Source organism: Protopterus annectens, chromosome 4.part0 (assembly GCF_019279795.1).
Source record: "Protopterus annectens isolate FY-2018-M chromosome 4.part0, PAN1.0, whole genome shotgun sequence".
Lineage (NCBI taxonomy): Eukaryota > Metazoa > Chordata > Ceratodontiformes > Protopteridae > Protopterus > Protopterus annectens.
The window spans coordinates 1,308,655,513-1,308,727,601 of record NC_056733.1 but is presented as its reverse complement, the minus strand read 5'-3'; positions in this window follow the sequence as shown (position 1 = coordinate 1,308,727,601).

Below are 72,089 nucleotides of genomic sequence, written 5' to 3'. Positions count from 1 at the left end.
TTAAATTAGAGTGCACTTTTCACAGAAAGCTCATTTCACCAAAAACACAATTCACAGAAACACATTTCACCTAAAGTTGTAGATGGCCATTACCCCACTGTAGTGCGACCCTGGAGTTAGTATATATAATAAGGGGGGGTGGGGGGGGCACCCCCCCCACATGGGGGGTGTGGAGAGTGTAGCCCCCCACATATTTAATGCATATATTATTGTCAGAGAACAGTAATATATTGCAGTTACATGTATTCATGTATATAATTCAAAATATTTAAAATATGTGGTGGGCTATGCCCCCCCCCCCCTTACTATATATATTAACTCCAGGGTCTCACTACAGTGGGGAAAAGGCCATCTACAACTTTCGGTGAAATGTGTTTCGGTGAATTGTGTTTTCGGTGAAATGTGCTTTTGGTGAAAAGTGCAAGGTGAAATGTGTTTCAGTGAAATGTGCTTTCGGTGAATAGTAGTAGATCCATATATATCTATATATATATATCTATATAAATAAAAATGTAAATGTCCGTTTGTTCAAAATCTTAAATCTCTGAAAGTTCTTCACTGATTGCTTTGAAATTTTCACACAATGTTGCATTTGAATATGCGCGTGTTTTTATATACGTACTATGGATTCTATATATTTGTATACAAATATGCAATTTAATATGTTTTTGTTATAACTTTCTTACTTCTTTTTCAGTGCACTCGATCTGCTTTAGTTCATCCAAATAATGCCTCGCAGAAGATCAAACTTAGTTAGTCGTACTCGCGGAGCGGAAGCAGTGCGACGAGTAATTGCAAATCAAACTGAGGAAGAACGGGCATCAGCGAACGAGCGAAACAGACAAAGAATGGCTCAAATACGTGCCGAGGAAACAGCAGAGTGACGTGCAGCCAGACTTGAGGATGCACGGTTGCGAGCATGGCGATCGCATTCTGCAGCTTCAGATCTGCTTCGTTCTCCTCGATCGACACCAGTGGACGAAATAAATGCTTGCCTGAAATACTCTACTTCATGGCGACACATAAAGATGTTAAAATTAACTACAAATATGCGTGTCCAGCTGCAAAACGATCGATCAGCTGAGATATTCTCACATCAATTGCTGGAAATTGGGAATGGAAAGGTGCCGGTTGATTTGACCTCAGGACGAATTTCATTGCCTCATAACTTCTGCAATTTAGTGACGTCAAAAGAAGAATTGGTTGAAAAAGTATTTCCCAATATTCAAACCAATTATAAGAATCACGATTGGCTAACTGAACGAGCTATTCTTGCGGCCAAGAACAAAGACGTCTACGAACTTTATTCAGTCTAACAATTAAAGCGAGGCAGTCACATACAAGTCCGTCGACACTGTTGTGGAAGCAGATGAAGCGGTTAATTATCCAACAGAATTTTTGAATTCACTTGATCTGCCAGGGATGCCACCGCACGTACTGCAATTGAAAATCGGCATGCCAATTATCATGTTGCGAAATATCAACCAGCCAAAGCTTTGCAACGGCATGCGGCTTGCAGTAAAAAAATTAATGAGCAACATCATAGAAGCAACAATCTTGACTGGACCTTTCAAAGGTGAAGATGTCCTCATTCCTCACATTCCTATGATTCCAACGGATATGCCATTTCAATTTAAGAGATTGCAATTCCCAATTTGATTGGCGTTTGCAATCACCATCAACAAAGCTCAGGGCCAATCTTTAGAATTGTGCGGTTTAAATCTACACACGGATTGCTTGTCACACGGACAATTATATGTTGCGTGTTCTAGAGTCGGCAAACCGGACAATCTCTATATCTGCACAGACAATGGAACAACAAAAATATTGTATACCCACAAGCATTGTGAAATTAAACATATTAGAAACGTGCGCTTTCTCTTTTCTTTCTTTTCCATTTAACCAGACTGAGCCACAGCAATGCGTGGCCGGGTACAGCTATTATGTATATATGTGTGTGTGTGTGTCTATGAGTGATGCAAGATGGACTGTAGTAAAATGGACATCATGTTTGATTAAGCGATATGCTCCAAATCAATGCAGAATCATATGAAGCCACAGAAGAACATATACTGCATGTGTCTGACAACTCATAGTTGAAGGAAATGTTAAAAAGAGAAAATAGAAATGTAATGAAATAGGGATTGAACAGGATGGAAATGGCTGAAAAGGAAAGATAAAAATCAATGGATTGTAATCCATGCCTTTCATAGTTATTGTCAATAGCAGTGCATTATCCAGGGATGCAACCAGTGCTGTCCGTATGGGGTAACCATGAAACATAACAGTTAAATGTATACAATATGCAGACTGATATCAAACAAAATATGCAAAGGATTTCAGTACTTAAGCTCTTGATATCAGCCTGTAAATCTTATAGGTTTACCTGTTGAATGAAATACAGTTAAAGACCTGAAGAAAAATGTGAAACAACATCCAAAGATCAGTGGATTTGAACCCTGCTCCATATTTACTGAAATGAATTTATCACATCACTCATACACTGAGCCATGAAAATAGGGATAGAGAATAGTAATTCAATATTTTATTTATGTCAGAGTCACTTGCTGACATACATTGGTGCTCAGATCAGGTGTGTAAACATTGTCAAAGTCTTAGTGCATGTGTAGGAATTTTGTTTTTGCCATAGGATGAGAACTAGCATTAATCTCAGTTCAGCAATGACCAGTGACTCAGCTCTATGCCATCTACTGTAGAGTGGATTAGCACAGAAATCACTATTTCTGTTTATATGCCATTCATGGCCATGTGTATTGTTTATCTATATATTTCTGGACCAGACTTAATGTTGGAAATGGGAGGAGAGGACAAAGACGAAAATAGTAAGCAGTCAGATGTTAGAACACAATTCATTTTTATTTATTTATCCACATTTGTTTACTGGGATACTCCACTGAGCCAAAAAGAATCCACTTTCAGTGGAGGCCCAGGGATAAAAGCTCCACAAAAACATGCACATATACACAAAACAGGATTTAACATTTGTAAATGTCTATAAAAAAATGTGCACATGGAGAAATAATTGATAGTTGGGGTAAATGTAAGACAAGATATGGCAAATAGTTGTGATTAAACAAACTTGCAGAACAAAATGAGACAAGTCATATATAAAAAGGCTAACATGATATGACACTTCTGCATAAAAGAGTAGGTTATAGAAGTCAAGTTTTAAAAGGCAGGGGGATTGATGTTAGTGCAGATCCAGATGAAAGAGAGGTAGTTCTGTAAAGAACTTTAGAAAAATGCCAAGTTTTGAATAGATCTAATTGTTAATGATAGATCATTCCTGGCTTTGGCTACAGAACAAGTATAAAGAAGCTGGCCAGCAGGCAGGTTAGGCTTGTGTACCTGCATAAGGAGTTGATTTTCAGTTCTGAGAGACCTCTTAGGTAGATAGATGATAAAGTATGAGGTAAGGGCAGGACAAGCTAAAGGTTTGTCAGTTAATTTATGTGCAGTTGTTATTTTCAGGAAGGATAGATAGTGTGGGAGCTCAAGCCACTTAAGAGAGTGTAAAGCTGTACAGTGATAGGTAGAATGTTTAGTATTTGTAGTAAACTGGGTAACTTTGTTATAACACATTTATGCTTAGTCTTTAGGGAGGATTGTAGGTTATTGAGTAGTGGGGCACCATAATGGAGAGAGGGAAGTAGATAAGCGGTAGCAAGGATTTGTTTAGCAGAGAAACTAAGAAAATGTTTGCGCCTGTAAAGAATGTTTAGTTTTTGATGTGTTTTGTTAATGTTATGCTGTTTGTGCATGCATTATTTTAGCTGTTCATCTATAATGACTCAGAAGTTTAGTATAAGAAACAATTTCAATCATTGTATTGCTTTGAGAGAGAATGGTAAACTGGGCCTTGTCTATGAGGGTTTTATTCTTGTGGGTAAATAGAAGTAGCTTAGTTTTACTTGGGTTAAGTGAGAGATGACTGCTGCTGAGCCAGGTCTCTATGGAGGTAAAGCCAGCTGAGTGGTACATTGCAGGTCAGGCATGGAATCAGCAGAGTGTCATCAGCATGTTGTATTAGAGAGCACTGACTGAATGAAGACTGGAGACTATTAATAAAGGTGCTGAACAGGAGGGGACCTAATATAAAGCCTGGAGGGACACCAGTACGGTTGTTAAGGTATGAAGAGAGGGAGTCCTTCCATTTAACAGCCTGTTGTCTGTCTGATATGTAGCTTGAGAGCCATTTAAAGGGAGACACCAATTTTTGTGAGTTGATTTAGAAGTAATGTGGGAGAGGCCATATCAAAAGCCTTTGATAAGTCTAGAAATAGGGAAGAAACAATTTTGCCTGAGTCTTGGGCTTTGTTGACTATGTTCATGAAAAATATCAGTGCAATCACAGTACTATGACCTGATCTGAATCCATGTTGCATAGGAAATAAAATCTGATTATTAAGAATGAAGTTTAGAAGTTGTACATGGGTTCATTTCTCAAAGAGCTTGGAAATGGGGGACAGAATAGCTATTAGACAATAGTTGGAGATGTCAGTAGAGTTGCTGCCTTTTTGGAGGGGTAGAATAAATGCCTTTTTGCAGATTTCAGGGATATAGACTTCAAAGATGGATCTGTTGCCTAGAATACTGATAGGGTAGGCAATGGTATCAGCAGCTAGTTTTAGATATTCTGTAGGTAGGTTATCGGCTACATTGGAGCTAGGATTGAGTTTGAACACTACGTGATCAATAAGGAATGAATGGAGTGACAGTAGGATAGGATCATATTTATTTATTTATTTATTTATTTATTTATTTTATATTTGTTGACTGGGTTTGTCCAACTGGGCTACAAATGCCCATTTTCAGCGGAGGCCCGAGGAGAAAACCTCCAGCAGAAAATAGAAATTTTGCATATTAAATACATATAGAAATACATTCATCAGTACCACGGATTATTGCATTACAGTACCACACATTACATTCATCAGTACCACACATTATTGCATTACAGTGTCATACATTAAACTGTGGCAAGTGAAATACATATAGAAATACATTCATCAGAGGGATACATTCATAATTACATAGTATATACATAATAGTGCAATAGTCACATAGCTGAAATATTTTACTAGTTATGTTTGTACAGTGATGTACCAAGAGGAGAAGATAAAGTAGTAGGTTTGTTTACTGAAGGGAAGGAAGAGAGAAGAGAAGTAGAAGGTTATAGGGGAGTATTTACAGGGGATAATTACAATGGCAAGTCCATTTTTCATGAAGGTATTTTTTGTAGCAGTTTTGAATAGATCGGGATGTTCAAGGGATCTTATATCTAGTGGTAGGCTATTCCAGGCCTTGGAAGGGTTAAAGCTATAGACTTGGTGACCCATTTTGGTCCTTGGTTTGTAGATTTTTAGTAGGCCTTGTTCAGAACTGCAGAGTAATCTAGTGGGTAGATAATGAGAGATTAGAGATGAGATAATTGGACAGAAAGAGGGTTTGTAGAGAATGGAATGAATAATCTGAAACTGATTATACCGAAGCAGGTTAGGTAATTCTAGCCAATTTAGTTCTTTTAGTGAAAGACAGTGATGAGATTTGTAAGAATTTTGGGCAGCAAATCTGGCAATCCTGTTATAAGTTGTTTCTAACTTGTTTAGTAGTCCAGTGTTGAGGCTGGTGAGAATTTGGGAGCTATAAAGTAAAGTGGGTAAGAGGAAGGCATTTGAAATGGTTAGTTTTGCTGTTTTGGTAAGATATTTTTTGTTTCTATAGAGGAGACCTAGTTTGAGATGTGTTTTTCGGATACAGTTATTGACATGTAAATCAAAGCTTAGTCTATCATCAATAGTAACACCTAAGTGTTCTGTACTGGTATCTACCTGTATTTGAGCATTATTTTGTGACAGTATGGAGAAGGAAGACTTTATGTAGTTAAGGTTTTTACGGAGAAAGAGTAGTAATTTGGTTTTCTTTTGATTAAGGATAAGTTGGTTTTCAGATAGCCAGTTTTCTACAGAGTTAAAAGAGGACTGTGTGTCTGATTTTAGCTGAGTTGGTGATTCAGCAATAGTGATAAGTGTAGAATCATCTGCGCATTGTATCAGTGAGGATCCAGGGCAGGAAGAGTAGAGAAGGTTGGTAAAGATCTTAAAAAGAAGGGCCCCAAGGATGGAGCCTTGTGGAACACCCGTTTTAACAGGAAGAAGAGGGGAGAAAGCTGAGAGACATTTGACTGACTGGAGTCTATCAGAGAGATAGTTGTTAAACCAAGATATGGTGGATGGAGAGAAGTGTAAGTTTGCTAGTTTAAGGAGATATCTCTGAACTTCTTCTGAAATTAATGTTTACCTGTCTAATTTTGAATACTTTGGATAATGACATTGTAAATATTTTATGTCAAACTAACTCACTACATTAAATAACCAATTCTACCAATTCATTTGTGTAAATCCCACACATAAGTGAAGCTGATAGTTACGTGTGGGGCATTTCTTTTCTAGAACATGTGTCTTTTTGAAAGAGAAAATGATAGAAGGAAGTCAGAAATGTCAGTGGTAGGTAAGGGTGAGATGGTAGGTAAAAGGAAAAGATAGATATGATGGGCAACATGAAGGTCAACACACTGGGGGAGGGAGAACACCTTGCTGAAGGAGATATCAGGCAAACAGAGGGCACAAAATGGGTAAAGGTGGATTGCATAATCTGACAGGGTTGGTTATAGACACAAAATAAGGGTAGAATACTCAGATTGGGGATTGGATGGATGTTCTGCCAGCTTTGACACAGGGGATATCACTTGTCACCCTGAGAGTTGTCACCACTGGGTCCTGCTTCAGCAAGTGCAGGCTTTAACCCACAAGGATAATAAGTGCTTTAGTACTGACACTCTCAGTCTCCACCTCACACTACCTCTGTGATCTAAAAGGAGAACAAGCTTCCCTTTCACCAGCTATAGTCTCTCCCTTCAAAGATGACAGGAAAAAATGCACTGATTTGTTGCCCAGAGTAAATCTCACATTTTCCCCTTCATGCAACAACAGAAACCAAGGAGAATCAAATTTGTGCAGTGGATGTGAAATGAAACATACTATTTGTACTGTGCTGCTGTGACTCTAGTGACACTTTACTGTGTGAAACATAGCAGTCCTCCTGCCATCTGTTTGCTGCTGAGATTGCATGCTCAGTAGCTCAGTAGTGACTCCAGATTAAGATAATTAATCTTGGAATTACAATTGCATTTATTCTGACGTATTTAACTTCCAGAGCTTGTGCACATGGTCTGGTTCACAAACCAAATGGATTTGCATAATTATCATGGTTTGGTTCACAAAACAAATGGATTTGCATAATTATCATGGTCACTGTTCTCACTGCCATGGCTTATATGTTAAAGGATTCAAAACCAGCCTGCCTACCTCATAGTCTCTTGTCCTGTCTACTACCTAAACACAGCACTGAACAACTTCACTTGCACTTGGCAGGCAGCACACCTTTGCAGGTTATTTGACAATAACAAGCGAAGTGCAAAAGTAATTAGAGGATACATGACCTACACATACCTTACTGTGAAATTGTACATCACATCTGGAATACAAGGAGGAACAGAAAGTGTTTTGCTTCAATTAATTATATAGTTATATCATTCTTGCTTTCTGTCATTCCTCAAGTGTAAGCTCACTCATAGATGGTCAGAAAATCATCTGAGTGTCCAAGAGTTCTCTTCAGTTTTTGCTATGAGATGATAACTGTCATGCATCATTACCTGTCATTGTTGCTTCCTACCAAGTGATATCAATGTTTAATACATTTTTTTTTGTTTTAATCTCTCAGTCTTTGTGTGTGTGTGTGTGTGTGTGTGTGTGTGTGTGTGTGTGTGTGTGTGTGTGTGTGTGTGTGTGTGTGTGTGTTGTGCTTATGTCATTTTCACTAAACAGAGCATTAGCTATGCAGCTACTTGTTTTCACAGGATGTGTATATAATCCACATTTCAGGTTATCACAACAATGGACATCAGTTAAAAATAAATACATATTACAGGATTCAAACCCATGCATAGCTCAATCACATTCTCCCAAACTGAACATGAGATGTGTATGTCACTGAAGTTGTCAGGCAGAAAGTATAAAAAGCCCTTCATTGTAATGGATTATCAGTAAATGCTGGAACCAGTACTGCACAACAGCATCCTCCTTTCAGTGGACTGGGACCATGCATGCAGTACATGAAAAGGGAAGTTTTGCATCATTACTACATTGAGCCATGGAAGCTCTTACAAAAGATCATAGTCACCTTACAGTACTTTATGTCAGATTTGCTTACTGACATGCAATGGCACTAAGCTCAGGTGTGTGACTGATGGTAGAGTCTTAGTGCATGCATACGATATTTCTTTATGTTTGTTATGGGTGATGAAATAGTATAACCCTCCTGTTCACCAGTGATGAGCCATGTGGTTCTATGACAACTATTGCTCAATGTGGGACTATAAGCCCTTTTAAGGCATTTGTATTTTATGTTTGTCTAGATTTTTGACCCAGTTAAAGCCTGGTAATAAGAGGGTAGGACAGAGATGGCAATTTGAAGACAGCAGAATGTACAACAAAGAATAGACATGACCATACTTCTAACATGTACATAATGCACAGGCATCATTACAAGTTGCACTTTCTGGTCAGGTGTGACAATAGCAACTCTCCATCCCTCTGTTTACCAATGAGAATATATTCTCAACATCAGTGCAGAATTCAGATTGGTAAAGATAGCATATCTATTGTTGTGAACTTATATCTATAGAGTTTTGAACAACTACCTCACCTCACATACTTGAGCAACACATGGCCAATATGTTGAAAATTGCACTGACACATTAATAACACCTACAAGCTGGTATCTTACAGACTAATGAAAATGTAGCACTGTACTGGTGTACAATTTTTTCACTGTATTAATAGCATTTGCTATTCTTTTCCATGACCATTACTGAAATGTATTTTGAACACATGAATACGTGGCAAACCCTTTCACTCTGTGCATTTAAGGAACATGGCTCTTTAAGACGTGATTTGAGAAACAGTACTCCTGATGAGGTAACTTGAAAGTTATGAGCCCAGAAAATTCCTACTTCCTGCTATATGGGGTTCCTACTTGTGCTCAGAGGCCACCACAGGTGCTCAGGTGTGTGCACAGCATTGTGCAGACTCAGTACTATGTTTACCTGATTTGCTTGCCCTGCAACTTGTGTGATTCAGAAATGACAATGAGATAAGTCTGGGCAGCGCAGTGGTGCAGCAGTTAACATTGTCGCCTCACAGCAAGAGGTTCTCTGGTTCAATTCTCGGCTGGTGTGCCTTCTGTGCAGAGTTTGCATGTTCTCCCTGTGTTTGTGTGGGTTTCCTCTGGGTACTCCAGTTTCCTCCCACATTCTAAAGACATGCATCTGGAGCATTTCTTCCTGGGTCTCTGCTGAAAACATGCTTTGTGGAGCTTAGTTGGACTTCCCCGGTCAACAAATGTTAAATAAATAAAAAATAAATAAGTAAGTAACATCCTCATCATGCCCAGATGGAGGAATTTACATGATATAAGAGCAACATGGATCGGGGGATCATCACTGCAGTATGGAAAATGAATTACTTGGTTATGAGAAAGTACTGCAGTAAGGTTTGTTCCTAAACTACAGGAGTGTGACATTAAGGTATATTACTTGTTACACCTGCTTCTTTGATCAATGTTAGCATTTATGTGTGTTGTGTACTTGTAGGAGATACAGTGGACTGTTTAAGGTTTTTAGTCAGTGAAGCTGATTATTTTCACTGTCTGCAGGAGTAAATTTCTCCCCATGTGTACTGACCATAGTAGCATGCCAGTAGAATAAACTCATTTATTGCGATCCTAGGTTACCATGTGCCGGTGTACTCTTAGTTACCTTCAAACTTGTGAATACAATGTAATTAATTCAGTGTGTGTGTGTGTGTGTGTGTGTGTGTGTGTGTGTGTGTGTGTGTGTGTGTGTGTGTGTGTGTGTGTGTGTGTGTGTGTGTGTGTGTGTGTGTGTGTGTGTGTGTGTGTGTGTGTGTGTGTGTGTGTGTGTGTGTGTGTGTGTTATAAATATTTTGTTTGAGAGGTTGTGTGCTAGATAACTTACATTCACGCACCTGTTATTTTTTTGCTGGAGGTTCAGGGATTAGGACAAACTGACACGGCTAAGATTTTTGTGTTGATTTTTGTGGCTCTATGTTGCTGTCAGGCCCTTGGACACCCTGACTTATGTGCCTAGTAGTAGCATTTTCATATTATTACAGTGAGTTGAACCTGGATAGGACCATGGTTGCTAATTTCAGTGCATTCTGTATCAACAGGGATATGGCTCAGATACAAGTGACTAAGTGCAGATCCAGCCATATACCTTTGTTTATGAGACTGAGAATGATGTGCTTCTACAGGTCTGCAATCGTGACGGTATATGGCTCATTGCACTGCAAACTGCTGACAATGGTTCAAAAATTGTTGAAACATGGTTCAAAGGTACATAAAGCACCCCAGCAATGCAGGGCCACTATGCTTTCCATATGGTCAGAACACAAACTGAGTATGAAAGAAGTAAAGGACTATGACTGTCTTGAGTTACTCCATGTCCAATTAACTTTAGGTAAAGCCCCTTACAACATCATAGCTAGCTATAGGTCCCCCACCATGAAATAGGAAAAGCATATCGCATACCTAGACTTACTGAAGTCACCTGCCATACAGCTCAGCACCTTACTGATGAGTAAGTTTAAGTATCCTACCATCAAATGGAAAACACACACGACCCCAAACATGCTGATTCAGAGGTTCTTGGACTTTGTCAATGCAAATACTCTGGAACAGCTAGTCAGCACACCGACAAGAGGCTCAGATGTCCTGGACATAGTACTAACTAACATGGGAGAACATTTCACCCACCCCGCCCCAGTGTGATAGCTTCTCTGGTAAGCTCAGATCATAAATATGTCTTGTTTGATGTAATTGTAAGACCAGATACCTCATCAAGCTCAAAAACACTTAAGAATTTTTCAAAGACAAATTACTTCCTAATATATGATAGTACAATTAGTTTCAAAGCCCTCTAGAATGCAGATTACACAGACTCCTATGCAAAGGTATATAACAACACCCTATATAACCACTTAAGCAGTTGTATAGAATCAGCTGTACCTGACTGGATTAAACCAAATCTTGTCAAAAAAGCAAGCCACCCTGGTGAAACCCTACTATAAACAGGTTTTACCACAAGAGAAAGAAACTAATGTCCAAGAACAAGAGGAAACTGGCTCAGCAGAGGAAGAAATCCCTCTCTAGCTTAAACAAACAATTTAGAGATCTTGTCAAGTCCTCCAAAGCTAATTACTAAGCAAAAATAGCCTCCCTAGTTAAGGATAATCACATGGCATTCTTTAATTATGTCCGAAATCTAAAAGGGAGTACCCATCTGTACACTGAACTGGTTGTGGATGGCACCACTCATGCTCAAACTGTAAGTAACAGCCAACCTGCTAGCTGACAGATTTGGAGCAAACTTCACCCCCTCATCCCCTCAGGATCAGTGGGACCAAACAACATCCCAGGTTGCCTTTTAAACAACTTAAAACATGACCTAGCAAACCCATTTGGACCTCTGTTTAACAATAGCCTGGAACTGGCTATGTTACTGGGGAATAGAGGACAGCAATAGTAATCCCTCTGCTCAAAGGGGAATGATCAACCACCTATCTTGACCTAGTCAAGGTATTTAACACATCCCCCACACAGAAACTCTCTCAGTTTTAACCCCTACATTACTAGATTAATACCCATTTGGCTCACTGACAAGACATATGCTGTCAAAGTGGGTTACTTCACCTCTAGCAAAGGGCCAGTCACCAGTGGCATACCACAGGGTTCTGTGCTGGGCCCCTTGCTGTTTGGAATTTATTTCTCAGAAGTCCAGGGAAACTTGGATGGCCTGTGGCTTACCACGTTTGCTGATGATTGCAAATTGGGAACAATCATTAAGTCCCCCAACAATTTTTATATACTACAGGCAGAGTTAACACAGACAAATGATAGCTGCCAAAGCCACAGATTAAAGCTAAATAGGTTCATAGGTGTTTACTAAGTTAACAACCACAAGGGCCTTTTTAAGCCTAGCCATGCATACCTAATCTCTGACAAGTTCTGATATCCTTGATAAGTGTAAGCATGGGCCTGGGAGATGATCCATTTACAAGTTACCTGTGTCCATTAGAGACATAGGTGCCAAACCAGGGATGAATTTCTGGTTTCCTATCCAACTGTCCAAGTTACACTTGAATTGGGTTAGGGAGGAAGTCTGCTTCACATGGATGGAGAGCCTGTTCCAGAGACTGGATAATCTCTGGGATACATACCTATCTCTCCAACAGGCCCTATTTATATTACAGGCAAAGTCTAAGTCTTTAGAATGGATAATTCTGGTGCTGTATGCTTTGCGGATAAAAGATAACTCTTCAAACAATAAAGCTTTTACCAGCAGTGAGGATTAAACCTTGTACCTTGTGTATGGCAGGCAAACACCTTAACTATTGTGCCAGTTGGATAAATGCATTATTACTCCCTTTGGAAAAGCTGACATCCCTTCTAATTACATGATGGTCAGCACCCATCTAAGAGCAGACTAAGTAGTATGTGATTTAGGTACACAGGTTGATAGCAATCTGAACTTTGACTATCACATATCCATGATAGTAAGGAAATTCTTCTATGTGGCACATCTTAGAAGTAAAGGGATCACATCTGAATATAAGGATGTTATAATTCCATTATACTCGGCACTACCCAGACCAATAATTGAGTACAATGCTTCCTTCTACATGTACCTCACCAGATACCATCAACAATTGGAGAGACTACAGAGGTTTCTCACCAAGAAATTACAGGGTACACAAAACAAGTCTTACATGGAAAGGCTGAAAGCCTGTCACTGTATTCTGTGTCCAACAGGTTGCTAAGGACTGATTGTGCCTTGCATACAGGGAAATCTCTGACCCGGCCCTGGTGGAAATGTTACACATTTGTAAATCAAACTGCGCAAGGGTCTCTCACTTCAGGGATCTTAACCTAGCCTCTGACATGAACAGGTCATGCTGGAGAAATAGATACATCTCACAGAGACTGCCACCTCTCAGGAACAACTGCTATTTCATGTGAAACAGAGCCCCCCCTTGACCCTCTTCAAAGACAACCTAGATCAATGGATGAGTGATTGCAAATTTACTCCTGGGTACTGCCCATGTCTCTCCTGGATACAGAAAGCCTTTATTAACTACCATAGACCCTTACCTCTGCAAACTTCACTCACCTAACCACTGACACCGGATGTAAATCAGGATAAATATGGCTAGGCTTGTAAGGGCTCTAGGGCTGTTAGCCTAGTAACCTTCTATGAACCTATAAACCTATGAACAAGCCCTTCCATGACCATGTCTGGTGGCATATAGTTAACAAAGTAAATGCTGTGGGAGACAAGGGCCACAATTATGATTTGCTCTGTCACACAGCCAGTGATATGATACATAATGTCATCAACAGAGGGACATCTTTTCAAAAGAGCAAAAGGCTGCAGGTGGTTGGCCACTTACTGCTCCACCACCTTCAGAGATGGAGGAGTCCCTGGGCTTGTTTAAAGGCATTACCACTTCCTCAGAGTTTCACAGTGCAGGATGCCAGGATGGAGATGGATAGCCCACAGAGGATTTCTACAGGTCATGCCCCAGGTATGTAGTCCTACCTTTACTATGACCTCCATTTGCAGTTGTTAGTCACATGACTGTTTGTAAGACCTATCCCACCTATTGTGTATAGGTACATTGGGCATCAAGGTGCACCAACGACCTGCACTAGGAATGGGCACAGTTACTTTTAGTTATCTTTATTAATAGTTATAATGATGTCACTTGCATGTGTAGTTGTGATGTTTGGACATATTTATACTGAATCTGTTCTATCTTGGTGTATTCACAAGTGAAGCATTGTCTGGCACTGTGGAACTAACCCGGTCTGATGTTGAAGGATCATTAACCTCTGATGATGATGGCAAGCATGATTAGAGTAAATGTCAGTCACATGTTCTGCTCAAACTATGAGCACAGTCTTTCTATCCATGTAGACACATGACACACTACCATCTGAGAAAGGACAAGTTGATGGGGACACCATATATCAGGAAAGTGTGGTGGACCCAGGTACAGACATTTCAGACTCTTCAAGAACAAACCTTTAAATGCCAAACAAAGTAAATGAAAAAACGAGCAGGCAACGGATTCTTCAACACTTTATTCTTGTAAGTGCTTTCACTGACACCAGTGTATCAGCTTCTTCAGACTAAATGAAACAACTTGCTCACAGTCTCCAAGTTTAAAACTTCCTCAAAAGGTTCAAAGCCAATGAACTGATAGCCACAACAATGATGTCATCATATACATTAAAAATTAAAGCAACATTGCCTATTTTTAAAGTTTAAAGTGCTATCTGCTATAAAAAACATTCCCATTATGGGAAGGAAAGAAAAAACTTTTACAGACATTATTTAAAATCAGAATTGAGCATGTACATCTAAGTCAACAAGTTCTATACCACCTAATAAATATTAGCACTCTTATTGTACAAAAGCCATATAAAATATATATATTATTAAACTCTAACCTCTAGTAAGTTATGCACCATGATATTAAAATCTGATCATGTATTAAATTCATAAAAAGAACTAAATGAATACACTAAATGTAAATAAACTCACAAGTTATGTGTCTTATTTGTAAAACGAAAACACATATTAATTCTATTTTGTCGCATGTAAAAAGTATAAAATCATATACTTAGCTCTGTGTTATTTCTAAAGCCTACCACGTTTATACATTCTATTAAATAGAGAAAATCCTGAAAGCAGTTTGATTATTATTATACACAAAAACCACCAAAGCCCGAAAATCAAGCTTGTTTTTTGAATGCACAATACAAACTCGTCGGGACAGAAGGTGCCATCAGGGGACCATAGTATTTGTATGCATATTACAGACTTTTCCCTAGCCATCATGGACAGATAGTTTCACAATGGAGGTTGGTAGTAGTGTTCAGTGGAGGTACTTTTACTGCCATCCCCCTGTGGTTTGTATGTCAGTAACTGCCATTATTGTATGTGAAGAGCCATAGTGGAGGCACATTCAAGTTCCACCAAGGCCTTGGCAGAGGCTGTGAAGATAATCCAAATAGTACATTCTGACTTATAGTACTGCATAAACTGTGCATTTGACTCATTGGACAGTATGGATGACAAATTTGACTGTGTAGTGCTGGTTCCAGAACATTTGTTGGGGACGAGGGGCCATCCTCAAGGCTGGTCATCTGTCACATCCTTAGATGTTAGTGGACTTGGCCTTGGATGGATGAGGTCCCACTCCCACACTGGTAGCACTTCCACTGCTACAGCAGTTGTGGATTTGTCTACACCAAGGAGATGCTGTTCCTATGGTAGTGGCCATGGTCATGCTGATACCACCTCAAGCAGATGCTGGTGAAATTCAGTTTGCATGTCAGCATCTAGCTGAGGTCATGGGCCAGTGAGTGAAAATCCCAGCAGAGCAAGTTCTCATAGACAGGGCTATGCATGGGAAGCTGAACCCCCTGCCATGCATGTCTTGGACCTTCACAGTAGGCCATGGCATAGTGCTAGCCCAGGTGCATGGCTGTGTCCCTGCAGACACACATGCATAATTCCACTGCCCATTCCACATCCTCCGCACACAGTGTACCTTGCAATTCTACTCAGTCGCCTCACTCCATACCAACTCTCTAAACACTATCCGTATGTGCACTTATTCATTTTGTTAAATCTCATCACTTACAGTCACACACCACACTGTGAAAGATATGAACTCCTACACCCCTCGCTGTCCTGTGCAGATAATGCTAACAGTACTCTAGCCTTAAAACATTGTGACTTGGGCTGCCTATGACTGATGTACAGTGTGAACATCCTTTGTATGGGTAAGCACAGCCTGGTGTTTTTGTATGTATCATTGTTACTTGTGTGTACCTGCTTAGATATTATATAGTTAAATATTATAGCTTCCTCCTCCACATGTGCAGACAATGATAACAGTGCCCTGTATGTATAACATTGTGACTTAGGCTGCCTCAATCTGAAGTACAAAGTGGCCAGCCTATGCACCAGTCTGGTGCTTTTGTATGCATCATTTTTACTGTGTCTGTTTAGTAATTATATATTTATTTATTAATGCTATGTGCCCCTTGTCTAGTGCCATGCTGTATTGTGCCCAACTCTGTCTGGCATGGTCATCCCCAACTGCTAGCTTTTCCTCTGTCTCAGAAGCCGCTGCATATGATACTGAAAATTGAGGTCCCTTGTCACTGCCACACTGCCCTATCTGCTTCCTCAATATTACATTATGTAGAACAGCACAAAAAGCTAGATTTTTATACACATGATGGATTGTACAGCTGAACTCTGTCAAATATATGCTGGCAGTGGAATCATGACATCTGCAGCCCAAACACATAATGTATAATGTTTCTGGTTTCTAAATAGGCATGGTTGTAATCTTGCTCTGTTGGATTATGTAGATTTCTGATGAACCATAGGGCATATCCAGTATCCCACATTAGATGACTCTGTGGGAAGACACCTTTTGTAGACTGTTGATAGAGGTCACATGTATGCCATATGTGCAAGCTCTGGAAACTGCATGGGTGGCCAGCACATACATTGCAGATGTTACCCTGTGCATCACAGACCATCTAGTAGTTTATGGAGTGATATTCTTTGTAGTTCACATACCTCCTTCCCAATTTACCACAGAGGGCCTTTATTTCCATGTAGGTATATTCTATGGCCCCCAGTTCCTCAGAGAAACAGGCTATGACATAGAGATCTCACATGCTGTTTACTCTCTCTTCCGAGGTACATGGGAATCACATATGCTTCTGTACATGCTGAAGCATGCAGTTGAGGAACTAGTGGAGTATTATTGAGACAGATACTTGAGGAAACTTGCACTGTGTCCACAGTTGGTCATTGAAAGGTCCCTGCAGCTAATATATGTAAAGCCACACTTACCTTAGTTTATAAGGGGATAGGTGCTCTAAGAAAAGACTCACATAGGTCTGCACATAAGGCCAACACATGTCCACTGTTTGTTGCATGGTGTCCCTCTCCACTCAATAGCAGTCCATTAAGTCAGTGTCATAGATGGTACAAAAAGTTTAGCAAGAACAGAAGACCCAGGGCCTCTGAAAGCAACATCATGCGCCATGAGCAGCTACTTTAAAAGCCTCTTACAGGTGCTAGTTTATAATTGCTGAAGCAGACTCTAACGCATTCTTGAATTTTTCTCTGCTTTAACTTCAGCATATGGCTGTGTTCATTGCTAATGTAAGCAGGACATAGTTCCTCATCATTTATATGTTTATGAATCACTCTGCCATGTTTTTTATTTCATTAGCATACAACACATCTCATTGTGTAGTCATTCACATACATCTCAGTTGTGCCTTGTTTTCCAGCTTAACTCATCATGTTAAGTCGTTTAATAAATGGCACACACTGCTCTTCTCCACCTGTCATGCAACTCTTCATAGAACAATGTAGCAATGGTTTATAAATCCCAGCCTAGGATGATCTTAATCATTCCATAATTTGCAATACTAGTAGATGATAGGCACATTCCTTAAATATTACATGAAATAGTATTTTTGGAGTCCTGTCTCTGTCTTGAGTTTGTAGTACACCAGATATGGTGACAGTTGGCCTTTAGTATTTGTCAGTGATACAGCCTTCTTTTCTGAACTTTGAGTTTGCCTCCATCTATGAAATACCTACTACCATAACCCCCCAACTATTAAGTGGGAGCAGATCCTGGTGGCACTCACTAAGGCTAAAAACACAACCTCAATAGGCCCCAACAAGGATGCCTCCTAAATAGCTGAAAACATGACCTATTTGGATTATGTTAGTCACTTTTCAACTATTGCCTTAAAAAAGGCTTGGCACCATGAGAATGGAAGACTGCAATGGTTATCCCACTTTACAAGGGTGGACTATCAACCAACCCTGGAAACTAGAGACCTATTAGTCTGATTCGTCTACTATGCAAATCCTTGGAATGAATTATCATGGAAATGATCAACAAAAGCATTGACAATCTTCAGACACTGGACCTAACCCATTTGGCTTTGTCATGGGGAAGTTCATGCCCACTAAACTTGGTGGACTTCTTTCAGAAGGTCACCAAAGCAATGGATTTGGGGAAAGCTGTGCATATCGCCTAACTAGACCCGGCTAAGGTATTCAATACAATATCCCAATTGGGTACAGTTGAAAAACTCACCAAACTCAGTATAAACCCCTACATAAGTCACTAGATTGCTAACTGGCTCACAGAAGGAACCCAGGAAGTCAGGACTGGTGATACCACCTCCAAGAAGAGGCCAGTCACTAGCTGAGCATCTCAGGACTAAATGCTGGGACTGCTCCTATTTAGTATCTACATCTCATAGGTAAAGGCTAATGTCAAGGGCTGACCATGTTCACAGATGACTGCAAATTGAGAGCTATCATAGATTCCCCCATAACACAAACTTCTTACACAAGAGTCTAACACGTACAAATGACAGGTGCCAAAGTCATGGACTGAATCTCAATGACAAGAAATACATTATAGTGCCTTTTGGGAAAACTGCCACCCACACTAATTTCTCCATCAATAAGACACCACTAAGAATTGACCCAGCAGTCAGGGATCTGGTAACATATGTAGACAGTAATCTGGACTTTGACTGACATGTGGACAAGGTAGTAAGAAAATCATTCTTTCCCGCCCAGATTATAAGTAATGGCATGGCACCTAGGTCCAAGGAAATCATTGTGTAGCTTTATTATCTTATCAGACCCATCACTGAGTATAATGCCCCTTCGGCATGTACCTGATCAGACATATACAGCCAGCACTGTAGCTAGGGTGGAGTGAGATGCGCAACTGCCCAAGGTGTAAAGTGTTATGGTAGGGGGTGCAATCAGCCAATTCTGATCTCGCTTTAATGGAATACTGGCTTTTAAACATTGGTATTACATTTGTGGTCAAACATGAGTGCTGCAGTGCTCCATGTGTAGTATAACAGTAGCAACTATTTGCAACTTTACAGCAAATAGATTGCTACAGTTTAAAAGTAAAAAAAGTGCTGTAGCTCCGTACAAACAGGGTATAACATGTAGTACCTGTTTGCTACACTTGTAGTAAGCAGTTTATTACAGTTTAAAAAGAAAAAAAAATAACTAAAACCTGAGCAGTGTAGTGCTTCATGCAGGCAGGGTATAAACTGTAACAACTATTTGCTACATTTGTAGCATGCATCTGGCCAACCATTTGGTGTGCCAGTAGAAGAAGCATCCACTTTTTTTTTAACTTTTCATTAGAAGAGCTGGAGAGGTGTGGATCTAACTTTAAAATGATGATCACTTACACTGTAGCAACTGGCTTATTACAGTGAAGGGGTTTGTTTTTTTGCTCTTCACTTGAAGAGCTGAGGAGTTGGGTGCAGGTTCTTGGTACAGGTACAGGGTGCTATACAAGTTACAGAACAGAAACAACTGCGGTTCTGTAGACAACAATTGAAATGTCCACAAAGGTTCCTTACCAGCAGAATCCAGGGTGTAAACCCATTATCCTATACAGACTATCTTAAAGCCATATCTCTATACTCTATCTGATACAGGTTAGTGAGATACAGTCTATGCTTGGCATGCAAGGTGTCCTTGGATCCAACATCAATGGACATTTTGCATATTCCCAAACAAGCAGCATCTGAACCACTAGATCCAAGGATACAAGGATTTAAATTTTGCTTACAACATAAATAAGATGAGACAGATAATGTGTCTCAAAGGATCCCCATGATCTGGAACAGGGTCTCCATCCATGTAAAGCAAAGTCCATCCCTAACCCCAGATCTGGCTCCATGTCAGTATTAGACAGAGGTAGACATACCTCGTCTCACATAACCTCTAGAAACTTCCTAACTAACATACCTCAAGTAAAGCAAAGTCTTGCCACCACCATGGAGGTAAAATATCCAATTGTTTAAAAACTAACTGTTTAATAAAACACAATAAAATAACACAGTTCAAAAACCAGGAGAAATCTTGATAAAACAAATAGGACAAGTGCTTTCAGCTATTTAAGCCTTCTTCAGATCCTGTCATTTCCTGTAATCCAAGGATATTTAAACAGGTATACACCAATGAAAACAAAGCTATCTAGATAATTTCCTGCATGTCAATGTAGGTTTTAAAGGAACTGTACCAAAATTGAGAAATTCAGCTGCTCTACCATCAACTAAGTAAGAAATCAACCCATTTTGATCTTTTCTATCCAGCCAAAGAGGAATAGGAATGAATGGTATTCATTCTTCAAGAAACACAAATCCTGGGAATCATGCTTTAGAATGCTCTAATAATTGCATTTTTGTCTCTTTTTAGAAATGGCATACATGGGCACACCTTTGCGCATTTATTCAGCCACTTCATGGACAGTGCATTTAACTACTCTCCTAAAAAAGTTATCTGCTTGTTAATTCATTTTTAACTAGGTAGTTAAACTGACTTAAGGACCCTTTTCAGCAATGGTCTGTTCCAAATGCAAAATGTCCCAAACAAGATAAATACATTTAACGTGATGTTCAACACTGAATGTAAAAGACAAATCACAGCAAGTTAAAACATCAGTTAAATGCAGTGGTACCAAGCATTCATCTTAAGATGTATATTTATGTATTTATTTAGTTATTCATTTATTTATTTATTTGACATTTGTTGACCGGGAGTGTCCAAATGAGTTAAAGCCTTTTTTCAGTGGAGGCTCGGGGAGAAAAGCTGCAATGTAGAACAGATAGATACTTACAAACAACCAAAATTAATACATAAAGTGAGAATAATATAGGACTATTACAGCAATCTAAAGAGTACATAAAATTAGTACAGTGGAGTATATTACATAGTACAAGCTTACTAAATACAGAGGAAAGAAACTATTTCCATTACTCAGCATGGTTACAGTGGGAGGGTGCTGAGATTAGTACACAGTAAATTTGACAGTACAAGGTTGCTCAGTATGGTAACAGTAGAGTGTGTTTCATAGTACCTTCTTATAAAATGCAGAAGAAAGAAATATTTACACTTTTAAGCATAATTACAGTGGGAGGATGCTAGGATTAGGACAGAGTACATTTTACAGTACAAGTTTGCTAAATACATAGGATAACATTATATACACTTCTCAGCATGGTTACAGTGGGAGGATGCAGATATATGAATCCCAGAACTGTTGAGTTACAGAGTGGTTGGAAGTCCATTGCATAGGTTGTGTATAGGTTACCCTATGAAGGGCTAATGTTATGGCAGTTAATGAGATATATGGCGTTACCAGTGTTGGTGCTGCGGGGGGGGGGGGGCAATGGCAGTGAAAGCTGAGATTTGTAAGTAAACCTAACAGTTGCTGGGGCAGTACATCATGATTTTACAGGTTTTTGTTATATTAGCATACTAAGGTTAGAGGAGCTGGGGGTAGTGATGATAAGAGGTAGAGTAGGAGAGAAGGATGGGAGGTGTAGGAGAAGGTGGGAATTACATGGAATACTAATGCTTATAATAATATCAGTGATGTCAATAAGGGGGTGGCACATTAGGAAAATAATTTATGGTCTAAGATGATCATCAGATATGCTACATTTAAGCACATCACACCAATAGACAATGGACTGAGAAACTTCTAGCATGACAGTATGGAAAATCCTTGACAATGAGCACAATGATGAACTTAGATCACACCCTCCCTATATCACTAGCTATAGTTACCAAACAATGTGATGGCAGTAATCGTCATTAGATTGTTAGATCAACATAGTAAAATGTATGGGCATGTGCAATCTGATATATATGGACAGATATATGTTTACAGTTCCCCAAGATACTTAAATTAGGCTTCTCAACTCATGAACTGTAGCAATGTAATTGTATATCTATGTTCTAGACAATGATTTCATAGCTGGAGTTTAGAATCATCTTTTGGGATGGAACTGATAAAGAGAATGCAGTTTAGCTGTTTGAAACATTTGCTCATGATGATGACAAAAAAAGCAAGTTAGGACAACTGCAGAAAGTCTGTTTAAAACAGAGAACCAAGATTTCCCTCAGAAAAACATTAAAGTACTTGTCACTTTTCAAGCTAAGTTGTAAAACTGTGAACATATCATATGAAACAGGGCATGTTGGGTCCTGAAGATAAATTTGAGAGGGTAGTACAACTCTCAGGAAGATGAGGAAAGGTTGTTTTCTCTATGTGTACAAATATAAATATCAAGGGTAATGAATCTTTATTTCAAGTATAGGACACTTGTATAGTGGGTGATTTACAGTGTCCTAAATTGATGCATGCACCAAATATTGGGAATGACCGGGCACCTGCTGGTGTTACAGCAGGAGACTTATACACTTGGTTAAAAGGTGGCCCTAACATCCTGGTACGTATCAAGAAAAGGAAAGAAGTATTCAGTTAGTGAGCTTTGTTTCATTTAAAGTAGACATTAGTGCAATTGTTAACAGTGTTGCCTTATAGAGCTAGTTTCCCTGTTATGGAGCCTGGACATGTGAATTCTCTGCACGGTCTGCATGTCCTCATTGTGCCTGCCATGAGGTTTTCCATTTTGTCCTATAGTGAACTTTGGATTGTGTGTGTGTGTGTGTGTGTGTGTGTGTGTGTGTGTGTGTGTGTGTGTGTGTGTGTGTGTGTGTGTGTGTGTGTGTGTGTGTGTGTGTGTGTGTGTGTGTGTGTGTGTGTGTGTGTGCGTGCGCGTGCGTGCGCGCGTGCATGCGTGTGTGTGTGTGTGTGTGTGTGTGTGTGTGTGTGTGTGTGTGTAAGGCAGTGCTCTAATTGTGCTTTGGACTTAACATCTAATCTAACATCGCTTCTGTGCATTGTACTGGTTGGCTGTTGTGACTGAATACATAAAGTAGATATGATAAAATGAAAGAATGAATAAATTAATTTGTGGTGGCACAGTGGTGCAGCAGTTAGCATTGTCATCTCAGAGCAAGAGGATCTTTGGTTTGATTCTTGGCTGGGGTGTTTTCTGTATGGAATCTGCATTTCCTCCCTGCATTCGCATGGTTTCCTCTGAGTGCTCCAGTTTCCTCTCACATTCCAAAGACATGCATCTGGAGCATTTCTTCCTGGGCCTCCACTGAAAATGGACTCTGTCCCAGTCGGACTTTCCCAGTAAACAAATGTTATATAAATAAAAGTCCTACATGGGGTAGCTGCCACTGTAGTTTGGACTCATATGCATGTTATCATGTGTGTCAGGGTAATAGTAGATTAGATACATTGGGCAGATAGAGATGGCTTGTATAACAGACTTGTAAAATGAAATCCACAAACAGGCTACATTGTTTATGAAAAATAAATAGGAGATAAGCTCAATTTTATTCAATATTTTCTTGTACATACCAGACTAGTATATGATACTACCTTGTTTTTTCAGCCTGTACATTTTTTCTTCATTAACAGCTAATAATCTATAACAGTCATACAGTTTATTGTTTCCACTATCTACATAGCATGTCTGTCTGATACTTGTGTGGATGTATCTTTCTTTACGTCCATTACTCTCTGTTGTGATGCATTTCTTAATCCTTTTTATCCTGAATAACTCCACTTGTCGGGGTCACCAGCCATCATATGCTAGTTAAGCAGATGTCATAGGATGGGAGAGAACCTGGTAGCCATTACTGATGCTCACAAATGATAGACCTTTTGTGCTGCGGCCATAGACTCCTCAAGCATGCATGCTAAGTTTCAAGGAGTGGGACATGAATTGCCTCCATGTGAAGAAGACTGCCTCCATGCAGAACCATATCCAGCACAAGGAGACGTAGACAGCTGCCTAGGGTTTGATGCTATCTAGGGGGCTCAGCCCAGCTTTAAAAAATAATAATAAAAAAATGCTTCATAACAAAATGGATGCACTACCTTAATTTAAAGGAGATCACACTGTCCAGAAACCCTCACCATCAGCATGTACATAAATCTCAGGAAAAATTTAAAGATGTCACTGCTGAGATTTGTATCAGAAACAGCATGTCTCCTAATCAGTGTCTGCACATACATGTTAGGAAAGATTTAAAGACATCAGTATTAAGAACTGCATCAGAAGCAGTGTCTCTCAAGAGACCACAGTGCAGGAGATTTGAACCTGCAGGGAAACTCTGCAGCTCAGGAACAGCACATCTCCAAATGTGCAACTGCAGAACAGAGAAACTGACACACTGATAATTTGAAATTATGGAGAAATACATGCAGCACATTTCCATAGTCTATGCTGCATAAGAAACTGCAGCAGAAAGTGACCACACAAAAACAGCATGTGTGTGTGTGTGTGTGTGTGTGTGTGCGTGTGTGCGTGTGTGCGTGTGTGCGTGTGTGTGTGTGTGTGTGTGTGTGTGTGTGTGTGTGTGTGTGTGTGTGTGTGAGATGCCCCAGTTAGGGGAGTGGCTGGTTAGGTGAACTGCTCAAAGTCAAACTCTGACCTTTAAGTGTGGGAGGAAAACTTATACTCGGCTTTATTCCTGTACCCCAACAGAAATACGTGTACCATTGTCTTAACACTGTCTTTGAGCTAGAGAGTTTGTCTGCCTTAAAAGCCATGTATTTGTCACATGCTGGCACTATCATGCAATTATTAATTAGAAAAGTCACCTGAACTGGTGAACAAGTATGTTGAAATATGTCATCCTGCGATTCACTTAACAGCAGAAAATATCCTTCCATGAAAGCACTTCAGCAATATGTCAAATTAATTCTAATAGTCTTTCACTGCAGCCTGCAGTATATTCTTTAATTTCCCCTCAAGAGATGTCAGTGTAATTGTGAAATACGAATGGCACATTTAAGTAGGCAGATTATCTGACACATTTCACAACCATCTGCTTTTTTAAGAACTCCTGTAGAAACTCTGAAATCCTGTGGGAAAGGTTTCTAAGGACTGTAATTTTGTGTTGTACTGTCAGTTGCACAGTTCAAAGTGAAATACCTTTTACAGCAGTATTCCTTAGTACAGTTATCATTGAAGGGACTATTAAGTGTTCTCACCTTATATATTTTGTATCATTTTTTACAAGATTAATATTGTGCAGCTTAATAGCTTTAGGTATGTTTCTACATTTGCCTACCATATCAGTGCGTATTTCTATAGAAGAACAAGGTACACTACCCAAATCAGGCTTATTTAAATTTTCATCCATAACTCCGAACAAAACAGGTGAACACATTCCAGATTTTCTTGCTGAAAATGCTTTTAAGCAATAGCATGGTGATGGGGTTTTATAAATGGTGCACACATGTTTAAATCATGGCTACATATCCTTAAAGAGGCAGGGTTACAGAACAAAGCATCTCCATAACTAAAGAATGTTACTTAAGAAATATTAAAAAAAATAATCCTATCCTGCATTTTATAAGATATTTATAAAATTAATTCCAACCTGGAATATATAAAGCATACAAGCGTGCGGCTTATCATTTTTTGAGCAATCATGCATATCACAGTACAGCAAATGGGGTGATCATGAAGTGTGCACCTTAATTCTTACTAATCATAAAGTGGGTACATGTTCTTGTGTAGCCTCAACTATTATCTTCATCATTTCACCTCTCACTGTCAGATTCATATTAAAATATATACCACAAAAAAAGTCTATCAAATAAAGCAGCAACTGTCACTTAAAGAAGCACTACAGCCAAAAACTAAATTAAAAAAAAGTACATACACACATGCACATGCACAAGCACACACACACACACACACACACACACACACACACACACACACACTTAGTTTATATGTAAATATACTATTGTCATAATTGGAAAGAGATGATAAGGATGTCTATAAATGAAATAACGGCAGGAGTGTAGATCATTATTGTCAAATTCTAGCAAGTACATAATAGAACTGCTAGGTTTCAACCACTTTAAGAGTGCATATATGTAGAAAAGCTCTCCAAAATACTTGTCTGAGGTGTGGAACAGGGTGACTGCATTCTATTGGAGATGGACGGACAAAAATGCATTCTATCTCTGTATGGTCTGGCCTTGCCGAACTGCAGCCCAAGGATGGGACAAGATGTTAAATGGTATCTGTTATGCCACAAGAACAACTGCCCCTCTTTTCCTCCCTCCCTCCTAAGGGCAAGGTTAAATTTTGGTTGCTGGACATCAAACCAATGTCATGGGGTGGCTCTATTATTACCTTTTAGGGAATTAAACGTGCTATTTTAACACTGTTGGCTGTTATTAAAAACAAACCACTGACAAGAGACTTCAGACGGCACTAGAAAATTTAATGTTAAGCGCTTTTCGTTTGATAAATTAAACAAACTTCATCAGCCATATTAAAAATCTTATAAACAGTCACATATATAGAAACAGTTAACCAATCATTTCATCTGGTACACATATTAAATGAGCTAATTTGAACACTTAAAAAGAACTTTTTAAAGGGATAAACACATTAACAAAAGCTCCACTCTCACTCTATTAAAAGTATACCTGTAAAGATTCAAGCACAGTATAACCAAAACTGTACTACTAATATTACAACTACATACAATTAATATTATTTATAATTTATAATAAGTTTTAAACATAATCATAAAAACTTTAAAGAAATAATGAAAATATATAGTGATAAAAAATGTAATGAAAAAATTGTATATGTATAAGTATATAATGATACAATTCAAGTGTGAAAATCAAAAGTGAAATACCAATTACAGGTCATCTTATCAAACTTTTGATTTTTAAAATGCTACTAATAGAGCAACCCTCATTCAAACCGGGTGAATTATACGCATTCAACCTAATCTGCCATATAAGCTCAAGTTCTTCTAATCTAAGTGAATCAGGACCACCTCGAGGGTTGTAAGGAACTTGGTCTGTCACTATGAACTTGAAACTATGATTGGGACATTGAACTATATGTTTAGCTAATGCATTTTCAAGCTTATGCTTTTTAATGGCATACATATGCTCATACATACGGTCACAAAGTCTTCTTTCTGTTTTACCAACATAGAAGGCCAAGCATGACAGGCATTGAGCTAAATAGACTACCATTTTTGAGTTACAATTAACTCTCTGCTTCAAATGGTATTGAAAATTATGAATACAGAATCTGTTGGATTCAGTGACATAAGAACAGTAATTGCAGGCCTGGCATTTATACATACCCACTGTTCTAACAGAAGTTCTTACATGGTGTTCATAATAGGCTTTGAGGTTTTTACCTCTTTTATATGTCACCATAGGACGTTCGCCTACACTTAAGTAGACACTATTGTCATTCTTAAAAATTTCCCAATTTTTTAACAGTCTCTACTATTAAGGTTATACGTTGTAACGAAAGTAGAAACTACAGTATTTCATTTTAAAGGGTTGTCGGACAATTCAGGTGACATAAATGAGGAGATGGCCACCCTATTAGGAGTGTTAAATGAATTGTTCAATATAGGTTTATAAAAATGACTCTGACGTTTAACTGTTACTTCATCAATGATTTCTGATGAAGTTTGTTTAATTTGTTTAATTTATCAAACGAAAAGCGCTTAACATTAAATTTTCTAGTGCCATCTGAAGTCTCTTGTCAGTGGTTTGTTTTTAGTTTGTTTGTTTTTTCGCTGTTTGGATTTAACTGTTGGCTGTTATATTTACCTTTTGTAAACCTCCCCCACCTATATGGTCTAGACATATCCAGTTATTTAGTTCATGACTAAGGGAATGGAGTAGTACTCATTTTGATATGGGGGTGTGGAACAAAAACTAGTTTATTTTCCTAATTGCATGGATGCTGATATGTGTTAAGAGATTCACCTTGGTTATATGATGCAATATTCTATCTGATTTTAACTAGCCTTCTGCTGGCATTTTTCTTTGACATGTAGTACTATTTTGAAATGGTGTTAGGATGTCTTGACAAAAATCATCAGATATATTGCTTTGTTTTAAGTGCTTGAATGTGCAAATGTTTGGACTGTAACATAAAGGTATTATATCAATAAAGGTGTAATTTTTATTATATGTTTGCAATAAGGTTGAATTCTGATCATAAAAAAGAACAGAAGGACCAATCAGAAATGAGGTAAGTGGACAGATCACCACTTGGAGAGTAACCAGTAAGAGATAGGTTCACAATTAAAGGAAGCAGTCAGAAAATACTTGGAAAATAATCCCAGAAAGAATAGTAATGCAGGGAGTGGGATAATATCACTAGTTAGCCTTCCCAATGAGAATTGTAGTAAGTAAGTAGCTGAAGAGGGGGGCACCAAAATAAGAGAAGGTCAAGGAGGAGGAAGACAAAGAAGGCAGTTGGGTTTAACAGCATACATAGGCTGACCGAGGCTAAATTGAAGGAGGAAGAATGGAGGAGTTCCCCAAAAATCTGGGCCAAAGCCACAAGTGGGAATACTGTAACAAATCTTCCGGTAAAAATGGTAATATCCTGGTGAAATGTGGGAACCAATGGATAAGTCTAATAGTTTAAGGAAGGTTCTTTTTTATGGATAATGATTTCAAACAGATTATTTCCATCCAAGCTTGAAGATGGTCCTAAATAATTTATGTGTTCCCAGTCCTATTGAAACTATCAATATTACTAGCTGGTTCAGACTAGGTCACTATTTAAATTACAGAGACCCATTAACATTGACAAAAGGTTTGGCTTGCCACACAGAAAAAAAGATGATTGCTAGCTTTAGGAAGGTCCCCAACCAGTCAAGAAAAATGAACTGTGATAAATTATTTAAATATATGAATCCATGTGAAATATGGGATTGCTTAAAACAACCAATTCTTTATTTAAAAAGGTATAAAAACACACAAGGACTAAGACTGTCCAATTAACAGGGTAGGGCAAGCAGGGCTACCTGTCTACAATAAAGAGATGAATATAGAGATTAGGAAATAAGGATATTAAAGACAAAATTACTGATAAATCTGGAAGCTTTACATAATAAGAGAAACTTTTAGTAGAATTTGTTAGGAATATATAGGACAGCAGGAAAACCTTTCTTAAGAATGTAAGGCAAGGAAAAAGGATACTTACAGGCAGGGACTTTATTACTGGCAATAAAAAGAAAGTCAGTGACCTAGATGAAAACACTATATATTGTATGTTCTAATATTTATTATTTATTTTTATTTTATTTTACATTTGTTGACCGGGCTAGTCTAGCTGGATACATGTCCATTTTCAATAGAGGCCCGGGGAGATAAGCTCGGTTAAAACAAAAACAAAATCATATATACAAAAATTAATATTTACAATGCACATTGCAGGTACAGTACAAAGATAATCAAAGAGGGTAGACCTTCCTAACATAGTGCAAAAAAAAATAACAGGTACAATACAAAATGCAGGTTAATACATAATATAAAAAAGAAGGCAGCTTATTATATAATTATATTAGTAAAAAAGTTGTCACAATAATATGTTTCCAGAAGTTGTAAGTATTAGTATCTAGAAGGACAAGGTTTTGTTGTTATTAAGGAAAATAGAATGCGATTAATGAGAAGAAGAGGGTAGGCAGAACCAAGATAAGAAGAGCTAGTTGCTTAGTCAGGTTTAGTACAGGGGCACAACCAGTGTGTTCTGAGGAAAAGTTTCAGTTTGCTTTTGAAAAGTGATATAGAGGGAATTGAGGAAAGTTCACCAGGAAGAAGATTCCAGGATTTTCCTACAGTATTAGAGAAGATAGAGTCCCCAGCCCTGTTGCTTGATTTAGAAATATTTACAAGAAGATTATGTGAAGATCGTAAGGTCTTCAGACTGGTATAGGGGATGATGAGGGTAGATAGTATAGGAGTATTGGAAGGTTGTTAAAGGGTCTTATGGGCAATGGTCAGTTGGTGGAATTTAAGCTAATTTTGTAGTTCAAGCCATCCTAGCTGCTTTAGATTATAACAGTGGTGGGTTCTGAATGGGTTTCCTGTAGCAAATCTGGCTATGTTATTGTAGGAGTTTTCTATTTTATTGAGGTTGTTTCTAGATAGATTAGTATATATGGATGAGGCATAGAGAAGAGTAGAGATTAGATGAGTGTGAGCAATAGTTATTTTAGCTGCAGGAGAAAAGAAGGGTTTGATCCTGTAGAGAGGACCTAGTTTTCTGTTAACAGTTTTTAGAGTATCATTGAAATGGGTGTCGAAGTTGAGGTTGTTGTCTATGGTGATACCTAATAGTTTGGTAGTTGGATCTGGGGATATGAGAGTACCATTACTGGATGTTACTGTGAACACACTAGAGGAGGACTTACAAGTAGGAGTAAAAAGGAGGAGTTTAGTTTTTTGAGGGTTCAGGAGGAGACAGCGCTGTGTAAATCATTGTTCAACTGTGTTGAATACCTTTTGGGTAAGGGAGTGAAGTTCAGATCTAGATGTGGATGAGCATAGAAGTGTGGCATCGTCTGCGTATTGGTTGCATGTAGTTTGGGGGATTGCTAGGTGAAGGTCATTGATAAATACAGAAAAAAGGAGTGGTCCTAAAATGGACCCTTGAGGGACACCAAGGTTAACGGGCAGGTGGGTAGATAGAATGTTGTGCCAAAGCACAGCCTGTTGTCTGTTATCTAAGTAGAACTTGAACCATTTTATAGCAAGTGCATCTAGTGACAGGGATTTGAAGATATTTATAAATATCTAGTGATTTACCATATTGAATGCCTTGGACAGATCGATAAACAGTGCAGAGGAAAGCATATTGTGGTTACGGTTTTTGTTAATACAGTCAGTAAAGGAAAGGAGGGCAGTAGTAGTGCTGTGAGAAGGTCTGAAACCCTGTTGACAGCTGAATAGTAAATTATTTTAGATTAGGTGGTCTAGCAATATCCTGTGGATACATTTTCCATGATCTTTGCCAAAGGAGAAAGTAGGGCTATGGGACGGTAGTTAGAGAATTCAGTAGAGCTTCCGCTTTTATGAAGGGGGATAATATGAGAGACTTTCCATGTACTAGGGATGTGTCCTTCACTGATGGTTCTATTGATCAGAATGGAAATGGGATAGGCGATGGATTTGGCTGCTTTTGCTGATATTCAGTGGGTAGTTGGTCTGCTGAAGGAGAGGATGGTTTCAGTTTTTGGATAAGGGTAAGAATATATGTTGTTGGGACTGGTTGGAAGAGAAATGGAGGGGGTGGGGTAGAGTTAGAGTTAGATATAGTAAAGCAATGAGGTGATAACCGACTGGCAAGAGTTTGAATGGCTTCAGTGAAAAAGGTATTAAAGGCATTGGCAGTATGCTTGGGATTCTCCTGGTCTGTGCCTTGTGGGTTTGGTGTGATGGATTGACCTGGGTGTAATAGTTGGTTAATACTCGCCCAGAACTTTTGTGGGTTATTATGGTGAGTCTGCTGGAATTGTAGGTAGTAGTTTCTTTTGTCAGAGAGTATAGCTTTTTTAGTGTCATTCCTCAGCTGTCTGAAGTTTTGTTGGTCTACAGGGTTTTTAGTCATTCGATATTTATTCCAGTATTTATTTCTGAGATGGAATTTTTGCTTGGTTTCTTTTGAAAGCCATGGGGCAGATTTAGTTCTAATTCTGATAGAGCAGGTAGGTGCATAATGGTCAAGTATGGCTAGGAAGTTAGAATTAAAGTATTTAACAGCTTCCTCCAGTGGGAGGTATTTTAAGGGAGACCAGTTACATGCTCTTAGTTTGCTTTGGAAGAGACCGAGGTTGAAGTTTTTCTTGGTTTTAGTTGTCCTAAAAATGGTTGGAATGCGTAGATTGGTCTTTTGCCTGATGATGTAGGTGAGTGAGTGGTCACTCACATCATCAGGTAGGGTTCCAGTTTCATAAGTCTAGGGATGATTATTTATGAGAAACCAATCCAAGGTACTTTCTTTCTTATTAGGCTTGTTTATCCTGGTAGAGGAGGTAATGGTTTGAGAAAAAACAAATAGGTTAATATGGGTGGTAGGGTGGCTACCACTACAGCACTTCCAATCAATGTTAAAATCACCTAGGATTATGGTTTCTTGGGGTAAGTTTTGAGATAACCAGCAAAGGATATCTTCTGTGGTGGCACTGTTACCAGGAGGTAGATAGATACAGATAATATAAATGGATTTGAAAGTGTTAATTTAAAGTTTGGAAATAAGAATTTTAGTATTAGAGTCTTGAGGTGGTTTACAGTCATAGGGAGTAATATGTAGCCCTGATTTAAATAGGATAGCAATCCCACCGCCCTTCTTAGCTGCACAGTCAGGTCGCAAGATATTGTAACTGGGTGGGATGACTTCATTGTCTTTAGTTACAGGTTTTAACCAAGTTTCTGTTAAACATAGAATGTTAAAGGAGTAGACTTCCAAGAGAGAATAGAGTTGTGCAACTTTGTTATTTATGCTATGTATATTGAGGTGAGCTATTAAGAGTGGGGTTGGTGGTTTGGTAAGGAAAAGAATAGTATAGGGATTTAGGTTGAGGAGTTGAGTGGTAGTAGTAGTTGTTGGGCCTGGGTTTGGGTGAATGTCTCCATCTTTTAAAGAGTGGAGTATTTGAAATCTAGGATTTGGGAATTACAGTATAGGTTTAGAGATTTTCTGGGATTGAGAGAGTAATATCTAATGTGGGCTATTCTATGATATTTCACCAGTAGATAGCTGAGTGTAGATGTTATATTAACATGGTTAGTGAGGATAGGTAGAGAAGGAGAGGTAGTTAGCTTATTGGGGTATTGAAGGTGTGGATATAATGGGTGTTCATAGGAGGTAAGCAGGTAGGCTAAAGTTATAGTTGGTAGAAGTAAGAGTATGAATAACAACTGTAACTGGGCTGGGTGGGTAGTTTGTACATTTGGATGGGTAAGTTGTTAGGTTTCTGCTATAGCCACAGAAGTATACTTGTTGTGGATAGGGAGAGGTGGAGGGTGTGGTGGGAGACATAGGGAGTGGCAGGTGAAAGGAGGGAATTGGAGTTTGATGGCCAGTGCTAATATTCCTAGTGAGTGGTGGGAAGGGGTAAGGGGTGTGGTTAAGTAGTATAAGAGTAGGACCCCTGGGGTGGGTGGGAATTGGGGGTAGGGGAGCGGAGTGAGCCAGCAGGGCGAACGAAGCAGGTAGAGACAAGTAATGGAGCAGCTTGAGAAGAAACAATCAGCGATACTGGTTACTGAAGGTAAGTTAGGTAAGTCAAGAGTGGGAAGAGCAGAGAGAAATAAGGAGTCTATAAGAAAACAGGTGGGTGTAGACAGTTGAAGTAAAGAGTAAAGTGAGAGAATTAAGAGCAGGCCTATGACATAAGAAATGTAGAGTAATTAAAGAAGAATAACAGATGGATAAGCAGGAGAATAAAGGATGTGATAGGCGTGCCACCTAGTGGACAGATCTAGTACTGCAGGTAATTTTTGTAAGGGAGCTAGCTGGTTTTGAACTAGGAAAGGAGTAATAGCTAGTAAAAGGGGTTACTATGAAATGATGAGTTGTATTGGTTACAGGGTAGATAGGAGGGGGTAAAGGCTGCTGGCTGTCCAGGCTCAGACCATGCTTTAGAACCTCTGAAGCAATAGTAGACAGTAGTAAGCTTTACAGGCAGGACTTAGACAACATACTTTCTTGCTTCCTTGAGAGAGGGTGCAGGGAAAATAAGGCTGTGAGATGAGACCGCAGGTAGTTGGATGGGGTCCTTTGTCACCAGCTAGGTAGGTTCTTAGAGACTATTGCAGGAACAGTGCAATGGAGAGCAGGGTACTTATGGGAGAGAGAGAGAGAGAGAGAGACAAAGTGGTGGAAAGAAACAAGAGTTAGCACACAGCAAGGTAGTTATGGCAATATAACAAAAAGCATTACATGAAGACAAGAAATTAAACAGTTATGGCAATATAACAAAAAGCATTACATGAAGACAAGAAATGAAACAATTAGCATATAAACATTCACTTATCTTTGATAGAAGCTACTGGAATCACATTTAAGCTAGCAGTTCTGTGAGATTATAAATTAGCAGTTAGTTATACTTTCATATATTTCTGTGGGACAGATGAAGAAATGAGATCATCAAAGCAGAAGCTCAAGTAATGCAGAGAAGGTCAAAGAAGCAGATTACAGTGGATTAAGCACATGTGCAGGAAAGTAGAAGACTACTGGTGAAGATGACTTGTGACAGACAGAAAGACGGCAAGAAGAAATGAGGTTTTCCAGCAGAGATGGATGTATTGTGCGAGAGAAGACCTGTGACACTCAGACACAAATCTCCAAGAAGGCAGGAGAGTAGCATTGAATCAAGATAGATGGCAAAAGCTAATGTGATACCCCAACCCCATGTCAAAAATGGAAAAGGGGGGTGATGTTGACAATGATGAGGATTATAAAACGTATGGAACTGTAAGAAAAGAGTTAAACTATTTAAAACAGACAGGAGTTGAAGGAATAATAGGGGTTAGCAAGGATGAAGTCAAAACAGTTTTGGTGTGTTAGATTTTGACAATGCTTCTGGTCTATATGTCCTTATAAACATAGATTTAAAGACTGTTAAATAGGGTTTGATTAAATCTTTAACAGTCTTCTATACAGTTAAGTATGTAACTGCACATATGTTGGTAGGTTAAAATAATTAAGTCAATCTGCAAAAGCAAGAATGTTAAGGACTGAGTAGACAACTGTATGCCAATTAGCTTGTTGTCAAACACAGCAGCAATCATGGGAAGACTGTGTCTGGGAAAGCTTCTAAGAGAAAATACTCTGAGAATGCTGAACATATACCTACATACATATATGAAGCAAAAATCTACAAAAACCTGTAACCACTTTTTGTTTAGTAACTGTACAAATAAAGTATCGGATAAAATATGCAAACAGATATAACATTTTGGCTTTCCACACAATTTGGCAAAGTAAATCATAAAAATGGCAAGCTTTGCAAACTCAGACTATGCATATCAGTTGCATTAGATAATTTCTTGGTTTTATGACAAAAAATGGGTGGTTGATTATAAGTCTTTAGGGTTCTGCAAGAACTATCATGTGGAATATCCACTGGGTAACTCCTAGGACCATACCTGCTATGGGTAACTCCTAGGGCCATACCTGCTATGGGTAAATCCTAGGGCTGTACCTGCCCTGCCTTATTTGTCATGTATAAATATTCCCTCAAGTGTTTCTATAATCAGTAGGCAAATGACCTTAAACTTGGTAAACATATAACATATAAATAGGATGTTAAAATACTTCAAATATATCCAGACAATTTGTGCACCTTGGCATATGAGAATGTAAGACTTAGGTATTGCCCTATGGCCTTAAACAAACTGATTATTCTTACAGAACTGGTAGAAATAAAATAGATCAGTCATCTTTGTATAAAGATTTTGGCATATAGGTAAATATGAACTTAATCTTTTCTGAACAACAAAGTGAAATGGTAAAGGACTCCAACAAAATCATAGACTGTACAAAAAGATATATCAAATATTGAAGTCAAAATGTTAAGATAATATTATTTGAAAATCTAATAAAACCAAAAATAAAATTTTGGGCTATTTTGTGGTTACCCTACAAAAACAAATTACAAATAAATAAACTTGAAACAATAAAGTTCAGTTGATAGAGATGGCCATATAAACAAAGCCATGGAGCCATGGGAATCGGAGTCATACTGTCCTTGTAGATTTAATGTTTCTTGTAAGTGTCTAAAGACTGTGTTGGGGATCACACTAATCATATTGCCTTGAAAGCAGAATCCACATTGGAATGTTTCCTTGGTTTTCATGTGAGCAGATATATTAAATATAATTTCTATCTCTCTGTCTCCCTCTAGTAAAATCCTCACATGACTACTTTTCTGTTATTATCAATTACATTTTTAATTCTATAACCATCAACAAATTCCTAAGATAAATTGAAAATGTCATGCTGGTAGACAGTTAATATAAGTATGCAGAAAAACGTCTATGTAAGTCGATTTAAAAAAAAAAAATCCAAGCAATTTTCTTTCCCTTATATGCCCTTTGCAGAACTAACTGCTTCATTCAGTTCAACTCATGCAAATAATTAATAGTAAAAAGCTCTGGTAGTCTATATGTCTGACTACTAATTATACCGCTCTTTACAATGTGTGAGTGAGAGTTAGGACCATGTAGGTACATGGCTTCCAGTAAAGTTAATGCACAATGGATCAGATTCCCTGAAATCAATTCAGAAAAAAAACCCTGCTGAAAAAAAATTTCAAGTGCTTTTTTTTGGTGGGAGGCCATGCCCCCCCCCCAGCATCATCTGATTTGAGAAGCAAGTTCTCCACACCCCCTGAACTTATATATGCCAAATCAACAGTCACATAAGCTTGAAGAAGGGGAAAATTCAACAAAAATGGCAGCACTTTCAGGATCTCACTGACACTGATTTCCAGTGGAGGAACTCCTCTTGTTGCCTGGTTAAACCTTGGGCAATGGTAGCTCAAGCAGGTTTCTTGTACACTGTTGATCAAAGACTGTGTACATTATTGCAAAATAAGTCTTTACATTCAAATATTGTACTCTTTTGTTAGAAGTATTAGCTGTCAGGATAAGAGTATTAGTGATAGGAATCAACTAAGTAAAAAGAAATAAAAAGCTGAAAATTTTTCTTTAGAACCAGTCCATATAGCAAAGACATCATCAATAAAATGTATATAATACATGACTTTATTGAAATATACATAACCAAATACAATCTTTCCAAATAACAATATTAGCAAGTTAAGGCTTCTGCAGACCTCATTACAATACTTTCGACTGATCACAATAGTTGCAGTTAAACATGGCTCCCTAGTGAAATGTTGACACTTGAAATGCCAAGTGACAGCAAAAAAGAGGACAGAAAATGCAGAAGAAGGTCAAACATTGAAAACTGGTCTTCTAAAAACTTTTTTGATGTAGCAGAGAAAGCCCCCACTCCCTCAAACTATATGTGTGTGTGTGCATGGATTCACTTAATGAATGTGGAATTTCCAAAACTTTGAATTTCATCTGGTCAAGACCATATGATCGAAGTTTTAAAATCTCAAAACTCTGAAATGAATCCAAAAAAAAACAAAACAAAACCACGTTTCTCAATGTTTTTGCAGGGGGGAAAGCACCCTGCACACCCTACACACCCACGCTACTTAATATATACCAACTCAGAGATTGCACTACAGTGAGAAAAAGGGAAATCTCCCATTCCACATTGTATGCAGATCTCTGTTCTGAATTTTGTGATTTTAAAACTTCGATTATATGGTCTCGACCATATGAAATTCAAAGTTTTGGAAAGTTGACATTCTGAAAGGAACCCATGTATGTGTGTGTGTGTGTGTGTGTGTGTGTGTGTGTGTGTGTGTGTGTATGTGTGTGTGTGTGTGTGTGTGTGTGTGTGTGTGTGTGTGTGTGTGTGTGTGTGTGTGTGTATATATATATCTATCTATATATATATATATATATATATATATATATATATATATATATATATATACATATATATATATATATATATATATATATATATATATATATGGTTCCCATTCAGAAGCCTGAAACATCATAAGCCTGAAAATCAAAATCCTGAAACCAAAAGCCTGAAAATTCAGAATCCTGAAAACTCAAAATCCTGAAAGCCCAAAATCCTGAAAGACCAAAATCCTGAAACTCAAAATCCTGAAAACACAAAATAGACATACTGATGTCATTGTGGCTTTGCTATTGTTAGCCCTGTGGTGTTAGGTCATGCGTTGGGGTCAGGTAAGTGTGCGGTTGGTTTTATGTTACGGTTAAGTGAGTTAGGGTTAGCGCAGGTTAGGCATGTATGCAATAGTGACAAATATTGGGGTTAGGGGCGGTTTAAGTGAGTTAGGGTTAGGGCGGGTCAGGTGAGTGTGCGATAGTGACGGACCTTAGGGTTAGGGTTAGGGTCAGGGTCAGTTGGTAGATATTAGTGTCTTTATAGTGACATATTAGCATTATTTGTGTTTTCAGGATTTTGAGTTTCAGGATTTTGGTCTTTCAGGATTTTGGGCTTTCAGGATTTTGAGTTTTCAGGATTCCGAATTTTCAGGCTTTTGGTTTCAGGATTTTGATTTTCAGGCTTATGATGTTTCAGGCTTCTGAATGGGAACCATATATATATATATGCATGTTTATATACTATCTCCTAGATCATCATGCCACAGAGAAAAGTTAATATTCTGAGGAAATGGCAATCGCAGACAGTATATTTAAGTCCAGATATTCAACCATTCAATCACAGCATTAAGGGACTCACTATAGCAGCTACCAGCATTTGAAATGGTAACCACTGAACACACCAAAAGAATTATTTGACAAAGTCAAATCAAGTAAAGTACAGACAGTGTCTATGTCAATATGTGTAGTTGGAGATTTATATACCTAATAACCATTCAACACGTGCAAACCCTTTTCCTAAGGTATAACATTATAAAGACCAAAAAAAAACACACACCAAACAACAGGAATGACAAGGTAATCTGAAACATTTAATCATTCCATCCTTTTAAGCACAAATTTCTAATATAATAACACAAACATTCTAAAACATTAATTATATATAGATGAGATTGCATCACAGTTTCAGTAAGAACATTACAGGACAAGATAAGCACTTTCATCATTAGCAATTAACAATCAGATTTCATCAGAACTGAATCCAATAGTACATCCAATGTTTTAAATAGCCTTGCATTAAACAACCAATAAGGTACAAATGCACATAATTAGATACAATTAACCTAAATACATCTCAATGACTCCATTCATTTGAAAAGCGAGTCTGATATAGAAGGCTCTAGATACAACTTTCCAAGAGAAAGTTTTCCAGAAAAATGAAAATTAAATTGAACTACACGCTCTAAGGACCTAAACCTTGTCACCACAATAAAAAGAACATGCTAGAGGGATAGATTCCTGTCCCAAAGACTTCCCGTACTCTAGAACAAACTATCTATCTATATCAAACAAAGCTCCTCATTAGCACTCATCAAGAAAAATCTTGATGATTGGATGGGAGATAGGAAATTCACCCCGGGGATCACTTCTGTGGCTCTGCTTGACAGGGGCAAAGGAAAATAATTTTCTTGGGTGGCAAAAGCCAGGGTACCATTTGGCTAGGCTTATATAGGCCCTAGGGCCAATAGCCTAGTACCTACCTATGAACCTATGAACCTGAAGATTGTAGTATCAGCTTCTTAATGTCCTCACCTAAATCTTTAAATGAAAATTTGCCACAAAACATAAGTAATTTTCCTTCACTTTGATGCTAATTAGTAAAATATTTTTTGTACAATTTAGCTATAGTATTACCTGGATTATTGTCTTCTCGCAATTACTGAGGACACATTTTATTTATTTATTTATTTATTTATTTATTTATTTATTTATTTATTTATCTGACATTTGTTAACTGGCTTAGTCCATCTGAGCCAGGGGCCCATTTTCAGTGGAAATCCAAGGAGAAAAGCTCCAGACAATTTTCAATCTAACAAAAGATAAAAACAAATACAAGGTGGTCAAATGAACAAGCATATAACATTGGATATATTACATGCATACAGTTCACAGTACTGCAATTTGTAAAAACAACGAAAGTAGCATTACAAAAGTCTACAACGTATGAGATAGACTCTCAGTATTTAAATAATATGAGACATAGGAATGGAATAACTTTTGTGTTTTTAAATACAGGAATAATAAAGTAAAATTACATGACAGAGACTAAAGGATAAAAAGAGGTGATATATCAAAGAAGAATAGAAGATCAGTAAGTGAGGTAATTGTCATGTGGGGGGTTGACAAGGGCAGGACCAGGTCTTTAGTAGATAGTGCTTAAATTCACATTTAAAAGGTACCTTTGGGAGATGAGTCTTGTATTGAGAGTACTTATAAAGGGACTTTCCAATGTTCTTGTTAGGCTTGCAGATATCAAGAAGGTATTTGTAAGTTGTACGAAGGTGACAGCGGGGGATGTAGTAGGATACCAGGTTAGAGATAGAGGAGCCGAAAGAGAGATCATTCAGAATGGAGTGTGTAATATGTAATTGAGGAAGTAGTAGTTGGTTAGAGAATTCAGGCCACTAAAGTGTCTTAAGGGCAAGACAGTGATGAGAACAGTAAGGGAGATTAAAGGCAAATCTGTCTATTTTATTGTATGTTTAATTTAACATACTTTAACTTTGTTGTATGCTTACCTTTATATAGACTTTATCATTTATATAGGTCTCGTGTGTTTTTCCTGCATATACATTCTGAGGTGTTGATTAACACCCAAATATTAAAACTCAAGTTAAATAAACACAATGTATCTAATGATATTATTTTGTGATCTTCTAAGCAATCTGTCTGGTAAATTAGAACAACTTTATTTAGATACACAATTTTGTACAGGTCCACTCCAACTATGAAATTTGAGATAAGAGCAATTGGAAGGTTTGTAAATAACCATTTTATATCAGTATTTTTATATATCATATATTTAAATTATTTTAAGGTAGTGTTAATATATGATCATCCTGTTTCATTTATTGTTTTATGAGTATGAGCCAGTATATGAAACATATCCCTCATCCTCTTATAGCAAGAAATCTGGACAAAGCCTAAGATAATGGGGGACAAGGGCTCAAAAATAGGAACAGATTTTAAACATTTCCCTTATAGTGTGAATTTTCTGAAGGACATGAAGTCTGAAACTCAAATGTTATGTCATTATTTAGTGACTTCAATCCTCAGTGATTTGCTAGAAAACCACAAATTTTACAAGGGCCAGACCAAAAATATGAGGCAAAAGTCTGGATGTTTTGCAAAAATCTGGACAGTTTAGACATATGTATGAAAATCTTATACCACCCATTTTACATGATCTGATATTTTATTTTAAAGCTATTTTTGGTTTGTTTTGAAGCCATAAACATCTTAAAAACAAGTTGTTGATATTTGCACAGATTTATCTGGTACAGTAGAAGACTCCTGAATAATGTTGAGCAATGCAGGAAATTGTGTTATTTTTGTTCATTGTAGTCTATCTTCAATTATAAATAAAAGTTAATTCCATTTCTTAATAGTATTTAAAAAAATTCTGAATTAGTCTGTCATAACTGCAGTTAATCTGAATAGTATTTTCAAAGTTATCAGTAATAGTTACTCCAAAATATTTGATGTTTCTTTTATACCAGTCTAGGCTATATTTGTTACCTATATTACATGAATACATGTAATTTACTACTATGATTTCTATTTTTCATAAATAAAGTTCCATTAGATATTTTTTTAAAAATTTAGTTACAGATTTTATCAGTGGTTTTAGATTTTATTAATATAATCTACTGTCAACAAGTTTCCATTAGCAAATACATGTAATTTAAATTGACTTCCATCATAATTACTAATCCTTTTATCTTATAATTTTCATTGTATAATTTGCAAAGGGCTCAGCAGCAAAATTAAATAAAAGATGTGACAAAGGAGAACCCTCTTTTGTACCTTTGTTTACATTCATCCCTAGTGATAGAAAACAGCCTACTTTGTCATATGACCTAGATTTTACATACATTTGGGATACTATTTCACTACATTTGTCTGGAAATCTATATATTTTGAGTACTGTGAACAAATATTTTCAATTTATAGAGGCAAAATCTATCTCCAGATCCCAATGGACTATGGTCATTTTATGTCTATTAATACTTTTTTTAATCAATTAAAATGAATATTATTTTTATATTATCATGGATTTGTCTTTTGGCAATAAACTAATTTTAATGTTATGTACACATTCTTAGTCTAGTAGGAATACTTGATATATAGATTTTATAATTTACATTTAACATAAAGGTGAACTTTTTTCATGTTATATAGTATATCTGTTAATTTTTCAGGAATATTTTAAGCGAAAAATGAAATGTAAAATGGAAACAAAACAAAAGTAACTCAAGTTAAGGAATTAAATATAAATATCAAAATATATTACACCATAAACTAATAAAAGCCTTAAAAAATGTTAAACTGACTAAATATGCATAAAATCATAAACATTTATAAATATTGGCAAAATAGATAAAAAATAATATAAAACTGGTCAAATGAAAAGTGCTGTCATCAATGAGCATAATAATAAAAATATCATCTGAAATATATGATATACTCAAAAACATTACATGAAAATAAATAGAAAACAAGAAAGTTATATTGATACTATTCAGGTAGAATTTTTTAAAAAGAAAATATACCAAGTAAAATTCATACACAGTCTCTCATGAAACCTATAATAATAAAATAAATAAAACAACACATTAGAAAACATGAAAATCAACAATGCACTGGTTTAGATGGTAGAATTCCAAAAATAGATAAATTATTACCACAAAAAGGCTATCATATTTTAGATAGGCTAGTTTTTAATGAAATAAGGAAGAATAACTCATATTTCAGACACTTATAGTACTTATGGGTTCATAGGATATTACTAGGCTATTTTTTTGTAAGCAGCCTCTAAGGCCACTCAAGTTGTTGCAAATGCCAGGTTAGGTGCATGCCAAAAGAAGCATTGTACTCAATTATTGGTCTGATGAAGGCTTAGTATAGTGACAGTATAACGTACTTGGATCTAGATACAATTTCCTTACTTAGAAGGACTTCTTCACCACCATGGACACATGATGGTTACAGTTCAGGTCACTGTCTGTGTACCTAGATCTCTTGCCACTGTGTCCATTCTTAGGGGTGTGCTATTAATGTTGTAATTTGAAGGGGTATTTGGCTTTCCAAAGGATTTTTTTGCATTTAATTTTAGGCCATGGCTCTGTCACCAGTTATTTGTCTGAGTCAAACCATTCTGAAGGATATCTACTTCACAGGGGGAGTCAATGAGTGTCCCCAACTTGCAGTCATCAGCAAACATGGCCAGCCAAATGCAATCTACATTAGCCTTGACATCAGGGAAGTATATAGCTGTCATAGATTAGTGGTTAACTGCTCTGACTATAGTGTACACGGTCCTGGGTTCAAGACCTGCAATGGCTGATTATTTGTTGGGAGGGTGGCCTAATGGTTAAGGTGTTTGCCTAACAAACACAAGGTGCAGGGTATGAGTCTCACAAGGGATAATTGGCTAGGCTTAAAATGGCTCACAAGGGCAGTTAGCTTAGTACTAATCTATGAACCTATATTTCAAACAGGAGAGGTCTCAGCACTGAGCCCTGTGGTACACCACTAGTAACTGGTTTCTTGCTAGAGTTGGATTCGCACACTCTAATAATATATGTCATGTCTGTGAGCAAGTTAGCTGTCCACCTGGTGATGTACAATTTATGCCCAATTTTCTGAGTTTATCTACAATACCTGAGTGGGGAATTGTGTCAATTGCTTTAGTCAGGTCAACATAGGCAGTATGCACTGTTGTACCCTCACCCATGGCACTGGTGACTTTTTAAAGGAAGTCTACCAGATTGAGCAGGCATAACCTGCCCTTGATGAAGCCAAACAGGGTTGGATCCAACGTTTGCAGATTTCCTGCCATTGTTTATCAGGGCCCTGATTATTCATTCCATGGCCTTGCATTTGAGACTAGTCAAGCTTATAGGTCTTTAATATTCTGGGTCTGTTGATGATCCCTCTTTATGCAGAGGGATGACTGCTGCTGTTCTGCACTCCACGGGGAAAAAGCCTGCCAGAGGCTGTGGTTTAATAGTGTTTCTACTGGGCCTGATAGGGTGTGTTTCAAGCTATTTATGAGGCATTCTGGAATATTGTTTGGACCCATTGAGGCTATGTGTTAGCTTTAGAGAGTACAGTGATGACCTGTTCTTTTGTGATAACTGGTAGAGGAATAGGTGGGGGTATTTTCTGAAGGGGTACATGGAGGTGTTGTGGGGGGGGTGAAATTCAGGATGAATTTATCAGCCAGCAGATTTGCTGTATCTTCTGCTAGGTATAGGTGGTGCCAATTACAACTACCTCTGCACATTATCAGGTCATCCCTTAAGATTGCAGACATTAGTGAAAATATCTTATGGCTATCCATTGCTTGGGAAGCTATTTATGCCTTGAAGCTGGCTTTTGAAGACTTGAGTAGTCCCTGGTTTACTTTTTAAACTAATGAGAGAGTTTTTGCCATGCTGTGCATGTCCTCTTCTGCTTCTGGGCAGGATTTTCTTTCTTTTGTTGGTCAATCTATTTATACCAGGGTTCCACTAGGGTGGCTTGGTTTTGCAGATTGACTTAGGTTTATTACGTTCTAGTACTGACATTTCTATGGAGCTATTTATATGATTCTACAGTCCTTTTGTTTATACTGCCACATAGGCCTCCATATTTTCTGGGTTTGAGGATGCTTGGAAATTGCCTATGCCATTGTTTAATAAGTGGTAGTTAGCTTTAGAAAAGTTATTAAAGGTTTTGGGGTTAGATGGGGGGTAGCCTTATATTTATTTCAAAGGAGACTATTTTGCAATCTGATTTAACCAGTAAGGACATTACACTTGTAGGGGTGCAGTAGTCTCCCATGCTTGTGAGTAATAGCTAGGATGTTTGTACACATAGTGGGAGTGCAAACTATCTGTTCCATGACATTTGCATTAACAAAGTCCAAATATCCTTGAGCCTGCATTTTAGTGGTTGTGTAAGCTTCAAATTTCATGGAGGGAATGCTGAAATTACCCATGAGTATGGTGTTGGGTTGAGTGGTAAGATATTCTAGTGCATTCAGGTATGAGGTATGGTTTTCCTGGGTCACGGTGGGGGATCTTCAACTAGCAAGGATATGGTAAGGGATTGTACCTATAGTTAGTTGGATATGCAATAGCTCAAGCATGTCCAGTATAGTGCTGTATTAATTGCAATTATTAATATAAACTGTTTCTTTATTTTAAAATAAGTGGGTACAACATATGCAATCATATGTTAGCATATTGTGATGATACAGTAACTAATACATTAAGTGTGTCATCAGGAGCGGTTACCAGTAGATGTGCTGTGTGCCTTGTTACTTCAGCATTAGGAACAGAGGAAAAATACTAGGCAAGAACTTAAAGGGACCACAACAAACCTAGCCATATTCACCTTTAAGTGGCATGCCTAAATGTTCTTGCTACCCTTTATGACTACTTAGTACTGCCCACCTCCCAAATATGTACCAGCCCTCCCTAAATATACTATTAAATTCATGAATAAACTTCTCTGGTGGAACTTCCACATTAGTGAACTGCATACTAAAGCAAGGAAAATAATGGCATTTGTAAGAAATCACCATCTTCCTATCTCAAGTTGTAAGAAATCCCCATCCCTCTAACAAACGTTCACACTGAGCTAACCCTAAACCTAACCCTGCCCCTAAATATAGATAGATAAAAATAAATAGACAGAGAGACAGATAGATAGATAGATAGATAGATAGATAGATAGATAGATAGATAGATAGATAGATAGATAGATAGATAGATAGATAGATCAAAGGGTAGAAAGGTAACACAGACAAACCATTTGGTAAAAACTCAGCTAAGCTAGTCTTCACTGTGTCACACCTTAAACCAACTGCAGTGAAGGCCCATGTGATATATGCAAATAACGCCTTAAGGACATGCCAGTGTTTCAGCTACATGACTTCTGCATGCAAACACAGACAGACACACACACACACACACACACACACACACACACACACACACACACACACACACATACAACTAGAAATAAAGAAATAGAGCATAGAAAATGAATGCAGCTGAGATCAATAGTCTTTATAGAAAAGAGAAAAACACATTAGATTTGACAAAAGGGTATTGTCAAAATTCCAATAACAGTTGAATAATTGAAACCAGCAGTCTTTCAATAGAGAGACCTACTGTAGATATGACAAAAGGGTATGGGCAAGTTGCTTTAAGAGTTGAATACTTGTTATTATGTACAAGCACATTCAACTGCAGGTTCTTTCAAACAAACATGAAAATATTCTTGTAGCTTTACTGTACATTTTTACCTTGACACAACATTAAAATGCTTGGAACGTATCTCAGAAGGTAGGTCTCTTCTGGAGTTCTCTTGTAGAACAATTTCCAGCTTCTCCTGTCTGGTCTTCCCTCACTTTGCATGATGCTCTGCTCATTAAACTTCCTTTACAAAGGGCAAGCACTCTTTGCCTGGTCTTTTCTCAGCTCTTCTTTTATCCATCATAATTACTTCTTTCAGCATACATGCTCTGCCTAATATAAGAAGGTTACTCTCTACCTTTAAACAGCGTGAACATTGAAGAAAAAGCATTCCTGCTTAAAGTAACAGCAGAACACTGATATATAGACTGTATAACAATGTTTTAGGTCCCATATACTCTTATAACTGGTAAAAGCCACCATGTCATGCTGCAATATATATCTTTGTCAAATTGAAGCGTTTGGTCACATGGTTTTGAAAATGACTTTTAAGAAAAAATGTAACAAGGAGAGCATTATATAAACAAAAATTATCTTTAAGGACTATAACTGCTAAATGAATGGATTTAAAGATAGTTTTCATGGATTTGTTAAATGAAAACATGTATTACATGATTTACTCTATTGCCTGTGAATAACTTGATAACTACTGAGGCAGATTCTGAGTTTTCTTGTAGATTACAAAGACTGTGCAACACAGCTTAACTTGAGTATTTTGTATTGTTTAGGTAATTTCAGAAATAAAAACTGAAAATGTATGTGCACAGAAATTCTTATTTGTTATACAAGTACATAGATTCATAGCCATGATTAATGTAAATGAAGACTCAAAAAAGGTATGTGCCTTCCTGGAATGATTTAAAGACAGTGTTTGCAGCAATGAAACCATAGGAGTTAATGGAAGTAAGCATACAGGTAGACCACAGTCATTTTCAGCATGCACCATTAAAAGCAAAAGACAAATTTCAAAAACTGATGCATGGTAAAAGCCATCACAGTTCAGTTTAGTAGATATTTTGTAAAGAAGTAAACAAGACATGGTGACAAGTAAAATAAAAGGAAAGGCAAGATTATAAATGATATAGCTTATCAAAATAGAAAAGAAACACTTATTTTTTTTACATCTAGGCTTCCATTCATGAAGTGTCTGCTAGTTGCGAGGGGGGCTAAAGTCTAAGACAGCAATATGGGGTAGCATTTCATCATAAAATACATCTTAAATACAATAATGACTTTGGGTCCGAATGAAGAGATGAAATGTTAGCAAGCAAAGGACAGTAGTAGTGCTGAAATTGAACTCACCTTCAAGTCTTGGTGAGTACCTTCATGAGGTGGACCCTGTTTTTTACAAATCTCACCAAGGCGACACTGATATATAAATTGTATTTATATAGCATATATCATGGACAGATGTAGGTTAAAAACTAAAAAAGATAGCTGGGTGCACAAGACCCAGGATAAAAAAGTACCCAATCCTGGTAGGCACACTGGTGTAAGGAATGGAAAAGATGACAGTGTAGAATCCTCAAAATACGGAAACATTCCTACAATGGGGCCAGGCCAGGCCCAGGGGGAGGATGCCCCCCCCCCCCCATTGTAGAAGGAAGTAGCAGTCCACAAAAGGCACAAAAACTGATAGGCCAAGAAGAGCCATAAAGATGATAAAGTGGACTATTGAGGATAAGAAAGAAATTATGTATTGTTACTATTATGCAAAAAGCCCAGAATTTCCAGACACAAGATATACAAAGTGATTAAAAGAGAAATTAGAGGAAAGAAAAATACTTCCGCAAGAAAAGCTGTCAGAAACTTCAAATGAAAATTTGTGTTCATTGATACAACAGACCTTGACCTGTTTGGAAAAAGAAGCATCTGTGGAAGTGTGAAAATATAAACAACAAAATCAAGAGATATTTGAAAGGTATAAAAAAAGAAATATGGACATGGAAAAGAAAGAGAAATTTGATATGGTGTAATATTTATGCAAAGGAGAAAATTAAATTAATCAATGTGAAGAAGGCAGCTCCAAAGATATTCAAAGAGAAATACAGGCAAAGGCATCCAGATATGGAAAATTTCACAAGAAAAAAATAACATCACAAAGATGGAATGTAAAAGTGAAGATTAGTAAAGCAGAAGTTAAAAAAAATAGAAGTTGAAGTTATGAAGTGCCTGTGAAGTGAAGGATTTGGTGTAGAAGGCCTAGTACAGGTTACGTCACAGCAGGATGGAGTGAGTCCCCAAAGTAGGGAGAAACAGGAAGATCAGGAGACATCTGAAGAAGAAATATGGACATGGGAAAGAAAAAGAGATTTAATATGGTGTAATATTTATGCAAAGCAGAAAGCAAAACTAACCAATACAAAAAGAGCAGCACCAAAGATATTTGAAGACAAATGCAGGCAAAGGAATCCAGCCATGGACAACTTTACAATATAAGAAATATGAAGACAAAGAGGAACAGTAGACAAGGAGATTAGTAATGGAGAAGTTAAAAAAATAGAAACTGAGGTCATGGAGTACCTACAAAGTGAAGAATTCAGTGTAGAAAATCTAATTCAGAAACCACCACAACAGGATAGAGTACTGGATATCCAAATTAAGGGGAAATCAGTGGAACAGGAAGCAATTGGTCAGGTGCCATATGAAGATAATTTGGAGCTTTCCACAGGAAACCAGTTTAAATATTCACTTGAAGCTAGACAGCAAGGGAAGGAATAGGAAACTGTGGAAACTCTGATGCAGTCAATGCTGAGTAGTGATAGGCCAGTGATTTCCCATATGATAGCGCAATGGATGGCACGGGATGATGTTGAGGAGAATGTGCCGCAGGAAGATGCTATAGAATCTTCTATAGAATGCCCGCATGAATTGGAAAACAATGGATGTGACCTTAGTTTGGAAGAAAATTAGTTAAGAGAAGAATTGCTTGATTCAATAGATATTGACAGATATATCCACATCAATGAAAGAAATAGACTGCAGAAGGTTAATAAAACCCAAAAAGCCAGAAGTTTGATAAAACAAATGAACACATTCATTAGGACTGTTCATAAAGACCTATGTGATATAACAGAAATAAACAAGATATATTACTGTGCAGCTAAATTAATAATTGATAAAGTTCTACCACAAGAACACTGTGTAGTGAAGAAAAGGAAGGGGAGAAATCAAATACCATCATGGAAATATTGAATAGGGAAAACTATAAAGCAGTTAAGTCAAGAAGTGTCACTGTTAGAAGATTATAGAAGAGGGAAAAGATCAACAAAAATTCTAAGAAAAATCGATGTGATAAAACTAATGCAGAGTATTAGAACAGACCAGGATCTATCATGCACTATTGCAAATAACAAACTAAAAATGTTGGCACAGGCGGAAAGACTTAGGAGATAAAAAAATAAATGTAAAGGAAAAGTACAAAATAAGCAATTTATTGATGACCCAAAAAAGTTTTATAGAGAATTGGGAAATAAGGTAAAAGGAATAAAAGGCTGCCAAAAAAAGAAGAAATAGATACATTTTGGAGAAGTATCCATGAAGATCCTGTGAAACATAACAAAGATGCTAAATGGATAGAAGAAGTTAAAGAAAGAATAAGAGGTTTAAAGATACAGGATATGAAATGGGATGAAGTAACAGCCAGAAAGATTGAAACAAAGTTAAGAAAAGCCTCTAACTGGAGAACCCCCAGGCCCAGATGCAGTACCTAATTTTTGGCTGAAAGTATTAACATCCTTGCACGAAGATTTAGCCATGAGTAAGAACTATTTATATGCACACACCAAACAGACACCAACTGGTTAACAACAAGAAAAACAATGCTCCTACTTAACAGTGAACCTGCAAGCTACCCTAAAAATTATAGACCAATAACTTGCCTTCTGACGATGTATAAGCTATACATGGGAATTGATGCTGGCAGAGTTTATAGTCACTTAGAAGAAAACTCAATTATGGCAGTAGAACAAAAGGGCAATAAAAGAAAGCCATATGGAACAAAGGATCATTTGTTGTTAAGTAAAGTCATAGTGGAGAACTGTAAAAAGGGGAAGAATCTAAGTATGGCATGGATTGACTACAAAAAAGCTTTTGATAGTATCCCACATTCATGGATAAAAGAGTGCTTAAAAATATATAAGATACACCCCACACTGATTGACTACATTACAGTGACCATGAAACAGTGGCAGACCACTTTTGCAATTAAGCCATGATAAATGACAAATTATTATCTGAGGACTAAAAATTCAAAGGGGGATATTCCAGTATGACTCTGTCACCGCTGCTATTCTGCCTTGCCCTTAACCCATTAAGCTGTCTACTTAACAGCTTATAAATATAGTAAAAAATAAATAACAACATGACTTGGAACGGTACAATAAAAGCAAGTAAATAAAAATAAAATAAAAGTACCAAGCCTGCAAGGCTTAAAATAAAACCAATTTTTAATATACAAGAGAACAAGGTAAAACAAACAAAGTAGGCACTTTCACGTTTCTCACACCACTTCATCAGACATTCTAAACAATTAAATAAGATTACAAATAAACAATCAAACCAATAAAAGACAAGCCTCTAATTAAAAGAACTATACTAGTGTTTCAGAGGGCGTGCCTTCAAAAAATGTTTTAAAGTAAAAACACCATTGAGACCTGGAGGTCTCTCTGCATTAAGAAGCAGTATCCATTTCTGTTCTGCTGCTTCTGTACGATTGGGTAGGTCACCACCCCTCATATCTAAGTCTAAAACGTGAAGTACAAAAAATTTAAAAACATGTGTTACTCCATTTTCTAAAGTATGTAATGCCAAAGCATTACTTTCTTTTTTATTCCTAATGTCCCTTTGGTGCCCTAAAACCCTTTCTTTAAGGGATCTATTAGTCTTACCTATATAAAAAGCATGGCACAACTGGCAGGCAGCAAAATAAGCAATGTTAGCTGTTTTACAATTAGCATAAAAACTAACATTAATGGTAAAGCCTATGTTGGGATGTATGTATGTTTGGAGGGTACTAATATATTTGCAAGCTGAACAATTCCTACAGGGAAAGGTGCCAGTCCTAGTAGACTCTAACCTATTGTTAACAAAGGAAGATCTATAACAAAGATACTTCTTCAAGGACTTGTTATTACTAAAAGAGAAATGGAGTGTCTCACCAGTCTTCCCTCTGAGTTCTGGTACACAATTCAAAAGTTTCCAGTTATCCTTAATGATATCACAAAAGTTGCTGATGTCACTAGAATATTGTAATGAAACCCTAAAAATATCTCTGTCAGCCACAGGCGACATAACTGGATCATTACTGAACTGACCAGCCTCAAAATGAGGTTTACACCTACCTTCTCTCTTTGTCCAGGCTTCTGAGATACATGCGTCTATTTCAGGACCAGTATAGCCCCTCTCAAGAAATTCCTGTTTCAGTAATTCGAGGGCTTTATGTGCAGCCTGATCATTGTTGTGCAAGTGTAACAATCTATACACTTGGCCCTTCAAAACATTACGAGGGATATGCCTAGGGTGCATACTTCTTTTATGTAAAAGAACATTTTTCCATGTAGGTTTCCTGTAAATGCTAGTACTAAGGTTAGCTAGATCAGACCTGTTCAATTGAACATCCAAAAAAATCTATATTTTCAGCAGAATATTTATGTGTGAATCTAAGGAAACTAGTCGTTTGATGTAGAAGTTCAATAAAACTTTCTAGTTGTTTCACAATCCCTTGCCATAACAAAAGAATATCATCCACAAAATGAACGTACCAATGGATACAATCAAAATAAATATTCTCACGTGTTAATAAATGAGTCTTTTCCCATTGTACAAATGCTAGGTTGGCGTAGCTATTTGCACAAGCAGTGCTCATAGCCACGCCAACCTTCTGCAGAAAAAAATTCACATTCAAAAATGCAGACATTATTTTCCAACACAATGTCAAGTAAAGAGCAAATAAGTGTGACCATGTCTCCTGTAAAGCAATTATTCTCAACTAGGAATGACCTAATGCTATCCAGTCCCCAGTCATTGGGGATTCTAGAAAATAAAGACTGAATATCTAAGGTAACAAAAATATAATCCCCTACCAACGTCCAACATTTTAACATGAAGTCTTTCCAAAAAGGTTTTACTATCCTTCAAAACAGTCACATTGTTCTGACAGGGGATGCAAAGTATTCTCTATAAAAATCAACAAGAGTTCCATGCACTACCCTCTGCCCGAAACTATGGGATGCATGGGTGGTAGAACCAAGTTCTTGTGGATTTTCGGTAGACCATATATAGTTGGAACAAGGAGTTGCTCAACATTAAAATACTTAAAAAGATTCTCATCTATGAGACCAGTCATGAGTAAATCAAAAATTAAAAAAGAAACTTTTTCCATTATACCATTTACAATCAGCTTAGAGACATTCTGATAAGTATTAGCATCATATAACAACAATCTAATTTGTTGAGTGTATAAATCCCTATCTAAAATTACAATGCCACCTTCCCTTATCTGCAGGTCTAACTTCAATAGAATGTAATTTTTTTAGTTCATTTAGTGCTACATAGTCTTCTTGAGTCATATTACAGAAAGCCGATTTAGTCCCTGTAAGAAAGCATTGTCTAAACTGATCTTCACATGCATTAATAAAAGTCTGTATCACTGGATGTAGTAAAAGCATGCATGTGCTAGGTTTCCTATATATATTAGTCATACCAGTATTATTTGAATTAAAGGTAGATTTTAAAGTCAAAGATCTACCTAACAGCTTAGGCCATGGCTATAATCTGGATCCTAGAAAACAACAAACCCCGAGATTCATGAAGCTTGCGCCAGGCGCCGGAGTAGCGTTGGCGATCTAGTGCTAAATATGGCCGCCAAGCGATTCAGGTATGAGCTGTTTACACGTGCACTACCAGCGTACGCCAGAGCTGCACAGCTCCCGGCGCATGTATGCTAATTACCCCATGTGCAGCAGTGTAGCATGTAAATGAAGGTATATAGCGATTCATGAAGTGGTACAGATGTAGCGTATGCATGAAGAAATGTAAACCAAAAAAACAGTTTACATTTTTTCAAACATAAAATCTGAGCCATGAAAGCAGACCAAACTTACATATGATAATGTTAATATATGCCAATGGGTAAATATATAGCCAATGGCATAAAAAAACATGTACAACACATAAAAAATAACATTTAATGTCATGGCCATACTAATGCAAAGTAAAATCGCAGTGCATCGGTGCACAAATGGGATCACAAGGAAAATATATTTACATGTCATAAAACTGCAAAGTAACACAATTCATGAATTCCCCATAATAGTCAATGGCACGCATGCTGCACCACAACCATGGCGCAAGGGTTGCTCGGGGTCTATTACAGTGTTCTGTGCGGTAACTAGGAATTAGTAGTCAATGCCATGCAAATGAGTCAAGTAATACTGAAGCGCAAATGCCCTGCAGGCGTAAGGATGTACCACACGGCATAGCGGTACAACACCCAGGAGCAGCATGGAGGTAAACATGACATCAAGAGAGGGGTGCACCACCGTAACTGTAAGCACATTGGATCATTGCTAATCCGGGTTGCCTGTTGCTAAGCAAAGCTGCAGGATAGGGGTGTGGAAGTAGCCATAGCTTTGCTTAGCTGACAGCACACAAGGTAACTGAAAGTGCATGTGAACGTGGATGAAAATGCGCTCGAAACCTGGTAAATGGCTGTGTGCTGCACGCACCACATCTGAAACAGGAAGGATATCGAAAGACAATAAGGAAATTCTGCAGCATGGTAATTAGAGTACAAATGAGTAATTAACACCTAGGAACTCACAGTGGGCCATTGACAACAGCTAACAAGGCTGCTAGCAGCTAACTGTAGAACAGGAAAGGGGAGGTGCCGTACAGCAAAGAAAAGAGAACTGTCACAGCAGAACAAAGCAAACTTGCAGTAGATCAGCTACATAACACATTTCCCAACACAATCCTGGGTTGTGAAAGTACAAAACAGAAAAGCCGGCAGCTAGATTCATGCCTGACAATGGGAGGGGAATCCGGTTGAAAAGTGAAGTAAAGGGCAATAGACGAATCACGGCAGTCAAGCGTAAGTCAACACCAAAGGTCCCACAATAGCAGTACCTGCTGTAAAACCAATAATTAAGATACCCTGCAACTGGAATTGCACATACACACCCAATTACACCAGCATCATCCATTGCACAATAGTATAAGGTGTGAAAGCCCCACATGCACACTTGTGTATTCCCAGACACTCTGCACCATTGGTGTATACAGACAGGGAACTTTTAATATGTACATGTTAGGGGCTGCCATAGCTTTGATTCACCAGCATGTGTTGGAGACTGATGGTGGTGTGGAGGATGATGCTGACAACCATCTCAGGCACCAGAGAAGGAGAAGAGTGTTCAGACCAAGGGTAACCCACCAGGGACTAGATGATCTGGAGATAGTAGAGTGTTACAAGGTGGACAGTGACACCATACAGCAACTTGTTGAGCTGTGCCGGCCACGCCTCAGAACCAGAAGTAACAGAGGGGAACCCATCCCAGTGGACACAAAGGTATGTGTAAGCTTGAGAATACTAGCTACAGGTACCTTCCAAAGGCCAACTGGGGATATCATGGGGATCTCACAGGCATCAGCATCCAGGGTACCCCATCAGTTCCTGAATGCCATGTTACCACATGCCAATGAGCACATATACTTCCCCCAAATGCAGGAGGAGTTGGCCAGCAATATGCGTCTCTTCCACCGGGAGGTACTGGGTGCAATAGACTGCATGCACATACACATCAAGTCACCGCCCGGTGAGCAGGGTAGGTGCTACATAAACCACAAGGGATACTCCTCCATCAACTGCCAGGTCATGTGCAATACCCAGGGCATTATCATGGATGTGTGTGCTGGCAGCCCTGGAAGCTATCACGACTCCCACATCTGGCATGCCTTACAGCTGTATTAGGTATTTGCCAGGGGGGCGTCCCATTTGGCCACCTGGTGGGGGATGCTGGCTATGCACTGGAAGTGTGGATGATGACTCCCATCAGAAATGCACACACAGCCATACAAGAACGCCATAATGACACACACGCAGAAACCAGAATCATCATAGACCATGTGTTTGGAATGCTGAAATTATGGTTCCATTGCTTGGACATATCTGGTGGAGCCTTGCAGTACTCTCCAGGCACGTGTGCCCACATCTTCATAGTATGTGCCATGCTACACAATATGATTCTACGAAAACAGCTGCAGCAGGGACAGAATGGTGAAGGCCCTCAGAGCCCACCACCATTGCCAAGGGACCCACAGGCACAGAGGGACTCAGATCATGAACATGCTGTGCTAGCCCCAATAGGCAGATGGAGGCATGCCCAGTATGCCCATACCTTGGCAAAGAGGGAATGTATAGCACTCACACTGACAGTGTAGGCACTTAAGGACTGACAACCTTCTCCACCTGCACACACAGCAAACATGGATGGCACACACACACGACCACCTGTAAATTGTCATGTATAGGTGGTCTACTGTCTGCATCCTACATAGGTAGCCCTCAACTATTGTACACACAACTGCCATTGGCACAAGGTAAGTCAATACCTGAAAAGCAAATTAAGCTATCAGCTTGTGTCCGTACTGTATGTATAGGTTCATAGATACATAGGTAGGTACATGCCCAACTGCCCGAGGCCACTCATAAGCATAGGCAAAAAGTGTCTGCTGTCACCACCCCATTGATTAAATAACTGTACCTCTGTGGAGCAGAGCCAATACGGAATCCCTGGGGTGTATCCACTGTTCCCCACCCACTCTGCAAGGATTCCCTGGAGTGTTAGTGAGGGGTTTTGTATAATATAATCAGGGATTTAGTTCCAAATAATGGGGAGTATCCATGACAGGAATCTTCTCAGATGTTTACATGTTAAATAGTATACCTTAAACACAGCTTGCATATATAGGTAGCATTCCACAGAATAATAAACATGTGGAACACACAACCGCTAATGTGTGTTAATCACCCTTGCACTATCAGTGCCTGCTCTGAGAGGTAAAATACCACTGCCAGGATTAGAACACACAACCATGTACACAATCTTCACAATAACATACCAATAAGCTACCTGAGATGTGCCAATGGCAGTTGTGTATACTGACAGGATAAAACACAAAAGGTAGGAATGTGTGGAAATAGAACAAACCGGCATGTAACCAATGAAAGGCATATGTTTTATATATATATATATATATATATATATATATATATATATATATATATATATACCATATATATATATATATATATATATATATATATATATATATATATACACACACACATATATATATATATATATATATATATATATATATATATGTATACATCAACATATATATAGAGAGAGAGGGCGAGAGAGATATATATGGGGATATACATATATATGTAGATACATAGATAGGTTAACAACATTTACATAACCATGGAGGTACATATAAATGGGATACTTACCACATACCGACTGCTTGACATACCGATGCATGTAATCACAAGGCTTAAAGTCAGTTAGTCAGTGCTTCTAGTGTTGTGGTTCAGGTAGGTTACTGTGTGTAAGTGTGTTTCTGAGGGCTATAGTGTGTGTAAGTGCGTGTTCTGAGTGTAGTGTGTGTTCCTTGGGGACTGTAATGTCTGGGTGTGGGTTAGCTTTGTGCGTCTGTTTGCACGATCTAGGAGGTAGAATATTAAAGTGGGGAGTGTGGGGCACAGACACCCACATGGGGGTTGTAGGGGGGCTTGCCCACCTGCTCATACATAGTGTAGGATGGTTTGTTTGGATGTGGTAGGTAGAAGTGTGTCTGTGTGTGTGCGTGCATGTGTGTGTGTGTGTGTGTGTGTGTGTTCCATGTTCGTGTTACTTTCACGAGTTACTGTCGCTGTCAGTAATGTGGGGTATGGGAGTCTGGGCCTGGTACTGTGGGCTTTGGAACTGTGTGGTTTTGGGATTCCATAGGTATCCCGTATACAGCGGTTGAAGTGTTTATATATGAGTATAACATGGACCATAGAAATCACACATTCCGCCATGACCATCCTTTATGAACAAAGGATATGGAGAGTATATGCCTATACACTATTACAAATATGTGCTATGGACATGAGCCAATGACAGTGTTACCAGCTGTCCCACTTTGCGAGGGACAGTCCCTCTTTGGGCGGTTGTGTCCTGACCAAATATATTAAACATGGCAAATGTCCTGAGATTGTAGGACATAATTATGTCCCATATGTAATGTAATAGTTGCATACAATAGTTCTTTCTGTACCTAAAATACCTACATGTTACAAGAAACAGGATAAGTAACTAAACTGCTACAAGAATAAGCTTATATTTAGGCAAGAAAGGAAAGTTCTATCCCTTGTACTGACCGTGGGTTTGTGTCCCAAAAATGTCCCACTATGGCCATATGAAAAGGTGGCAACCCTAGCCAAAGAGGGTCAGTCACCAACACAACTCCAGTTACTGCAAATACCTATGACAGAAATACACAGCTTTCATGTAGCAACACTTTATTACATTCCGATGTATTGCCGAAAGGATTCAAGGACTAACATCACCTGCATGCTATACAGGAACCACTTAACAGTGCCTTAATGAATCAGCCTGCAATTACCATAGTATTAGTCCACTAAAGGATAGCTGTTCAAATAGAGAAGGAACCCTCGCACACATATCGATTATGTATAAAAGCAGTTCCTACACTCCTGCATCTGCTATGCACACCCACCAACATCACCCCCACACCCAAACAAATTACAATACAACCTGTAATAACATCACAAATCATTCACTCACTGTACGACATCTGCAGAATCCTTAACATACCTTGTCAGAAACACACTAACATGACCCTATGGGAAATAGTTGCTGTTATACAATGGAACAGCTGCTGATGTTACAGGGTTTGTTTGCACTAATGTAGTTTCAGAGGGTTGTGTGTACACCGGGAAGTGTTACCAATTACTGAGTAACAGCACAGTATGATACACATGTACACCAAATCAAGGATGTCTGGTGAGCACACTGTAAATCACATACCAGTTCATGCATAGCCATAAAGCCTTGAGCTGCCCAAACATCCTTGCCATACAGAAACATCTGCAGAAGTATCAAGTGCAAACAAACTCTGCATAAGTAGCAATGTTCTGAAATATAACAGCTGTACTCACATGTAGAACAACATCATCTAGCCATTACACACAATCCACGTGAGTCATGAAGCTAATATATCTCTGTCTGTCTCCATATAGCTGTTGAAATACATCACAAACAACACATCCAGGCCGTCTTCCTCGAAGTAAGGCAAATGGATGCAGCCCAAGTGGAGTACTCAGTTATAAATCACTGTTGTCATGGTATCGGCTAATGGAGTAGCTACACAGCTGATGTGCAGCTAATTAACTACTTTGGAACACCAATTGGTGATCAGGATAGCACATGTTACCGATATTTAACTAGAAAAGGATGGCTTATCACACATTCAAACCATCCGTATATACCAGCAGAACGTTACAAAGAAGATTGAAACACAAACTGAAAAGGATTGAATCAACAATCAACAACACCCTGGGTTATTAATAAGGTATGTAGAACACTCAGTATGTCTGTGTATTTAGTACCTGTTCTGTAATATTTAAAGTGCCATAATCCATATATTGGAAACAAGTCATCTTGTAGTGATGTATTGTTGAGCATAGTAACGCTTTGTAGTATTTATGTGTACTGCTGTAGGTCACAAGGTAAACCTCACATACACCACAAGGGATGCTATATAAGGGCTTTGAACACAAATATTCCTCACCAGCCACTGTCAGTGGCAGGCTGGTCCAACAAGTATGTGCTATAACAGGATAGTATATGTTGATATATTGTAACAGTAGCCATATGTATGGGTGTATTACTGAGAATAACATGTGAAGGTTGGCCCACTGTGCAATTATGATTTGTATTGTGGGATATTGTGCCAATAACTGTGTAATGGACAGTATTGTAGGCAGATATGTATTACAAGTTACATAGCATTACTGTTATGTTAGGCAAGCATTAGTTATGTCTATTGGCATTTACAATACACAATAACAGGATACATATGACTTGTAGTCACCCGACAGTTTATCAGCATGATAGCAAAGTAAAATGGAAGAGCTAGTTAACTATCCATGCACATAAGACATGTAATAAGTGCAAGGTAGGTCTAGGCTGTCTTACCAAGGGTATTTCTAAGCCTAGCTAGAGTGTGTTGGCTTTCACCACTCCCATAGGTTAGTTCCCTGTGCCTCTGAACGACAGAGCCATTAGTTCCCTGTGCCTCTGTCCAGCAGAGCCACTGCAGTGATCCCCGGGGTACATGTCTGTCTCCCATCCACCGTCAAGGTTTCCCTTGAAGAGTGCTAGTGAGGGGCCCTGCCTGATGTACATTGGAATCATGGTCTAAAGCATGGGGAGTCTCTGGGTCAGGAATCTATCTGTCCAGCATGTCCTAGTCATTGTTGTGGTTAGGTGTATATCCCTAGAGTATGTGGCTCTCAGGGGCCTCTGTTTAGGTGGAGCATATCCAGCAATACTGAGTTGGACATGGGCCTTGTATGTCAAGCAGAGATCATCAGTGAGTATGCAATATGCAACTGAGTACAGCTGGAGTTTCTTAGGTTGGGCTGCACATGTCATCTGTTTGAAGTCAGTAATCTTCTTGGTGTGGTACTGTTGTGGTCTTCCAAGCTGTTGCAGTTGTCTTGTAAGGTGTATCCTAAATGGGGTGTTGTATCCTTTAATGGGTCTAATAAGTTATGAGTAGAGAAGCACAATGGCCTCCTTTGTTCTGGATGCGAACCCATTAGAGATTAGGGGGGCCACGTAGAAGGATATTCTGACCACCTTGACATTATGGTTATCAAAAGAAATTGCTATATACTGGGGTTCCCAGATCCCTTACTACCTTTTCTGTATGTAGGGGACGAGCACCTATGTGGTAGTCTGTGGGTAATTAGTTATATCCAAAGGGATGACTATGCACTTTTGGCATTCAGCTTGAGGCCATGATATTGACACCAGGTATCTGTCTCAGTGTGACCCTTCCGGAGAGTGTCTGTAACAGCTGGGAAACAATTATTTCCCTAGTTTGCAGTCATCTGCAAACCTTTTCAGCCAAAGCCCTCCTGTGGTTTGATTCTTGGTTGGGGTGGCTTCTGTGTGAGTCTGCATCTCCTGCCTGTGTTTGTGTGGATTTGCTCTGGTGCCCTGCCATTTTACAAAGATGTGTCTGCAGTTTTAATCCCTGTCTCTGCTGAAAATTGTTTTGTTCTGTCCAGTAAATTTGACAGGCATTTGAATTTCAGACTTCAGGTTTCTGAATGTTTAATTCCTTGCAGATTTGATGGTGCAGTGGTAGTATTGTTGCCTCACAGCTATAGGTTTTCTGGTTTGATTCTTGGTTGGGGTGGCTTCTGTGTGGAGTCTGCATCTCCTGCCTGTGTTTGTGTGGATTTGCTCTGGTGCCCTGCCATTTTACAAAGATGTGTCTGCAGTTTTAATCCCTGCGTCTCTGCTGAAAATTGTTTTTGTTCTGTCCGCAGTAAAATTGACAGGCATTTGAATTTCAGACTTCAGGTTTCTGAATGTTTAATTCCTTGTATAATTGATGGTGCAGTGATAGTATTGTTACCTCACAACTATAGGGTTTCTGGTTTGATTCTTGGTTGGGGTGGCTTCTGTCTGCATCTCCTCCCTGTATTTGTGTGGATTTGCTCTGGTGCCCTGCCATTTTGCAAAGACGTGTCTGCAGTATTAATCCCTGCATCTCTGCTGAAAATTGGTTTTGTTCTGTCCGCAGTAAAATTGACAGGCATTTGAATTTCAGACTTCAGGTTTCTGAATGTTTAATTCCTTGCATAATTGATGGTGCGGTGGTAGTATTGTTGCCTCACAGCTATAGGTTTTCTGGTTTGATTCTTGGTTGGGGTGGCTTCTGTTTGGAGTCTGCATCTCCTGCCTGTGTTTGTGTGGATTTCCTCTGATGCCCTGCCATTTTACAAAGACGTGTCTGCAGTATTAATCCCTGCGTCTCTGCTGAAAATTGTTTTTGTTCTGTCCGCAGTAGAATTGACCGGCATTTGAATTTCAAACTTCATGTTCTTCAGAATACATAGTAGCACAACCTTTTTTCTAGCAATTTTCTAAGTTTATAAGATGAATATTTTAAATTTGTCCTATTTTTGGGACTGTATTCCCCATTATTGGCTTCGTCCAGGTTTTTGTGCTAAGGTTGACAGCTATGGCAAGAACTGAATTCACTGAATATGGACTGTAGAATTGTGCATATTTACTGATAAAGGTGCACTGTAGAATTGTGCATATTTACTGATAATGGTGGACTGTAGAATTGTGCATATTTACTAATAATGGTGGACTGTGGAATTGTGCATATTTACTAATAATGGTGGACTGTAGAATTGTGTATATTTACTAATAATGGTGGACTGTGGAAGTCTGAGTAGACTTTTTATGATAAATGTTCTCAACTGGGCAGTTTTGCCATTATGGGTGCATATGTTTTGTTTCATTGCTTACTGGAAAAATGTTCAAAACAAATTTAAAACACCCTCTAACAAGTGTACTGTATTGTACAAGGAATATAATTTTTAGTACAATGAGGAAGGTGTATCAAAGAGCACATGTATGTTTCATATGCAAGGGGCCTATGATTGAAAACAGCCCAAAATTAATCTTTATCTGCCACTGGCAAAATGTATTTTCTTTGAATGTGGGTTTCAATGCTGTTTCAATGAATGTGAGTTTCAAGGGCAGAGAAGTTTTAATGCTAAGTTTTCATTGTGAGACTGCATTGCTTTGTTTAACAGATTACTTAATGTTTGTGCTGTAAAATACAAAATAAAACTTTCAAATGAAGTCCAATCATTGAAGTAAAGCAGTATGCACATTAGTGTTTATGGTAAATGGAGTGAAATAGCCAAGTAATGGTTAATTGGAATGGCTGCAGAGGCTCCAGTTCAACCATTATTTTGTCAGGGGAAGGGCAGCAAACTCAGACAGGCCCAGCTGAACTATACCTCCCAACTGTCCAGATTTTCAAAGAATGAATAGATTTTTGCTTCTTATTTTTGGTTTGTTGTTCATAAAATTTGTAGTTTTAATTCCTAAATGATTTGCCAGAAGTCACTAAATAATAAGTTTCAGACTTCATAACCTTCATAAAAATGCATGTTAAAGTAAGAGCCGTTCTATCAACTGTCTCAATTTATACAAGAGCAATTTTAGTACTGTTTATATGTGCCCCCAATATATTTGGCCTTGTTCAGATTTACTGCATTAACAGGTTGAGAGGTACATGCAAATAAATTGCTTTATAGAATTAGGCATAGCCAACCTCTCAACTGTCCCCAATTTTTGGCTCAAAATGTTGCTCTTCCCCTAATAATCCCTCCATAAAATAGCAATTTTGGAAGAAAACATGGAGGGTTTACAATTAAGAAATAACTGTAATAATCAAAGTTATAGATTACTTGAAATGCATGTAGATTCTTTTATTTTGTCAGCTGCTCAAGGTAGCAGTACTAATATTAAAGTGTCCTTCTTTGACAGGTAGAAGCTGTATTGTGTGTCTATTTTATATTTTGCATCACATTTTTGGTCCATTTTTCATAAAATTGTGTTTTTGGCAAATTAGTGACAAATCACTAAAGACTGAAGTTAGAAAATGACAGACATTTGAGTTTCAGATTTTATACCCTTCAGAAAATTCATACTAATGCAAGACCTATTCTATTATCTTTCTAAGTTTATTAGAGCAATATTTAAAAATTGTCCTTCTTGTTGTGCCTTTGTCCCACTTCTGTGTATGGCTTTGTCCAGATTTCTTGCTCTTGAAGTTGAGAGGTATGACAAATGTGTCAGGGCCATCACAGTCAGCCAGAGAGATTTCAAATTGTGACATGCTTGTTGAACCCCACTCCCCCATGTAGTGACTCTGGATGTGTCCAAGCAAGGCAAGGAGTAGTTGTATCTACCTTGGATGGGGAGGACACACTGCATAAGTACTACAGTGGCTTTTCATCTGTCCTTGATTTTGCAGAATGGTCTGGTTTCTGTCATATTTTTGTACTGTTGATTTATGCTTATTACTCAAAGTGCCTGTTGCTCTGTGTTTAAGTAGCAATGCTTTAATGACCATAAGGTAAGCTTGTCTGACATCGTAAGATGCAAGTAAGCTTTAATAAGCATACTGTTAAAGAATTGCCAACATTGAAAGCCTTTCTGTTGTTGCCATGCAGAGAATACTTGACTAGATAATGTATAAGCCTTGGGTATTAAAGGACAGGATTCCATTATTTTAAAAAGCTCATTACACTTGTTGGAGACTTCCAGTCATCTCTACAGGCTTTACCCGTAAACTAAACAGAATGCCAATCATGTGTGGTCCATAACCTGTACAGTAATCCTTTAAGCAATGTATCTTGAGCTTGTTTCTTGTTTGCTTTTCATTTTTACTTTTATCATGTTTTCCCATGAAGCGTTGTCAGGCAGCAGGTCTTTTTGGATAAGAAACATTTTTACAAGTGGGGGCAACACATAGATTTCTACTTTCAGCATGTTGCTTGGTACTTTAATAAAGCTGAATATATTATAATTAGAACTGCAGTGCAAGGAGAAGTAGTTTGAGTTGAGTGCTTCTGGTTTTCTTATACTTGATTTTGACTGGCATTCCAGTAATGTATTTAAAAAGTAATTTATTTTTCATGCCTCACAACCTTTTGTTTCCATCTAGATATTAAGTAAGCTGTCATGCAGCCAATGCATTGAAATATTTTATTCTTCTACACTTATTTTTGTCTTGATTGGACTTTCATAATGATGGTTTGCCACCCAGGGCAGCGTATTTAATTAAAGTTAGTTTTTTTGTGGTTTTGTGCATAGCTCCTCCCCTTTATGGTTGACCACACCCCTTCCCTTTGACCCCGCCCATTCAGCGTCTCCTGCAGCCCCCCTGTGATTTGAAGTCACCAGCCGCCACTGTATGCACACCCACCAACATCACCCCCACACCCAAACAAATTACAATACAACCTGTAATAACATCACAAATCATTCACTCACTGTACGACATCTGCAGAATCCTTAACATACCTTGTCAGAAACACACTAACATGACCCTATGGGAAATAGTTGCTGTTATACAATGGAACAGCTGCTGATGTTACAGGGTTTGTTTGCACTAATGTAGTTTCAGAGGGTTGTGTGTACACCGGGAAGTGTTACCAATTACTGAGTAACAGCACAGTATGATACACATGTACACCAAATCAAGGATGTCTGGTGAGCACACTGTAAATCACATACCAGTTCATGCATAGCCATAAAGCCTTGAGCTGCCCAAACATCCTTGCCATACAGAAACATCTGCAGAAGTATCAAGTGCAAACAAACTCTGCATAAGTAGCAATGTTCTGAAATATAACAGCTGTACTCACATGTAGAACAACATCATCTAGCCATTACACACAATCCACGTGAGTCATGAAGCTAATATATCTCTGTCTGTCTCCATATAGCTGTTGAAATACATCACAAACAACACATCCAGGCCGTCTTCCTCGGAAGTAAGGCAAATGGATTACGCCCAAGTGGAGTACTCAGTTATAAATCACTGTTGTCATGGTATCGGCTAATGGAGTAGCTACACAGCTGATGTGCAGCTAATTAACTACTTTGGAACACCAATTGGTGATCAGGATAGCACATGTTACCGATATTTAACTAGAAAAGGATGGCTTATCACACATTCAAACCATCCGTATATACCAGCAGAACGTTACAAAGAAGATTGAAACACAAACTGAAAAGGATTGAATCAACAATCAACAACACCCTGGGTTATTAATAAGGTATGTAGAACACTCAGTATGTCTGTGTATTTAGTACCTGTTCTGTAATATTTAAAGTGCACGCAATCCATATATTGGAAACAAGTCATCTTGTAGTGATGTATTGTTGAGCATAGTAACGCTTGTAGTATTTATGTGTGTACTGCTGTAGGTCACAAGGTAAACCTCACATACACCACAAGGGATGCTATATAAGGGCTTTGAACACAAATATTCCTCACCAGCCACTGTCAGTGGCAGGGCTGGTCCAGCAAGTATGTGCTATAACAGGGGATAGTATATGTTGATATATTGTAACAGTAGCCATATGTATGGGTGTATTACTGAGAATAACATGTCGAAGGTTGGCCCACTGTGCAATTATGATTTGTATTGTGGGATATTGTGCCAATAACTGTGTAATGGACAGTATTGTAGGCAGATATGTATTACAAGTTACATAGCATTACTGTTATGTTAGGCAAGCATTAGTTATGTCTATTGGCATTTACAATACACAATAACAGGATACATATGACTTGTAGTCACCCGACAGTTTATCAGCATGATAGCAAAGTAAAATGGAAGAGCTAGTTAACTATCCATGCACATAAGACATGTAATAAGTGCAAAGGTAGGTCTAGGCTGTCTTACCAAGGGTATTTCTAAGCCTAGCTAGAGTGTGTTGGCTTTCACCACTCCCATAGGTTAGTTCCCTGTGCCTCTGAACGACAGAGCCATTAGTTCCCTGTGCCTCTGTCCAGCAGAGCCACTGCAGTGATCCCCGGGGTACATGTCTGTCTCCCATCCACACGTCAAGGTTTCCCTTGAAGAGTGCTAGTGAGGGGCCCTGCCTGATGTACATTGGAATCATGGTCTAAAGCATGGGGAGTCTCTGGGTCAGGAATCTATCTGTCCAGCATGTCCTAGTCATTGTTGTGGTTAGGTGTATATCCCTAGAGTATGTGGCTCTCAGGGGCCTCTGTTTAGGTGGAGCATATCCAGCAATACTGAGTTGGACATGGGCCTTGTATGTCAAGCAGAGATCATCAGTGAGTATGCAATATGCAACTGAGTACAGCTGGAGTTTCTTAGGTTGGGCTGCACATGTCATCTGTTTGAAGTCAGTAATCTTCTTGGTGTGGTACTGTTGTGGTCTTCCAAGCTGTTGCAGTTGTCTTGTAAGGTGTATCCTAAATGGGGTGTTGTATCCTTTAATGGGTCTAATAAGTTATGAGTAGAGAAGCACAATGGCCTCCTTTGTTCTGGATGCGAACCCATTAGAGATTAGGGGGGCCACGTAGAAGGATATTCTGACCACCTTGACATTATGGTTATCAAAAGAGAAATTGCTATATACTGGGGTTCCCAGATCCCTTACTACCTTTTCTGTATGTAGGGGACGAGCACCTATGTGGTAGTCTGTGGGTAATTAGTTATATCCAAAGGGGATGACTATGCACTTTTTGGCATTCAGCTTGAGGCCATGATATTGACACCAGGTATCTGTCTCAGTGTGACCCTTCCGGAGAGTGTCTGTAACAGCTGGGGAAACAATTATTTCCCCTAGTTTGCAGTCATCTGCAAACCTTTTCAGCCAAAGCCCTCCTGTGCTTGCCTATACATCAGAGAATTATATACAGAACATAAGGGGTCCTAGGACTGAGCCCTGGGGGACACCACTTGTAACTGGTATACAGTCAGACCTAGGGTATGCAACTCCTACTGTGTGGGTTCTGTCAGTGAGCCACTTTGCAAACCATCACATGACATAAGGGTTAATGTTCAGGTGGATGGGTATGTCGATAATACCAGAATGAGGAATGGTGTTGAAAGCCTTTGAGAGATCAAGGTAGGCTGTGTGGACCTCCTTACCCTCATCTAATGCCTTGGTAACTGTCTCTAAGAAGTCCACCAGGTTTAGGAGGCATGGTCTGCCCTTAACAAAGCCAAACTGGAAGGGGTCAAAGGTTTGGAGGTACCCAATGTCTCTGTGACTGAGATCCATGATGATGTGCTCCATAGCCTTGCAGACCAGGCTAGTCAGGCCTATAGGGCAATAGGTCCCGTGTTCCATTGTGGTGCCACCTTTTTGGAGTGAGATAACTGTTGCTGTGTGCCATTCAGGGGGCACAAAGCCCAATGCAAGGCTATTATTGAACATAGTGCTTAGGTGGGGAGCCAGTACGTTCTGAAGTTCATGTAAAATGCAGTCTGGGATGTTGTCCCGTCCCATGGATGCTGTGATATTGGCTTTAGAGTGTGCAGCTTTTACCTGCATAGTTGTGAGTACAGGGACCCTGCACACTTCCTGTATAGATATGGGCCCTTTAGGGGGTGAGAGGGGGGAAAGGTAGCACTGAACCTATCTGCCAGGATGTTCGCAATATCAGTTGGTTCTGTAATGTTCATGCCTTTGAGCTGTAACTCAGAGCAGATCTGGGTGTTGACATTGAGATATTTGACATAGCTATACAATGCTTTGTGGTTGTTGTTGGAATTAGTGGTGGTTTTGTTTTCATAGCTAGCTTTGGAGTATCCTATAAGGGATCTCACCTTCTTACTGAGGCTGACCAGGGAGGTCCTCTACGCATGGGATTGTACTCTATTTTGCAAGAGTGTCTTCCTCCTGTTGTGCAGTTTGTTTGTCGCAGGGGACGACCAGATTGGCTTCCTTAATTAGGAGTATAGCGTCTTGGTTCTGCTTGTATAGTATGATCCATGCACTCATGTAAGTGCTTATAGAGTGCAGTTGTGTGGGATTCAGCAGTTGTAACAGTACTGTCCATCTGCATGGGTGTCATGACGTTCATCACGTCTGTCTTAAGAAGCATGAAGTTAGCTTTGTAGACATATTATACTGTGGTTCCCTAAATGGGGGGTGGGGGTGGGATGTGGATATCAACGGTGTTCAGCTCATGGTCGGATCGGACCAACGAGGAGTTGACTTCAGGTGTGGAACACCGGTCACTCATGTTGGTAATGCCTAGGTCTATGGTATTGTTGCCCCTGGTGGGTGTGTGGATATGTTGATCCAGGGCATTGGTGTTTATGAATTCCAGAAAGCGTTGAGCTAATGAGTTGGTACACGAGTAGTTTTCTCAGTTAATGGTGGGGTAGATTCAGTGAGACTATGTGATGAGTGTGGTGTGGTGCGAATATTTACCTTCTCCACATGACTGTCAGGGTCAGGCTTGGTTGGAGAGAGAGCTTTACCTCCAGTTTGGCTAGATAAGTGCATCTCTCACAGGTTGTAGTGCTGGGTGGTAGGTGGAGAGGGTTGTCTGTGTACATGAAGCAATGTCTACATTGCCTCAAGATGTCCAGATTCATCAGATAGACAGGAGAGAACACTGGCAGCTGACCCTTGGACATGCCTGAATATAAAACTAATTTCCCCTAGATAAGTGAGGAAAGTGAGTACAAGAGATATTTTACTCTAAGCAACTGAGAAAAGTATGTACAAAACCTGTTTACCTCTAGGTAATGAGGAAGATTGAGTGCTATATTAATTAGTAGCTTACGTAGTGCTTACAAGTTCTGAACAAGTGTTGAGCATGAATAAGCAATCCATATATGGTCTTGGATAACATAAACACACTGCCCCCCCCCAAACAGGTACACAATCATATATCCAGGTACACCACAGAGGCCCTGTACCCACAACTATGCAGGTACAAGCTGCACTCAGGCTGCATGGCACCTGTCCGCATCACAGGTTGTATCATACACATATGGCAAAACAAGTTGCTCTCCACATACACATCATGTAAAACATAGCTCCATGTTAGGCTGTGTACACACTGAATGGTGCACACCAACAGGTATCACAACCCACAAAGGGGGAGACACAGCTGATAATGGGAAGTACTGCACTACTACCCTGCTGAGTCTGGTCTGAAAGGCCATGACCCTTGATCAAATTATTTGATGTCAGCAGTACAGATGTAGATAACAGTAAGGTTGATTTCACACAGCATATCATAACCTTGCCAGGTCATAGGACATAGGTTCATAGGTTAATAGGTTCATAGGTTCATACTATGCTATCTGCCCTGGGGCAATTATAAGCCTAGCCCGATTTTGTTTGGCTTACACCACCCCTTGATTTGAGTATACTGTGCCCTTTTTACGGTTTAGTTTACTGTTCCTCTGTCTAATAGTGACACGGAAGTAATCCCTGGAACAAACCTACGATCCCCCATCCACTCATCAAGATTCTTCTTGAAGAGATTCAATGAGGTGCTCTGCCTAACATGAATTGGAATTCTATTCCAGAGTGGAGGGAGCCTCTAGGTTATGAATCTGTCCCTCCAGCAAGTCCTATTTATTTCTGTGCTGAGGTTCAAGTCCCTCGAGCATGTGGCTCTAAGGGATTTAGATTTACTGAGGTGGAGCATGTCCATTAATTCTGGATTGGACATAGCTTTATATGTCAGGCATAGATCGCCTCGAAGTAGGCACACACACCTTACCCACAAAGCCCCTTCTGTATGTTGTCCACAACATTCTTGAGTCAGCTATTGCTCCTCATACTGTGTTCCACCTATACTCACTATACTAGATGTACATTCCTATGTCACAGGAGTGTTTTGCAATGGGACTGCTGGCAGAACCAACAATACAGAAGGTGTCTGAATAATACATGCTCATCACACCAGTGCCAGCTACAGTAATACAGGGTTAATTAATTGTATTCCTCCTCACTGTAGTCCATACCACGCAGACAAACAGAAGGCATCTGCCTATTGAAGTATGCAAATGACTATGACCTAGGAGCAATAGCCGACTCAAGAATGTTGTGGACAACATACAGAAGGGGCTTTGTGGGTAAGGTGTGTGCGACATATGGCCACAATCTGACAGCTACATATTGCATTGTCACCCCTATTTTAATAACCCTGTACCCATGAACTACCACCTAGGCAGCGGTCAACATAATGGACACTGTGTGTAAGGGATGCAGCTGGGCAGTTGTCTTTCCTGTGATAGCTACGTCACCACACCTGTCAGGTTGTCATATGTGGCAACCCTAATAATGACAGGGTGCCATCCATGAATACAGAGATCATTGTCTAGCCATACACAACACTCAAGTGACCCATTTCAGATCACATATTTCCTTTAAGGGGTATTGGCCATGTGCAGATGGCCTACACCAGCCTTCCCATTCCCCATCTCCACTATGTAGCATGATGCATACCCTGAATAAATCCATGTCCAACCCAGTGATGTTGGACATGCTACACGTACACATCCTGATCTCAAACACATACTTCATGGACATCCACCTTCCACATGCTGGACAGATCCTTGTCCCATACACTTTACAATGTCCTGCCATACTATGCATTCCTGTCCATCAAAGCTGCACATCACTCCCCTCTCAGACATGGTGTGATGACCGCATGGTAAATGTATCATTAACCCTGTGGATCAGTAGTGTGGCACTGCTCCACGTGGCCCCAGAGACCCGCGTGTCGGCTACAGCCAGGTAACCTTTCATCCTATATTCATACATGGCCCTTGGCATATAGCCTACTAGTTGACTTTGACTGTACATGCTATAGTTGATATCCATCCCTGCAAATACCATCTGGCTAGCCAGTGTCCCATGTGTATCAAATGTGCAACACAGGTGATAAATGGCAGGATGTTGAATTGCTGCACAGTGCCGTGTAGATGCATATGGCAGAACACATACATGTAAAACCTTACGTGAGCAGGTCTGCAGGGTCACAGGTCATGTCTGTTAAGGCAGTGTAAGTCTTTATATGTGACATATACACAGCATCAAGGCCGACTGCATTAATGTAGACACATCCAGCCATGTGCTGATAGGTAGGAACACCAGTACAGGCAAACAGACATGCCCACATCAAGACAGCATCCACATGGAGTATGAGCAATGTAATCAGGTGACACAACACACATATATGGTGATAATATCCACTCACCATTAAGTGTCACATGTGTGTGACACAAACAAGTCAGTGTCATCAAGATTTGCAAATACAACTATTTAATCGTAATAAATGCTGTTATAGAAATCTTGAGATACCCGCATTACTTTAATCTTCCCTGAGCAGCATGTGTATACAATCTTTTATGTGAATGCCAGTGACTGAAAACATGAATACAAAAACTGCATGGAATGCCTGATTAAAAGGGCATCAGCCAAAATAAGATAGTGCTTACGAATAATTCCTCTCTTTATCAAGGCATAATTATTAATATAAATAAATATTTGTATTGAAATAATTCCTCTAATAATCAAATGTCAGACAACAGATGCAAACTAGCTATAAGACTTCGCAGTGGGTTTTTTAGAATTGTCAACTCAGCCTGTTATTAGGATAAAGATAGACTGGAAAGGTCACAACAGCCTGAAACAAGGGTCACACACTGACACACACTGATGTATTGTATCAGCAGCAATGGCTCTTCTATTAGAAGTTGTATAAAACATGTATTAATCAGTACTTTTCTATTTCTATCAAACATTCCTAAACTATATGTGTAAAGAATGCAAATAATGTAAAATACATGATTTCTAAAATGTACATATATGCCATTAACATCAAAGAATAAGAAAATGTATATTGTTCTATTTCACACATTATCTATAGACTGAATGACAGGAGCAGATGTTGTGCCTTGCATATACATGCTGCAAAGCTGCGGACTTTATATGAAGTTTTTATTAAGCTTTTGTATTGTACTACTTTATAAGTTGTAAACTTTCATTAGTGGCACCAAAACTGTAAAAGTATCTACAAGCACTGCACCTATGTGGAAAAAAATACAGACAGTTAGAATAACAAGAAGATATATATATTTACATTAATATATACAGATATATCTGCATATGTATTCATACATGTTTATTCATATCTTGCTGTCTATATATATATATATATATATATATATATATATATATATATATATATATATATATATTTGTGTGTGTGTGTATATATACATACATATATATATATATATATATATATATATATATATATATAGGTTCATAGGTTCATAGGTTCATACTAGGCTATCTGCCCGAGGGCATTTATAAGCCTAGCCCATATTTTTGTGGCTTACGCCACCCCTTTAGTA